The following is a 72,089-nucleotide window of genomic DNA, read 5'->3' as shown; positions in this document are numbered from 1 at the left end:
ACTAGTTAACCCCTTTAGTTAACCCATTAAAAAATAAAAATAAAAAACAGTGTTTTATCATCATACCGCAGAACAAAACGTGGAATAATGCGCGATCAAAAAGACATATAAATAACTATGGTATCGCTGAAAACGTCATCTTGTCCCGCAAAAAATGAGCCACCACACAGCAACACCAGCAAAAAAATAAAAAAGTTATAGCTCGCAGAATAAAGCTATGCAAAAATAATTATTTTTTATATAAAATTGTTTTCATTGCATAAAAGCTCCAAAACATTAAAAAAGACATAAATTAGGTATCGCTGTAATCGTACTGACCTGAAGAATAAAACCACTTTATCAATTTTACCACATGGGAACAATGTAAACGCACCCCCCAAAAGAAATTCATGAAATGCTGGTTTTTGTTCATTCTGCTTCTCAAAAATTGGAATAAAAAGCGATCAAAAAATATCACATGCCCGAAAATGGTACCAGTAAATCGTCAACTTGTCTCGCAAAAAATAAGACCTCAAATGACTCAGTAGGTTAAAATATGGAAAAATTAATGTGGTGATGCAAAAACTATTTTTACAATAAAAAGCGTCTTTTATCATATGACAGCTGCCAAACATAAAAACCTGCCATAAATAGTAAATCAAACCCCCCTTTATCACCCCCTTAGTTAGGGAAAAATAACAAAATTAAAAAAAAAAATGTAATTACTTCCATTTTCCCATTAGGGTTACGGTTAGGGCTAGGGCTTGGGCTAGGGTTAGAGTTAGGGCTAGGGTTAGGGCTAGGGTTAGGGCTAGGGTTAGGGCTGAGATTAGGGTTAGGGGTGTGTTGGGGTTACGGTTAGAGTTAGAATTGGGAGGTTTCCACTGTTTAGGCACATCAGGTGCTCTCCAATCGCAACATGGCATCTGATCTCAATTCCAGCCAATTCTGCGTTGAAAAAGTCAAACGGTGCTCCTTCCCTTCCAAGCTCTGCCATATGCCCAAACAGCGGTTTAACCACACATATGGGGTATCAGCATACTCAGGACAAATTGCACAACAACTTTTGGGTTCCAATTTCTCCTGTTACCCTTGGGAAAATAAAAAAATTGGGGGCAAAAATATCATTTTTGTGGAAAAAAATTATGATTTTTTATTTTTATGGCTCTACGTTATAAACTTCTGTGATGCACTTGGGGGTTCAAAGTGCTCATCACGCATCTAGATAAGTTCCTTAGGGGGTCTAGTTTCCAAAATGGGGTCACTTGTAGGGGGTTTCCACAGTTTAGGCACATCAGCGGCTCTCCAAAGGCAACATGACAACCGCAAACCATTCCATCAAAGTCTGCATTCCAAAATGTCACTACTTCCCTTCCGAGCCACGACGTGTGTCCATACAGTATTTTTCTCCCATATATGGGATATCAACGTACTCAGGACAAATTGGACAACAACTTTTGGGGTCCAATTTCTCTTCTTGCCCTTTGAAACATAAAAAAATTGGAGACTGAAAGATCATGTAATCTCATGGAAAAATCATGGAAAAATAAAAAAATTGGGGACTAAAAGATCATGTAATCATGTATCATCAAGTTAATAGCGACCATGCTATTTTAGAATTTTGGATAACTAGAGGAGGAAGACCTGTGAAGACTCAGACGTCAAAGTTAGATTTCAGAAAGGCAGATTTTAAGGGACTCAGAAAGAGAAAAGGCTGGATATCCTTAAGGACAAAAATGTCCAGGAAGGATGGGAAATCTTGAAAAATGAAATTTTCAAAGCACAATTGTTAACAATTCCGAAAAGAGGGAAGAATAGGAAGCATTTAAGGAAAACAGGATGGATGAACACAGAACTTAAGCACATGCTAAAAAGGAAGAAAGAAATGTTTATAAAATAGAAAGAGAGAGGCATATCTAAAGAAGAATATAATGCTGTCTGCAGAACCTGCAGGGCACAAATCAGATTACTAAAGCTGACTAAGAATTGAGGCTTGCAAGAGACATCAAAAGCAATAATAAAGGATTTTTGGGGATATGTCAAAAGTAAAAGAAAAGTCAAAGATACTATAGGATTTTTACAGGATGAAAATGATGAAATGGTAAGACGGGATGTTGAGAAGGCCGAACTTTTAAATTCCTATTTTGCATTTGTTTTCTCTCAGAAAGGAAATGTAACATCAACTGTTCTTCACTATCCTATTAAGGGAATAGAAGAATCCAGGATATCTATAGACAGAAAGATAGTGAGGAAACACATAGCTAACCAAAATGAATTCAAGTCTCCAGGTCCAGATGGATTACACCCCCGAGTACTGAAGGAGATAGCATAAGAAATTTTTGAATCCCTCTCCTTAATCTTTGAAAATTCTTGGAGAACAGGAGAAGTCTCAGAAGACTGGAGAAGAGCAAATGTTGTTCCTATCTTCAAAAAGGGGAAGAAGGGGGACCCAGGCAACTATAGGCCGGTGAGTCTGACTTCGATACTAGGAAAGATCTTTGAACAAATTATTAAACAACTTGTATGTCAATACCTGGATAAGAATGAAGTGATTAAAAAGAGTCAGCATGGGTTTGTAACTAATAAGTCATGTCAGACTAACTTAATTTCCTTCTATGACAGAATCACTGATTGGGTGGATCAGGGAAATGCTGTAGATATAGTACATCTTGACTTCAGCAAAGCATTTGACAAAGTATCTCACACAATCCTTATTGAAAAAATGACTAAGTATGGAATGGACAAGGCAGCTTGGATTCATAACTGGCTTAGTGATCGGACCCAAAGAGTGGTCGTAAATGGTTGCACATCCAGTTGGAAGAATGTCTCAAGGGGGTACCACAGGGCTCTGTCCTGGGCCCTGTATTGTTCAACATCTTTATCAACGATTTAGATGAAGGAATTGAGGGTAAACTGATTAAATTTGCTGATGACACAAAGCTAGGAGGAATAGCTAATACTAGAGAAGAGAGAGAGGATTCAAAAAGATATAAATAAATTGGAGCAGTGGGCAGCAACTAACAGAATGGTTTTTAACAGGGAAAAATGCAAAGTACTACATCTGGGCAATAAAAATGAAATAAGCATATACAGAATGGGAGGAATAGGGCTAAGCAACAGCACACGTGTAAAAGACTTGGGTATACTAATAGATCACAGACTGAATATGAGTCAACAGAGTGATGCAGCAGCAAAAAAGGCAAATGCAATTCTAGGATGTATTAACAGAAGCATACAGTCTAGATCACGTGAAGTCATTATTGCCCTCTACTCCTGTTTGGTCAGACCTCATCTGGAATACTGTGTCCAGTTTTGGGTGCCACATTTTAAAAAAGACATCAATAAACTGGAGCAAGTTCAGAAAAGAGCGACCAGAATATTGACCGGTCTGCAAACCATGTCTTATGAGGAAAGGTTACAGGATTTTGGAATGTTTAGCTTGCAAAAGAGAAGACTGAGAGGAAACTTAATAGCTGTCTACAAATATCTCAAGGGCTGTCACATTGTAGAAGGATCATCTTTATTCTCAATTGCACAAGGAAAGACTAGAAGCAATGGGATGAAACTGAATGGGAGGAGACACAGATTAGATATTAGAAAAAACTTTTTGACAGTTAGAGTGATCAATGAGTGGAACAGGCTGCCACGAGAGGTGGTGAGTTCTCCTTCATTAGAAGTCTTCAAACAAGAGGCTGGACAGACATCTGTCTGGGATGATTTCGCGAATCCTGCTTTGAGCAGGGGGTTGGACTAGATGGCTCAGGAGGTTCCTTCTCACTCTACGATTCTATGATTCTATGTTTGTGGAAAAAATATGATTTTTTTATTTTCACGCCAGGGCGTTATAAGCTTCTGTGAAGCACTTGGGGGTTCAAAGTGCTCACCACAAATGTATATAAGTTCTTTGGGGGTCTGTTATCCAAAATGGTGTCATTTGTGGGGAGTTTCCACTGTTTAAGCACATCAGGTGTTTTCCAAACACGGCATTGCGTCCGATCTCAATTCCAGCCAAAAAAGTCAAATGGCACTGTTTCCCTTCCGAGCTCTGCCATGTGCCCAAATAATGGTTTGCCTCTACATATGGGGTATCAGCGTACTCAGGACAAATTGCACAAAAACTTTTGGGGTCCAGTTACCCTTGGGAAACTAAAAATTGTGGGTGAAAAGATCATTTTTGGGGAAAAAATATGATTTTTTTAATTGTACGGCTGTGCGTTATGAACTTCTGTGAAGCCCATGGGGGTTCAAAGTTCTCACCACATATCTAGATAGATTCCTTTGGGGGTCTAGTTTCAAAAATAGGGTCACTTGTGGGGGGTTTCCACTGTTTAGGCACATCAGGGGCTCTCCAAACGTGACATGACATCCAATTCCGATCTGAATTCCAGCCAATTTTGCATTGAAAAAGACAAATGGCACTCCTTCCCTTCTGAGCTTTGCCATGCGCCGAAACAGTGGTTCCCCCCACATATCAGGTATCAGCATACTCAGGACAAATTGCACAATAACTTTTGCAGTCCAATTTCTCCTGTTACCCTTGGTAAAATAAAAAAATTGGACCTGAAATAATTTTTTTTGTGAAAAAAGTTAAATGTTCATTTTTTTAAACATTCAAAAAATTCCTGTGAAGCACCTGAAGGGTTAACAAACTTCTTGAATGTGGTTTTGAGCACCTTGAGGGGTGTAATTTTTAGAATGGTGTCACTTTTTTGTATTTTCTATCATATAGACCCCTCAAAGTGACTTCAAATGTGATGTGGCCCCTAAAAATAAAATGGTGTTGTTAAAAATGAGAAATCGCTGGTCAAATTTTAACCCTTATAACTTCCTAACAAAAAATATTTTCGCTCCCAAATTGTGCTGATGTAAAGTAAACATGTGGGAAATGTTATTTATTAAGTTTTTTTGTGTGCTATATCTCTGTGATTTAAAAGCATAAAAATTCAAATTTGGAAAATTGCGAAATTTTCAAACTTTTCGCCAAATTTCGTTTTTTTCACAAATAAACGTAAGTTATGTGAATATAATTTTACCACTAAAATGAAGTACAATATGTCACGAGAAAACATTTCACAATCACCGGTATCCATGGAAGCGTTCCAGAGTATTACCTCATAAAAGGACAGTGGTCAGAAAGTTAAAAATTGGCCCGGTCCTTAGCAAACCACCCTTGGGGGTTGAGGGGTTAAATAAGTAATTATCAGCTTGTGTATTACCTTATGTTACTGTGTATTGCAGACTATCTATATTTTATGCACTGTACAGTTATATATTCTGAAAAGCTCCTGTTATTGCATCTTATAGTTTTACGATATTTTGTCACATCGACAATCAGGTTACAACTTTGCAGCCTCTTTTTCTTAAAGAAGACATGGGGTTTAGCACACTGTGCTAACGTGTATAAGAACAGCATACAAAGTTTATAGCGATTATGGATATTGGTCTAGACAGTTTATGTGGATTGAGACCCTAGTCCTGGAATATTCAGGCATAGATAAGATTAAACCCTGCCCCACTATCCAAAAAGGCTATAAGAACCACCTTACTTTTGCCAAAATGAATCTCGGCCGGTAAAAAGAATTGTTACATACCCAAAGAGGAAATATGTAAACCTGGGTTGCTAACCTCCCCTCAACCCTGGCTTTTTAGCTTTCCAGTGTTTGTTTGTGGTTATGTATGGATGGAGATGTACCAACAAATTGATGAAGATGAACATGCATACAAACTCCACAAAGAAATTACCAAAACTCCTCTCCAAATGCCCACTCAAAATACTAATCAACTCCTCCAACTCCAAAAGGCAGAATGAACAATCACTGGCAATTTACTATCTCTGGTGTGCATTGAATGTCCCCAGCTTTCCCCAGCTCCCGACTGTGTTCTGTGAATTTCTATCCCTGGTATGCATTGCTTATCCTACCTTTTGTATCCATAATGTATTTCATTCCTCTTCTGTCCTCCATGCTTACCTCTGAGTGGGCAGTCCATCCCCCACTTTTTATCACCTTTGGCTAACTCTGAACATGTGGTCTGGGCTATCACGCCAACATCCCCTTTCACAGCTGATCCCTCTTAGTCTCAGATATACTCAGGGCCATGCGTCTGCCCAGGCCTATTTCAAATTCCATATTTCAAATTAAAGATTTCTAATTACGCTACTCTGAATTAGACTAGAATTGGACTGGAATTTGACTATAAGGTAACAGAATAGACAACTACAACAATGTTTCGGTTTCTTCTCACTTTCATCCCCATACTTCTCTATTTTGTCCGATCTCCTGGAATCAACCCACCTAGTAAGGAATTAGCTATTTCCCCCTCCATCCTCCCCAGCCACCTCACCTTCTCCTCAGAACTGTTCCTCCACATGTTCTATCCTGCTTCCACCTTCTAATGCTCGGTTTGTTACTCCTCATTGCTGGCGACGGCTCCCTCAATCCTGGCACTCCTCAACACATTCCCACACTCATTTCTAACACCCTGCCATGATCCTCTTCACGTTTTCGCAATGATGATAACCTAATACCCATTCATCCAGCCCCCACTCCTCCGGTCCCCCTATCTCGAGCTCTATGGAATGCACGCTCAATCTGCAATAAACTGTCGGTCCTCCATGACCTGTTTATCACCAACAAACTCTCCTTCCTTGGTATCACTGAAACCTGGCTCACCCCCTCTGACTCAGCCTCTCCAGCTGCACTCTCTTATGGCGGATTCCATTTTTCTCACACCCCTCGTCCCAGCAACAAACGTGGTGGAGGAGTTGGCTTGCTACTCTCCAATTCCTGTTCCTTTACCCCAATTCCTCTACCAACCACCACTACTCTTCCCTCGTTTGAGGTTCACTCCGTCCGTACCTACTCCCCTTCCAACCTTCAGCTGGCTGTCCTCTATCGCCCCCCAGAACTAGCCATCTCCACCTTTCTCGATCACTTCACCACCTGGCTGCTTCATTTCCTTTCTGCTGACATCCTCTCTATTATCATGGGTGACTTCAACATCCCCATTGATGCTTCCACCCCAGCTGACTCCAAACTTTTATCGCTCACTGCCTCCTTTGGCCTCACTCAGTGGTCCTCTGGGGCCCCTCACAAAGATGGTCACACTCTGGACCTTATCTTCACCCGCCTCTGTTCCCTTACTAATTTTACTAACTCACCCCTCCCCCTGTCTGACCACAACCTACTGACATTCTCTTCCCTCTCCTCATACGCAACCCCCCACTCCACAAACTCTCACCCTAGCAAAAATCTCAAACACCTCAATTTACAATTGCTCTCTGAGTCGCTCCTCCCTCTTACAAACATAGCTTTACTTCAAGACACAGATGCTGCTGCCACCTTTTATAACACCACAATAACAGCAGCACTTGATTCGGCCACCCCCCCTCACACATAGCAAAACTTGTACAATCAACAGGCAGCCCTGGCTGACCAGCCTCACCAAAGAACTGAGACTGGCTTCCAGGATTGCTGAGCGGAGGTGGAAGAAATCCCACTCTGCCGAGCACTTGACCGCATACAAGCAGTCCCTCACCAACTTCAAGTCCACACTCACTGCCTCAAAGCAAACTTACTTCTCATAAGTGTTGAGCGATACCATCCGATATCGTGAAATATCTGATCGGATTGGATCGGACCGATACCCAAAAAGTATCGGATATCGCCGATTCCGATGCAAGAAACCAATGCAAGTCAATGGGACAGAAATATCGGAATTCAGAAAAACCCTTTCTTTCCTTGTAGGTTAATTTTACATGAAGAAAAAAAACTAATAAAAATGTAGAATGTATTGGGGGAGGTGGAGGAGACATTAAAGGCATAGAGGTTTAGCCCAATCAAATGGAATAGCAGGAATAATTTTTTTTTTTAAAGACGTTCGGAGTTACAAAGATATTGACTATGTTAACCTTTTTATATTTTGTCAGATATGTATGTTTCACTACTTCCATGCTCTTCAACTTCTTTTTTACTTCTCCCACACTTTCTCCTTCATGATCCTCAGCAGCAGCAGCATCTTTTTCATCAACTTCTTCACCTTATTCATCTTCTTCTTCACCTTCTTCCTATTATTCTTTTTTTTTTTTACATTCTTCATATTCTTCTTATTCAACTATTATTCTTCTTCATATTCTACTTCTTCATCTTCTTCCTATTCTTCTTCTTCATTATATTCTTATTTGTGACAGTCATTCCTGTAGTTGTAATCTATAAAAGTTTGAAGATTACACTTTCCGTTCTGCCTGTCACAAAAGATTTACAACAGGATTTGTCCGCGTTCAGTTTGGCTTGCAGCAGCAGGCATTTTCCAGGGGCACCACGAGGAGGAATGGCCTCACCCCATACACTGCTTAGTCTTCTTCTGCTTATGGGTCTTCTGTCTCTTGTTGTTCTGTATCTTGGTGGTTGTCTTCATGTTCTATGTCCTCTTGGTCATCTTCTTCAGGGTCAACTTTTTGGTCTTCTTTGGGGTGGTCTTCCGGGTCGTCATCTTCATCGTCATCATTTTCGTGGTCGTCGTCTTCTTCGGGGTGGTCTTCAGAGTCGTCGTCTTCAGGGTCGTCATCAGGGAGATCCAGAGTGATAACCAAAAACCATTTCCAAAAGCTTGAACTTGGAAATGTAGCAGAAGGTACAAGAAGGCTGAGGAACTGCCGAGAACCAGCTGATGGTAGTGGAACCCGGATGGGTAGCAGAAGGAACAAGAGCCAATGGTACTACTGAGGACCAGCTGACGGTGCTGGAACCTGGTTACTAAGCAGGAGGTACCTGTGCTAGAAAGCACTACCAAGGACCAGCAGACTTTGCTGGAGCTCAGATACCAAGAAGGAGGCACCTAAGCCAAAGGCACTGCCGAGAATCAGCTGACGGTACTGGAACCCGGATGGGTAGCAGAAGGTACCCATGAAAAACAAAGTTGCAAGGCCGCGAGCCAGCCGCAGTTACCGAAACCCACAGTCCTACAGGGGGTGCTTGTCCTATTGACACTACGGAACCAGCCTTTGTTGCCAGATCCCGCAGCCCACATAGGAAATCCATAAACTGCAGGCACCATAGACTCGGCTATCCCGACCGCAACACGACAGGACAACGTATTGGTGTCAAAGTGACGTTGACACTACCCAGAAACAGCAGGCGTGCTGGAACCAGGCTGGGCAGGAGGGAGTACCCGTGCCAAAGACACTGCCGAAAACCCGCTGATGGTGCTGGAACCTGGAGGGGCAGCAGAAGGAACAAGAGCCAATGGCACTACCGAGGACCAGCTGACGGTGATGGAACCTGGTTACTAAGCAGGAGGTACCTGTGCTAGAAAGCACTACCAAAGACCAGCAGACGTTGCTGGAACTCGGATACCGAGAAGGAGGCACCTAAGCCAAACGCACTGCCGAGATCCAGCTGACGGTACTGGAACCCAGATGGGAAGCAGAAGGTACCCATGAAAAACAAAGTTGCAAGGCCGCGAGCCGGCCGCAGTTACCAAAACCCACAGTCCTACAGGGGGTGCTTGTCCTATTGGCACTACGGAACCTGCCTTTGTTGCCAGATCCCGCAGTCCACATAGGAAGCCCATAAACTGAAGGCACCATAGACTCGGCTAACCCGACCGCAACATGACAGGACAACGTATTGGTGGCAAAGTGACATTGACACTATCCAGAAACAGCAGGCGTGCTGGAACCAGGCTGGGCAGGAGGGAGTACCTGTGCCGAAGACAATGCCGGGAAACAGTTGGCGGTGCTGGAACCCAGGGAAAATACTACAAACAGAGTTGAGACAGAGTCCTAATTGGAGCACGTTTAAAATCTGTAGTTGTGTGAGTGTGGCCAGAGCAGGAGAAATTGCCAGACACACTGCTGGGGATTAGATGACATTTCTGAACCCTAATAACACTGGAGCATATGTTGACTGTGCAGACGGCACTTGTGAGCAGCAACTGGCGATGTTGGAGCCCAGGGTCAATCAGGGTATAGGCTGAGGCCTAATTTCATCAAGTTTAATATCTGTTGTAGACTACTGCTGATTTTAAACGTGCTCCAATTAGGCCTCTGGCTCCACTCTGTCTCTAGTATTTACCCTGGCCTCCAACACCGCTAGTTGCTGCTCAGAAGTGCCGTCTGCACAATCAACACTTGTTCCTGTGTTACTGGGGTTCAGTAACGTCAGCTGATCCCCTGATGTGTGTCCGGCGATGTCTCCTGCTCTGTCCACATTCCCACTAACACTGGAGCATGTGTTTTTCTCTGTGCAGATGGCACTTCTGAGCAACAACTGGCAGTGTTGGAGCCCAGGTTCAATCAGGGTTTAGGCTGAGGCCTAATTGGAGCAAGTTTTATATCTGATGTTGTGTGAATGTGGACGGAGCAGGAGATATTGCTGAACACACAGCAGGGGAGCAGCTGACATTACTGAACCCCACTAACAGAGGAGCTGTGATGGACTCAGCTCCTGCTGAGCCCATTTTTTGAGTGGACCCTCTGGGTCATGGCACCCACCCGCCGAGGGCGAGCTTACCTTGTGAGAATCCACCCCCTGTACAGGGAGTGTCAGGGGCAAGACCAAGGGGGTGAGCCACCACGACTGCTGGGACCAGACGGCCGGCTCAGGGGACACTAGACGAGTGTCTGACGACAAGGACGAGCAGGAAGCAAGACGAGACAAGACGTAGGTGCAAGGTAACTTCATTAGGATAACATACAGTGTAAACAAGCAAACGTGCAAGGTGCATGCGTGGGCACGCCAAGGTCCATAGAATGGTACGTGCCAGGTGGCACGCCTAGGTACAGGTATCGGCACGATGGCATCAGACTCCGGACTGCTGGCAACGATCGACATCAAGGCATCCGGCTGCGGACATCAGCTCCGGACATCAGGCCGCAGTCATCCAGCTCATGATCTCTGGCAGCGATCGGCAGGTTCCGGGCATCCGGCAGGCAAACCAGGTTCCAGGCAAGGAGGCACGACAGATATCCGGGCATGGTGTGTGATAGGGAACACGCCGAGGTCCAAGGCTAGGTGCGTGTGTAGGGGACACGCCAGGGTTCAAAGCTAGGTGCGTGTGTAGGGGACACGCCAGGGTTCACAGACGAGACAGGGTGCGTGTGTGGAGACACGCCAAGGCATGAGACAGAGCGCGAGTGTAGACACACGCCAAGGCACAAGGTGCGAGACAGAGTGCGTGTGTAGAGACACGCCAAGGCATGAGACAGAGTGCGTGTGTAGAGACACGCCAAGGCACAAGGTACGAGACAGAGTCCCGAGCGTGCAAAGGGCACGCCAGGGTCAGGCGAGGCAGAGTCCTGCACGTGCAGAGAGGCACGCCAGGAACAGGGTTCAAGGACCAGGTTAGGACCTGTGCATGCAAGAGGGCACGACAGGGTACATGGCCAAACCTGCGCCTACTATTATGGAAGCACGGGGAGGTATGCCATGGGCAGGCGAGGGCCTGCGCGTGCTTTAGAGAGCACGCAGAGCACAGTGCGGAAACAGCGTGAAGTGCAAGGGAGCACAGAGGGCACGGCTGGGGCACTGGCTAGCTGATCGGGCTGCGGCACAGACAGACGGGCAAGACTCCAGCGAACCCGGCTGAGGCATGGCAGGCGACACAGCTGTCACTGACCGACGAGCACGGCTGAGGCACAAGCAGGCGGGCACGGCTAGGGCGCACACGGCTGAGGCACAAACAGGAGGCTAGGAAGGCCAGGCGCATGCAAAGAGCATACGAAGAAACAGAGCAGGGGAAGACAAGACGAGAAACAAGGCAGGGCTTAAGCAGAGTACAGAACCAGGAACGGAAGCAGATCAGAGCAAGAACAGAGCTAGCAGCGGAGCGTAGGCCGAAGCCCAGAGCCGGGCCAAGGGAGAACCTTGGGACTAGCCTAGAAACATGCAAGAGAGCATAATAGGAAAGAGTCTAGCAGCGGAGCATAGGCGAAGCCCAGAGCCGGGCCAAGGGAGAACCTTGGGACTAGATATGGAAAAGAGAGGAGGAAGGGTGCGTGTGCCAGGAAGCACAACAGAGCACCATAGGAGAGAGCGAGGCAGAGCAAGCAAAGACCATAGGGAGGAACAAGGCAGAGCAAGGCAAGGTACGGAACAAGGCATAGCGAAAACAGGCAAGGCAGAGAAACAGAAGGACTACAAGTCCAAGCAGGACAAAGACAAACATGGCACAAGAGACAAACATAAGACAAGGCACGGGACAAGAGATGGAGTACGAGCACGGAGCGTGTGCAGAGAGGCACGACAGAGCAGAGTGCAAGGGCACAGAATAGAGGGAGCGCCCCACAGACCAAGCAGCCATGCAGGGACACCACACAATACTCAGGCCCTGAGCAAAGGAAGGGGCGGCCTGATATAGGGCATAGCACCTCCTCTTCCAGGTCAGGACCAGGGGAGCACTTCCGGGTTCAGATCCACAGGATAACAGAGCACAGTCACATGATCAGAGTTCCAGACATAACGAGACGACTGCAGATCCAATGCTGAAACCTAGACAGGTCACATGATCATAGTTCTAGACATGGCGAGATGATTACCGAACCAGACAGTGCAGGATCTTTAGGAAACGTCACATGATCAGCGTTCCAGACATGACGAGATGATTGCAGAACCAGACAGTGCAGGATCCAGGCAGGGACACATGATCAGGGACTCTAGACAAGACGAGAAGATCACAGAAGGCAGAGCAGAAATGCAGGCATCCTGCAGCTCAGACATGAGGTGAGTGTGCACACTGCTCTAGTGAACATGCAGGACAGCAGAAAAGATATGTGCATGCACATCGCTCCAGGAGTTCTTGAGACAAAACAGACATGGCAGGCATGACAAACATGGCGGACATGACAGGTTCTAGTGTTTTTCTCTGTGCAGATGGCTCTTCTGAGCAGCAACTGGTGTTGGAGCCCAGGGTCAATCAGGGTGTAAGCTGAGGCCTAATTGAAACAAGTTTAATATCTGATGTAGTGTGAATGTGGCGGGAGCAGGTGCCATTGCCGGACACAAAGCAGGGGAGCAGCTGGCGTTACTGAAGCCCACTAACACAGGAGCTAGTGTTTTTCTCTGTGCAGACGGCACTTCCGAGCAGCAACTGGCGGTGTTGGAGCCCAGGGTCAATCATGGAGCAGGCTGAGGCCTACTTGGAGCAAGTTTAATATCTGATGTAGTTTGAATGTGGAGTGAGCAGTAGACATTGCCGTACACACAGCAGGGGAGCAGCTGGCGTTACTGAACTCCACTGACACAGGAGCTATTGTTTTCCTCTGTGCAGACGGCACTTCTGAGCAACAACTGGTGGTGTTGGAGCCCAGGGTTATCAAGGAGTAGGATGAGGCCTAATTGGAGCAAGTTTAATATCTGATGTAGTTTGAATGTGGAGGGAGCAGGAGACATTGCCATACACACAGCAGGGGAGCAGCTGGCGTTTCTGAACCCCACTAACACAGGAGTTAGTGTTTTTCTCTGTGCAGACGGCACTTCTGAGCAGCAACTGGCAGTGTTGGAGCCCAGGGTCAATCATGGAGCAGGCTGAGGCCTAATTGGAACAAGTTTAATATCTGATGTAGTGTGAATGTGGCAGGAGCAGGTGCCATTGCCGTACACACAGCAGGGGAGCAGCTGGCGTTACTGAACCCCACTATCACAGGAACTAGTGCTTTTTTTCTGTACAGATGGCACTTCTGAGTAACAACTGGCGGTGTTGGAGCCCAGGATCAATCATGGAGTAGGCTGAGGCCTACTTGGAGCAAGTTTTATATCTGATGTTGTGTGAATGTGGACAGAGCAGGAGATATTGCCGGACACACAGCAGGGGAGCAGCTGACATTACTGAACCCCACTAACACAGGAGCTAGTGTTTTTCTCTGTGCAGACGGCACTTCTGAGCAGCAACTGGCAGTGTTGGAGCCCAGGGTCAATCAGGGTGTAGGCTGAGGCCTAATTGGAACAAGTTTAATATCTGATGTAGTGTGAAAGTGGCGGGAGCAGGAGACATTGCCGTACACACAGCAGGGGAGCAGCTGGTGTTACTGAACCCCACTGTTGTGAGTTCATTCTCTGGTTCACCAGTTGAGTTCCCCTTCTGGACTCCCTCTGGTGGTGACGGGAGGTGGTGCGGCTGGTTTGATCGGTTGAGATCTGCCACCTGAGAATGAGGATGACGATTGGATCTCAGGATTCTCAGATTGGATTTAAGACAGCCGACGCCCTATCCAGTTGCTGGTGATTCCTTCTGGCTTGTCAGCTCTTGGTTTTCAGCTCTGTTCAAGTCATCTAAAGCTAAGTTTTTCTGCTAATGTTCACACTTGATTTTGTTGGTCTATTCAGTTTTTTGTGTGGTCTGCCAGCCCCGGCTGGGGGCTGAGCTGAATTTCCACTCTTATCTATCAGTATTTTGCCAATTGGCTTTTTGTCCCTTACTAGTTTGGTCTCTTTTTGCTCTGTCTCAGAATATTTCAGAATGCTGATATAGTGGGAGAAGTCTAGTGACTTCAGGGTTAATTTTGCTGTCAGAAGTGTTGGACATTATTTTTGTATGGTTTTTTTTCAGGTTGCAGACAGTGTCTTTCCTTTCCTTTCCTCTATAGTTAGTTTGGGCCCCATCGTTTGCTCAGCCTATTTTCCTGCCTGTGTTTGTGCCTTCATCTTGTTTCACCGTCAATACATGTGTGGGGGCTATCTATTCCTTTTGGGTCTGCTCTGGGGCAGTTAGTTTTCCCCTTTTCATGCTTCAGGCTTATCTAGTCCTCCGGCTGTGACGAAGCATCTAGGAACATCGTAGGTACGCTCCACGGCTGCTGCTAGTTGTGTGGTAGGATCAGGGATCTGCAATCTGCATAGTTACCAACCTCTTTGGTTTTCTGTGACTTAGCTTGTTTTGCTTTTTTCTCCTCGGTGACCCATTCATAACACAAATCAATGCCAATTACATTAAAATTCAATCTGCAATATTCTGTATTTCGGGGTTCATTAGTGTAGGTAACTCACATATTAACTTCAGTGGAATTTCTGAATGCATTAACTGATGATGATTAATTAAAATAATGTAGTGTATACTGCAAGCTGTTCCACATCTAATATGTAAGTCCCTGTACACTTTGATCTAATTTGGATCATATCAATGTGACAGCTAAATTGTCATTTAATTTGGCTAATTTATTTATTTATTTTTCCACTTTTCAAAATGTTCTGCTGATTTTGCAGTATTGTATGTGTAAGGAGAAGACCCGGACCAGGCCTACCTACTCCGTGACGGATCCAGAACTGTCGGGGCTGTCACCCAGGTTTCACGGGAAAAAGCTTAAGGCCCCGGACCGACCTCTGCACCTAGGAGTAGGGGGCATGGATAAGATAAAAGGGTCACAGTGCGCCGCAAATCAGTTAGTTGCCGCGGAAACGTGTGGCGTGCAAGAGGGCAGTGTCAGGGCTTCTGCGAATAAACCATCTGCCAGAGAGGGCCAAAGCGAGCAGAGGCAAAAAGCTGCTTAAAGAGACTACCGACAACAACGTACCTGGTCCTCGCTGACAACGCTGACTGTGAGTGACAGGACGCCCAGTCAGGACATCAGCGTGCACACACCCCAACGGGAGAATTTAGACACCCGCTATGAGGGGTTTCCCTTTGTATCTGAGTCGAGTTACTCATTGCTCCTGTACACTGACAGGGGGAAAGACTGTTCTCTGTCCAGCTCATTGTTTCTTGACACAAGGATCACCGACCGGACCACGAGGAATCACCATCGCTGCCAGACACCATCTTTTCTAGGACCATGCTGGACCCCTTACGCACCATTGCTTTGGCGCCAATGTCCACATACTGAACTAACTGCATTCTGAAGTCGTCTGACTGATAAGTTTGCTAATCTTGAACTTCGTTCCCTGTTCTTCACCCCGTTTCCCCTGGGTTACATTTTCTCCCTGCAGGGAGTATACCTGTTAAATTAAACCCCATGTTAACCCTTGCTCTTCCTCTAACCCGTTACTGGGTCTTAGTACTTGCTCACACATGATCAGTGTTATCTATTACTGTTCTCTTTGTATGTTGGTAAAGATGCTCCATAATAATTGTTGTCCCAGTGTGTTTTCAGGTGTGGAATGTATCACACTTACTTGCAGGCCACGGGTCTCCACTGTCTCAAGGCCTCCATCTTCCGGAGCCACCACACATGACTCAGGGGACACCCAGTTTGCTCTAACACACAGAAGTTTACTGGACAGTTAAAGTTCATCAGATGTTAACATACAGTATTGGACACAACAATTCTTATTTTTTGTTTCCTTAACAAAACACATTTTCAGCATTACTATCTGTTCCTACATGGCTATCCCTATGTTTACTGATTCTGTCCAGGGATTTCACATCCAGTTCCACAATATACACGAGATCCGTTAACTCCCCTACATGCAGTTTCACATCTTCCATTTTTCACTGTTTGTAGTACCTGTACCAATCCTGAGCTCCGGACGTAGCAGGAATGTCCCCAAGGAATCACAGTAAGACTTCCCACTACACCAAATAATAGATCCATACTTCCACTTTAACACACTGCAACTTGAACTTGATGTTGGTTAACAAACTTCCCCATCTCACTGTTATAAGGAAGCAGTCCCTTTTACTGGGTTTTGCCCCCCCATGGGCTAGTCCTAAACTTTAACTATGTCTGTCCCTATGTTTGTAGCTGACAGATCTCCTTCGCACAATATGCATTACATTTACATGTATTAAGCATATTAGATCTATAATGCTTACCAAAGTCTATTTTACCCTATAGTCACTACCTTATGTCCTAAAACATAACCTATGTCTTACTCTATATGTTATACATTAACGTATCACAGTCTAAATCACAATAAACACTTAAAGCCGCAGGAAATAATTTACACCTCAGATGGTATAACGTATTTATATAAAACTCATGGCATTATTCACATAACAGGATTGGTGTTTTCAGGGGTAGGAAGGCGACAGCATTGTCCACCATTCTTATGGAGAGAGCATCAGACGACCAGTTGCATCAGCAATCAGTAAAGACTAATTACACCCCTTGGTTGAGCTGCAGGGCTGGAAAATCAAGCTGACAGCAAACAAACATTATAATGCATCACCATTTGTGAGGTTGGAGACCCTCAAGTTTTTTAAAATATTGTGATAAACTTCACAAAAAGTCATGTGAGTACTGATGGTCAAGGACAGAAAAGGGCCAGTGTGCAAGAAAAATGTATGAGGCCTTTGCAGCCCAAAAGGTCATCGTAATGCACATTCGCACATGCTTTGGAGGCAGAATTTGGCTCACTTACCTCTTAGGCCCCTTTGACTCTGTACAGGTTGCACCATTAATATGTCCGTTGCTGGCTGTGTGCTTCTACCACAACGGTAGAGTCTACCCAACAAGAGTGTTGAACCAAAGTAGAAAATTGAAAGGGGTTGCCCAAGATTAGAAAAAACATGACTGCTTTATTTCAGAAATAGCACCACATCTGACCATTGGATGTGCATGAGACTGCAGCTCAACTGCATTCACCTCAAAGGAGCTGAGCTACAGCGCTAGACAAAAGCCATCAAAAAGGGGTAGTGCTTTACTTTATAACGCCCATTTTTTTAACCCTAAACAGGTTTCCCTTTAAGTGTTACAAATTTCTTATGATTTTAATGTTTACCAGTACAAAATGTAGTAGGCAAGATTGTATATTTACATCGTTCAGAAATATAATCCTTCATATCATTTAGGAAATGTTGCTTTTTATCAGTAAAGATTCTTATATTAGGCTTGGAAAGATACAGCTCAGCACAAGATGCCACAGGAGAGATCTTATCTTTAGATCCTCATACACTCTGGCACTGATAAAGTCCCTTCAGAAAAAATGTCAGGCGAGCTGTTAAATCCTGAAGTGCTTGGAAACAGACATTCTTTATCTAACCGCCTGACTGCAGAATTTATTGCCTTACAAAACTGTCATCCTCTGTCACACTCAACAGTCCAACCATATGTCAAGAATAGAAAAAGCACAGTAGATCATCCAGATACCATGGCACTTTTTTTTTTGTAATTTTTTTATGCTGTTGGTTCCTCAACAAAAATATTATTCTACAGGTTCAGATATACTTAAAGGGAATGATTTACCTATATTGTTTAGATACTAATATATATTTTTTTCTTTACAGTATTTTTTTTTCCTCACTGCAATTTATTTTTTATTCTCTGTACATGATTATGGAGGTGAGCACCTTGCCTGAGCTGCTGCTTTACAGCAGACACGTGAACATAAACAGCAATAGACAGAATGAGAAGAGAGATTTCTTGGCAAGTTCTGAGAGTTAAGTTAGTAAGGAAAACTGCATAGTTTTTTTTAGAAAAGAGAATGTATAGAGCCACTGTACCTGAAAATTATTATTTTTTTAACACACCAATAATTATTCCAGATAAGCAGCAATTTGCAAAAAAACTTGATGTGAAGGAAGACTCATTTTAACTCCAAAAAACATAAAAAGCATAAAAGAAACATAAATGTCTCATGCTACACAGTTTTTTCTCATCAATTTTAATGTAAAAAATAAAAATATTCAAGGAGTGTTTACAGCTGTAACAAATATTTTTGCTCTAAAACCTAAGGAGTCAAACAATGCTCAGAATTTTGACCATGCAGCAAAGTGACACTAGGTATGGTGACTAGTGATGAGTGAGTATACTCGTTACTCGAGATTTCGCGAACATGCTCGGGAAATCTCAAGTAACGAGTAGAGATGAGCGACTTTGCCTTTTTTCGGGTTGAGTCGGGTTTCATGAAACCCGACTTTCGCAAAAGTCAGGTCGAACGCAATCGGCCGATTATCGTGAAAAGTCGAAGGCCAACTGAAACACGAAACCCAATGCAAGTCAATGGGGAAGCAAAGTCGGCAGGGAGTGGAGGACATTAAACACACCTACAGTGTCCAATTTAATGCCAAAAACATCAATTCTTAGGCCGGTTTCACATTAGCGCATTTTCAGCGCGCGCACGGCCGGGGGTAGCTCCGCCCCCGATCCGGCTCTCTGCCCGGCGTGCCCGCCCCTTCCTTGTAGCGCCGCCTCCTAGCGGACAGCGGCGCCTGCGATCGGCGCACCCTATCTTTAGCATAGGGTGCGCCGATCGTGCGCAGGCCGTGCGCTAGTTGCGCTTTGACCTGCGCTGCGCACTTTTGACGGTGCGCCGTGCGCGCCAAAATCAAACTTTTCGGATTTTGGCGCGCACGGCGCACCGTCAAAAGTGCGCAGCGCAGGTCAAAGCGCAACTAGCGCACGGCCTGCGCACGATCGGCGCACCCTATGCTAAAGATAGAGTGCGCCGATCGCAGGCGCCGCTGTCCGCTAGGAGGCAGCGCTACAAGGAAGGGGCGGGCACGCCGGGCAGAGAGCCGGATCGGGGGCGGAGCTACCCCCGGCCGTGCGCGCGCTGAAAATGCGCTAATGTGAAACCGGCCTTATTACTTAAGCTTGTCAACCTTAATGTACTTTATAATAATAGTTAGGCATTGAAAACTGGGGGTTATTTGGCTAAAGTTGTGGGGGGGGTAGGGCTGGCTGCAGATTTTTGTGGGCCCAGGGCCAAAGAGTGTCAATTGGCTCCTTTAACACATGACACAATTCATGATCCTCTGATACGGCAGAGAAATAGCGGTATAGTACAGTGAAAAATACTTCACTTCTTACATCTCATGACTGATATCCATTTTAAATTCTCCAATAGCTCCAAAAACGGACAGTATATTACTCCATACAGTATTATGGCCACCGCATACTGCGCTTTACAGAGTAATGAGGCCCATATATTTCTCCATACAGAATCATTGGTCCCATATAATGTTCCAAACAGTATATGATGAGCTCCACATAATGCTACAGTATATGTTGGTCCCCATGGATGAAGTTCCACTGTCTTATGGGCCCAAATAATGCTCCATATATAATGGGCCCCATTTCTAATGCTCCAGTGTATAATGGGCCCTGTAAATGCTGCTCCAGTGTGTGATGTCCACCTTTGGAATGCTCCAGTGTATGGTGGGCCCCATATATTCTCCAGAGTATAGTGCTCCCCAAAAATTGCTCCCAGCCTTTAAAACAATTAAATAAGTCTCCTCGCTAGGGAATCCCTGTACTAGTCTGGAATTCTCGTCGTCCCCATCTTCCATCTCTCTGCACTTGGACTGTTTAGCCAGAGGGCGTACAGACGTGATGTCATCGCACTCTCTGACCAGAAAGTCACTGTCAGGAAACGCGGAAGACATCACAACGGTGGAGCAGGGAGAGGTAAGTATTTCATCTTTGCAAGTGCTGTGATCCTGAGCAAGCGGGGGGGCCCACTTGTTGGTGATAGCACTGGCACAGGGCCCCTCATAGTACGCCTCCACCTTGTCCGCGAGAGTTCCCTGAGCAGACAATGGCTGACTGTCATCAAGGCTTCCCTCCTCCTCGGCTGCAGACGCCTGTTCCTTAATGTGCGTCAAAGTTTGCATGAGCAGACGCATAAGTGGGATGCTCATGCTTATGATGGCATCGTCTGTGCTTACCAGCCGTGTGCATTCCTCAAAACACTGAAGGACTTTACAGAGGTCTTTCAGCTTCGACCACTGCACACCAGACAACTCCATGTCTGCCTTCAAACTGACTGCCCGTGTATCCTCCCACGAATGCATTACAGCCTGCCTATGTTCGCACAGCCTCTGAACCATGTGCAGGGTGGAGTTCCACCTTGTTGCAACGTCAATAATTAGGTGGTGCTTGGGAAGGTGGAGCAATCGCTGCAGCTTCTGCATACGACTGGTGTGTACCGGCGAATGGTGGATGTGCAAGCACAGTCTTCGCACCTTATGGAGCAGGGCTGTTAACTCTGGATAATTATTGAGGAAGCACTGAACCACCAGGTTCAAGGTGTGAGCCAGGCAAGGTATGTGTCTGAGTTTTGAAAGGGCTATGCCTGCCACAAAATTCCAGCCGTTATCACTAACTACCTTGTCTGCCTCAAGATGTAGACTGCCCAGCCATGACTCAGTTTGTCGCTGCAAGTAGTTGGCCAGTACCTCCGCGGTGTGTCTGTTGTCGCCCAAACACATCATCTTCAACACAGCCTGCTGACGCTTACCACTAGCTGTTCGATAGTGGATCACCTCGTGTGCAACACTGGCAGCTGCGGATGGAGTGCTCGTGCGACTGCACTCTGTGGACAAGGTTTCGCTTCTGGAGGAGGAGGAGGGTTGAATGCCTACAGCCAAGTGTTTTCTATACCGTGGGCTAGGCAGCACTGTCCCACCGTTGCTGTCCCCTGTGGACCCTGCATCCACCACAATAACCCAGTGCGCAGTGATGGATACGTAACGGCCCTGGCCATGCCTACTGGACCATCGATCTGTTGTGAGGTGCACCTTTCCACTCACTGATTGCTTGAGTGCATGAACATTGTGGTCTTTCACATGCAGGTGGAGGGCTGGGATGGCTTTTCGAGAAAAGAAGTGCCGACTAGGTAGGTCATAGCGTGGTACTGCGTAGGCCATGAGCTCGTGGAAAGCTTCGCTTTCAACCAACCGGTAAGGCATCATCTCTAACGAGATTAGTTTGGCAATGTGGGCGTTCAAACACTGTGTACGCGGATGAGAGGATGAGTACTTTCTTGTCCTACTGAGAGTCTCTGGAAGGGTGAGCTGGACTTGAGAGCTGCATATGGTGGAACTAGCGGTGGAAATGGCAGACTGAGAGAGGGTTGGTGATGGTGATGGTGTTGGTGGTAGTGTTGAGCATTCCGATACTGCAATATCGGGTATCGGCCGATATTCGCGGTATCGGAATTCCGATACTGAGTTCCGATACTTTTAGTATATCGAATACTAGAATCGGAAGTTCCCATAATGCAATGAACCAGTTTGATTTTATTCAGGAATCCATTGACACATTGACTCCTCCTCATACTCCAGTTCCTTTGAATCAACGCTGCAGGAGCCGTCACAGTCTACCTCCACATGGACCCATGAACGCTTACCTGTTACGACCGATATGAGCACAGCTGTGGCCAAACGTCAACAGGCCGTATTTAAATTAATTTCTTTGGGGAATCGAAGCCACAGAGTGCAGGAGCTCTGGAATGCCATCAAGCAGGAGAGCAACATGTGGTTTGTGCCAGCGAATCTCCAGCCAGGCATGGTAGTGTGTGACAATGGATGAAATCTGGTGGCAGCTCTGGGCCTAGGCAACCTCACTCACATCCCATGTCTGGCGCATGTGCTCAACTTGGTCGTGCAGAGTTTTTTGATTGACTATCTGGATCTTGATGCACTGCTGCACAAGGTCCGCATAGAGTGCGCTCACTTGCGGCGTTCCAGCATGGCAAGATCGCGCATTGCAGCTCTGCAGCGCTGATTCCGCCTTCCGGAACATTGCATCATATGTGACCTACCCACCAGGTGGAATTCAACGTTACATATGTTGGAGAGGTTGTGTGAGCAGCAGGCTGCAGTAATGGAGTACCAGCTGCATCAGGCGCAAACAAGTCGCATTGCGCGCCGTTCACACTTCACCACCACTGAGTGGGCCTCTATGAAGGACATCTGCCACATTTTGCGTGCCTTCGATGATTCCATGCGGATGGCGAGTGCAGATGATGCATTAGTCAGCATGACTATCTGCCTGCTTGAAAAAACACTGCAAGCACTAAGGGACGAGGTTGTGGAAGAGGTGGAGGATGAGGAGTCACAAATGCCATCTGCTTCTGGACAGTCTGCGAAACGTGGTTCCTCACAAAGGCCTAGGCAGGGGACACTTTGTGAGGAGGATGAGGAGGAGTCAATGGAGGAGGAAGACATCTCTCCAGAGGAGGGAGGTACACAATGCTCTAGTAGTCAGTATGTACAGCGAGGGTGGGGTGATGCAGAGCAGGCAGAGATGACACCTCAAGCAGGGGACAGCGTTTCTTGGCGAGTTGGCAGTCTGCAGCACATGGTTGATTTCATGCTGCAGTGCCTGAGAAATGATCTCCGCATCTCCCACATTCTCAACACGGCTGATTATTGGGTGTACACCCTCCAAGATCCTCGCTACCGGGACAACTTACAGAGTCTCATAACACCGTTGAACCAGGAGCGTAAAATGCGGGAGTACCAAGACACAGTGGTGCATTCCATCATGTTCTCTATTCCACCCGAGAGCAGTGCTGCTAGTGCTTTACAAAGCAGTTCAGTGCGTCGAGGCAGTGGAGGAAGCTCTGCACAAAGAGGGAGCAGAAGCAGCGCTTCAGCACAAGGCAAGAACAGTATGGCCCAAATGTGGCAAAGTTTTGTGTCTCCGCCACAAATGTCTACACCATCACAGACGGCTCCAGTCAGCAGGAGGCAACGTTTCCGTCAGATGGTGACAGACTACATGTCTTGCCCTCTCAGTGTTCTCCCACACGGCTCTTCCCCCTTCAAGTTTTGGGTCTCTAAGCTGGATACATGGCCAGAGCTTAGTCAGTATGCATTGGAGGTGCTGGCTTGTCCTGCTGCTAGTGTATTATCGGAACACGTCTTTAGTGCCGCAGGTGGTGTACTAACAGACCATCGCATGCGACTATCCTCCAATAACATTGACCGGCTTACTTTTCTGAAAATGAACAAGGCCTGGATCTCACAGAAATTTGCCAGTCCTCTTCCAGATTAAATAATTGGTTGGCAACAGTATCCAGGTCTCCTGTTGTGTTCATGTTTCTACCGCCTGAACTGTAATCCCTGGGCTCCAACACCACCAGTTTCTGCTCATAAGTGCCGTCTGCACAGTCAATATATGCTCCAGTGTTATTGGGGTTCAGTAACGTCAGCTGATCCCCTGCTGTGTGTCCGGCAATATCTCCTGCTCTGTCCACATTCACACTACTACAGATATTAAACTTGCTCCAATTAGGCCACTGCCTCCACTCTGTTTCTATTATTTACCCTGGGCTCCAACACCGCCAGTTGCTGCTCAGAAGTGCCGTCTGCACAGTCAACACATGCTCCAGTGTTATTGGGATTCAGTAACGTCAGCTGATCCCCCTGCTATGTGTCCGGCAATTTCTCCTGCTCTGTCCACATTCACACTACTACAGATATCAAACTTGCTCCAATTAGGCCCCTGGCTACAATCTGTTTCTACTGTAATCACTGGGCTCCAACACCGCCAGTTGCTGCTCAGATGTGTCTTTGGCATGGGTACTCGCTCCTGCCCAGCCTGGTTCCAGCACGCCAGCTGTTTCCGGGTAGTGTCAACGTCACTTTGCCTCCAATACGTTGTATTGTCGTGTTGCGGTCTGGTTAGCCGACTCTATGGTGTCTGCAGTTTAGGTACTTCCTATGTGGGCTGCGGGATCTGGCAATGATGGCTGGTTCCGTATTGCCAATAGGACAAGCTCCCCCTGTAGGACTGTGGGTTTCGGTAACTCCGGCCGGCTCGCGGCCTTGCAACTTTTTTTTCATGTGTAACTTCTGCTGCCTATCTGAGTTCCAGTACCATTAGCTGGTTCTTTGGAAGTCAATCTTGAATATGTCCCCCTGGGTTCCAGTAACGTCAGCTGGTTCCAGGCAGAGCCTTTGGCTTAGGTGCCTCCTTCTCGGTATCCGAGTTCCACCAACGTCTGCTGGTCCTTGGCAGTGCTATCTGGCACAGGTACCTCCTGCTTAGTAACCAGGTTCCAGTACCATCAGCTGGTCCTCGGTAGTTCCATTGGCTTTTGTACCTTCAGCTACCCATCCAGGTTCCAGTACCGTCAGCTGGTTCTCAGCAGTTCCTCAGCCTTCTTGTACCTTCTGCTACATTTCCAAGTTCAAGCTATTTGAAATTGTTTTTGGCAATCACTCTGGATCTCCCTGACGACGACCCTAAAGTCGACGACCCTGAAGACCACCCCGAAGAAGACGACGACCCCGAAAACGACGACCTTGGAGATGACGACCCTGAAGACCACCCTGAAGAAGACCCTGAAGAGGATGATGAAGGAGAAAGTGTGGGAGAAGTAAAAAAGAAGGTGAAGAGCATGGAAGTAGTGAAACATAAATATCTGACAAAATATAAAAAAGCTTAACATAGTCAATATCTTTGTAACTCCGAACGTCTTAAAAAAAAAATAATTCCTGCTATTCCATTTGATTGGGCTAAACCTCTATGCCTTTAATGTCTCCTCCACCTCCCCCAATACATTCTACATTATTCTTAGTTGTTTTCCTTCATGTAGAATTAACCTACAAGGAAAGTAATGGTTTATTTTCATTCCGATATTTGTGTCCCATTGACTTGCATTGGTTTCCGGTATCGGAATCGGCGATATCCGATATTTTTGGGGTATCGGTCCGATCCAATCCGATCCGATATTTCCCGATATCGGAAGGTATTGCTCAACACTAGTTGGTGGTCTTGCTGATGGCCTAGATTCAGTCTTTCGTAGCAATAACATTGTGATTCCCTGACTGCTTTGGTCTTGCGACGACACCTCAACATTTGCTGCTACTGGTGGTGTATTAACCGGTGGGCTTACAGTGGTGGAAGCGATGTAGCGTTGCTGACTACCTTCATTCGGAGCAGGTGCACATGTAGTATGTGAGGTTTGGTAGTCCGTCCACGCTTGCAAGTGCATGGTGGTTAAATGTCTAAGCATGCAACTGGTATTCAAATTTTTCCCTCGGCTAAAGGTCTTTGCGCACTTCTTACAGATAACCTTTGCCTGATCATTAGGATTTTGTTCAAAAAAGTGCCACACTGCACTTTTCCTACTATGGAAGACATTTTGAGGCCATGCAAGCTGTCCTACAAATCTTTGGGCTTGTGCAAGCCGTTTTTGGACTGCTACGGGCCTGCCAGATAACAGCTGTTGCGATGTCGAAGCCTGCTGCAGATCCTCCTCCTCCTCTTCTGAGCTATTGGCAGCAGCACCCTCTTCCCACAATGGATGCCAATCTGGGTCAACAACTGGGTCATCCATCACCTCCTCTTCAATTTCATGTGCACCTTCCCCTGTGTCACCGTGTAAGGTGGTATAGTATGGAGGAAGGGGCACCAGAGTTTCATCAGGGTCAGATTCTGGCTCAGTACACTGCGAGGACAATGTAGTGCTCTGAGTGAATGTACCAGCAGAAAAATCTAGCAGTGGCTGTGCATCAGTGCACTCCATGTGCGATTCATTTTGGACTGGGGAATTCACGATTTGACTTGATAACCCAGGCATGGTATGTGAAAAGAGCTCCATGGAGTAATCTGTAGTGTGACCTGCTGCATCCTTCACTTTTGGTAGGGGTGAAAGACACAAGGAAAGGTGTTGTTCCTGACCAGGAGGCTCCACTGACCACTCAGTGCTTTTATTTTTTGAAACTTCAGAAGAGGAGGCGATAGAGCTGGAGGCTGTGTCAGCAATGTAAGCCAATACTTGTTCCTGAAGCTCCGGCTTTAAAAGTGGCTTACCTACTCCCAGAAAAGGGAGCCTTCGAGGCCTTGTGGAGCCAGACGATGATGCAGGCTCAACACATCCTGCCTTAGGTGCTATTGTGCTTTTGCCACTACCAGCAGATGCACCACCACCCCCACCACCAACAGTACCAGCTGGCAACCGCCGCCCACTTCCACGGTCTCTTCCACCATACTTCCTCATTTTTTGAAAAATGTACCCAAAATACCACCAGCTATATGGTACTGTAAAACAAGGTACAAGGTGTATATAGTATTGGGGAGAATTTGAATCTCCCTAGAGATTTTAGGAGGCTGAACTATCATTTCAGGCCCACTATAGATTACACCTCAATTTAACAGGCTGAAATTGGCTGGTGTATGACAAAGTACAAGGTGTGTATATAGTATTGGGGAGAATTGGAAGCTCCCTAGAGATTTTAGGAGGCTGAACTATTATCTCAGGCCCACTATAGATTACACCTCAATTTAACAGGCTAAAATTGGCTGGTGTATGACAAAGTACAAGGTGTGTATATAGTATTGGGGAGAATTGGAAGCAGTGTGCAAACAGCAATGCAGCTATCAGGGAGCCTTATAAGGCAGCCTAATAACCAACAGAGCTGATGCACAAAAAATATATTCTCCCCTGTCACTGCACACAAACTGTAGTGTTGTGCAGTGGAAATCGCTAACAGCAGAAGCCATTTTTTTTTCTTCTTCCCTACCTAACGCTCTCCCTTATTCAGAATCAGCAGCAGCAACCTCTCCCTATGCTAAAATCGGCAGAAGTAAGATGGCGGTCGGCGTGCACGACCTTTTATAGTCCCTGTAACGCCACACAAAGCAAGCCAATCACTTGCATGCCCTTCTCAAAGATGGTGGTGACCGATGCCCATGTCATCGCGTTGCCCACAGTGTGCGTCCTCCATCTTTGGCTGAAAAAGGGCGCTGGAAGCATAATTTGAAACGCGACTTTGGCGCTCTGGTCGCCAACCTCGTGGCCGACCTCACGCTATGGTCGGGTTTCGTTTCATGAAACCCGACTTTAGCGAAAGTCGGCGACATATGAATTTGACTGACCGGTTTCGCTCAACTCTAGTAACGAGTATACTCGCTCACCACTAATAGTGACCCTCAATGACTATTTTAGGTTGAATACAGTCTCATGTTTTGTTGACTCTAAGCAACTACAATAGTCTGAAGTGGGAAGTGAAATAGCACTTGCAATTTACTGGAATATCAACAGTGTAAGTATACATCTTACATGGTCAGCACATGTGATATTAGCTGAAAGATGACCATAAATGAGAACTTACCATATTTGTTATCTGTGTTCTGTCTCCAACATCTTGATTCATAATCCTCAATTAATCCGCTTTTAATGTTTACAGTGTTTTTGGGCTCCATCTAGTGACCAGAGTCATAACCGCAGTGTTATTCTGTTTTACTTTCACTTTGCTTCTATTTTCCCTCTGTGCAATGCATTCTGGTAAGCTTTTGCAGTGCATTCTGGTAAACTTGCAATGCATCCTGGTAGCCTTTTGCAAAGGATTATGGTATTTCCCTCTAGTCCACCATTTTCCTTCTGCCTGCATTCAGGAAGCATCTCACTTCTCTTCTCCCATTGTGATAGCATCGCTGGTAAGTATTTATGTTTCCTGCATCCAATTCCTGTCTCATACTAGCCTGCTTAGTTAGTTCTCTCCTGGTTAGCTATTGGTGCAGATGATGTATTATGTAGCTATGAATCCCTGATGAACCCAGTATTTTTTGTATGCATATATGTTTTTGTTTGTAGTTTCACCACACCAATATACCATCACGTTCAATAAAGCACAGATTCAACCTACAGTCTCCTTATTGGGCCCCGGTATAGCGGTTTAGCTTCCTGTATAAGATACAGGAAAGATGTATATCTTTGTACCGTGTTAGCCAGTATCAACTACTGAGGACTCTCAATCCTGAATATTTTTGTATAAGATACATGAATTCTGCTTCATTTAGGCTACTTTCACACTTGCATTTTTTTGCGCTGCGCACCGTGCGCAGTGCAAACACACCTAAAAAACGCATCATGCGTTTGTGTGCATTTTTTTGTGGGTTTTGGTGTGGTTTTTTTTTTAAAACGCATGCTTTTTTTTGCGCATACGTGCGCACGTATGCGCACCCATAGACTATAATGGGTGTTTGGCTGTAAAAAAACGCATTGCGTGCGCATGCGTTTTTTGGGGGCAAGTCGGATGCACAAAAAATGCAACAGGATGCATTTTGCACGCCCGAGCGCACACTACAAAAAAACGCATGCGCATACAAACGCGTACAAACGCATGTGTATGCGCACCCATGTAAAAGATAAGGAAAAAATGCATGCTTTTTTTGCGCTAAAAACAGCGCAAAAAAACGCAAGTGTGAAACCAGCCTTAGTGAGGACAGAGCAATCTGGAATACTGTTCAGTGCATGTATAAAGGTAGAGCAAACAGTCTCAATATTTGTTGCAAATGTAGCTTGTGGTAAACAACAAGCATGCCCATGATAAGTTTTTATCAAAAGTCTCTAATTTATCTGAGATAAGTTGCACTGTACAACCATCTCACCATATGATCAGCGAGAGTCCAACCTCTTGACCATCACAAAATTTTGAGAATCCTGTTTCTCACATCCCACCTGAGCTCACAGACATTTGGCTGTACAACAAACTGCAGGTGACCCAATTTGTGAAGATCAGTGTGGTTTCCAGAGGTCTGAGCCACACTATTTGTGGAGTGCTACCTTATCCTTTAGATTTACCATTCCTTAATTAGATGTTAATACCTTTTAAAGCACTCTACACATCAATACAATGTTCCCCTGTGCAATTAAATATGGAAATGACAGCTAAATCTGATCTCTTGCTTTGCACTGAGGAGGGGCAACACTCCAAAACATATATCTTTAAATAGAGATTCTGGTTAGGCTTTTATCGCAAGTCATGTGAAAGGCATTTTAAAGGGTAGATATTGACTTTTTTGATTGTTACTTCCAGTTGTTGTTCAAGTCATCTTCCTCTTTAAAGAGGCAATTTGCATATTTATTTTCCCAAAGGAACATTGGTTATAAGACTCCTCACATTGGCACGTAAAGCATGTCACTCTCCATAAAGAGGGACTTTACCCCTTAGATCCTCAATGGGCTTACAAAGATTCACACATACTGTATATTGATGGAATAGCACATGGAACTAAAGATAATTAAAGATGAAAAAAATATATTTTAGATTTCATTGCACCCTCTTGGATGATTTGACATTCCTATCATGATAAGATGACAAAGAAAATAGACTACTTGACTTGTTTCCAGATCTCAGCTGCACCATATTCAGTAACTTATTCATACTGAATACAGAAGGGCCAGGCCCGGAAAGGCCATGTGCCCAAGCTGTCAAATGTCCACTGGGCTGCAGCACTAAGCTACAAATTGGGCTGCCAGCCTCAGTTTTCAGCTGCCAACACTTTAAGTGCAGGCAGTGTGCATGATTGTGTACTCATGACGCTACCGCGGTATATTAACATATCTGACGGCAAGTCAGTACCAGATTTTAGGAAGTTTTTCTGTGGGCAGAGTTCATGCTCTTCTCTGCCGCGGTGTCTCCATGAAATATGCTCCGTGCTGACGCCTTTAATCTCCCCTCATCTCAAGTATCTGAATGAGTCCCGAGAAGGAGTCTTTATTGCTGCATGCAGCAGTCTCAGCCTCCTATGATATATATACCGTACACAGCCTCCTATGATGTATATACTGCAGTCTCAGCCTCCTATGATGTATATACCCTAGTGTCAGCTTCCTATGATGGATAAACATCAGTATCAGTATCCCATTATATATGTGCTGAACTCAGCCTCCTATGATGTATATTCTGCGCTAAGCCTCATATGATTTATATGCCACACTCAGCCTCCTATGATGTATATACCACACTCAGCCTCTTATTATGTACACTACCATTCAAAAGTTTGGGGTCACCCAGACAATTTTGTATTTTCCATGAAAACTCATACTTTTATTAATCAAATGAGCTGCCAAATGATTTTAAAATCTAGTCCAGACATTGACAAGGTTCGAAAAAAAGATTTTTATTTGAAATGATAATTTTCTCTTTCAAACTTTGCTTTTCTCAAAGAATGCTCCCTTTGCAGCAATTACAGCATTGCAGACCTTTGACATTCTAGCAGTTAATTTGCTGAGGTAATCTGGAAAAATTTCACCCCACGCTTCCAGAAGCCCCTCCCACAAGTTGGTTTGGCTTGATGGGCACTTTTTGCATACCATACGGTCAAGCTGCTCCCCCAACAGCTCAATAGGGTTGAGATCTGGTGACTGCGCTGATCACTCCATTACACATAGAATACCAGCTGCCTGCTTCCTCCCTATATAGTTCTTGCATAATTTGGAGGTGTGCTTTGGGTCATTGTCCTGTTGTAGGATGAAATTGGCTCCAATCAAGCACTGTCCACAGGGTATGGCATGGCGTTGCAAAATGGAGTGATAGCCTTCCTTATTAAAAATCCTTTTTACCTTGTACAAATCTCCCACTTTACCAGCATGAAAGCAACCCCAGACCATCACATTACCTCCACCATGCTTGACAGATGGCGTCAGGCACTCTTCCAGCATCTTTTCAGTTGTTCTGCGTCTCACAAATATTCTTCTGTGTGATGCAAACACCTCAAACTTGGATTCGTCTGTCCATAACACTTTTTACCAATCTTCCTCTGTCCAATGCCTGTGTTCTTTTGCCCATATTAATCTTTTCCTTTTATTAGCCAGTCTCAGATATGGCTTTTTCTTTGCCACTCTTCCCTGAAGGCCAGCATCCCGGAGTCGCCTCTTCATTTTAGACATTGACACTAGCGTTTTGCGTGTACTATTTAAAGAAGCTGCCAGTTGAGGACCTCTGAGGCTTCGATTTCTCAAACTACAGATTCTAATTTACTTGTCTTGTTGCTCAGTTGTGCAACGGGGCCTCCCACTTCTCTTTCTTCTTTGGTTAGAGCCTGTTTGTGCTCTCCTCTGAAAGGAGTAGTACACACGGTTGTAGGAAATCTTCAGTTTCATGGCAATTTCTAGCATGGAATTGCCTTCATTTCTAAGAACAAGAATGGACTGTCAAGTTTCACATGAAAGTTCTTTTTTTCTTGCCATTTTGAGAGTTTAATGGAACCAACAAATGTAATGCTCTGGATTCTCAACTAGCTCAAAGGAAGGTCAGGTTTATAGCTTCTCTAATCAGCCAAACTGTTTTCAGCTGTGATAACATACTTGCACAAGGTTTTTAGGTTTTTCAAAGGTATTCTAACCATCCATTAGCCTTCTTACACAGTTAGCAAACACAAAGTACCATAAGAACATTGGATTGATGGTGTCATGGTTAGGACATGGTTAATGTCCTGTTCTGACAGGGTTAACTTTGCCGGCCTCTCTTTGGATCTGGGAGGGGTATTTATGCTCACTCCATACTGGCATTCTCTGTCAGTTATACTGCTATTCTGGTGTGTCTGACCCCTGGTGTGCGTGTACTCTGCATTGTTTGTTTGCTTCCCGTGTATGACCCGGCTTGTTCCTTCACTCTGTACTCCGTCTCTCGTTTTTGGTACCATTGTCTTTTCTGGTTCTGACCTCCTGGCTTGGCTATCGTTACTCCGTTACAGTTTACCCCTATTGTACCGTCTAATACCTGTTCTGGTTTTCTGATCTACTGCTACGTCCTGACTATTCTTTCTGTCTAAGCCCTTTGGTACTGTCCTGCTATCTCGTGCTTTGACCCGGCATGATCTGGTGTCTGTCTCTGTCTATGCTCCTTGGTAACATTGTCCTGTAGTTACCCTTCTAGGAGTTTCCCTGCAGCTCCTAGCTCTGTGGAGCTTACGCCACGCCCCCAGCAGTCACGTGATTCAGGTCCTGGAGCATGCATTGTCACCACTGCTGCTCGCTCCGCAGGTATCTTTGTGCACAGTCTTTGTACTCGGGACACGCGCCCTGGCTCAGTGAGCAAGTGCAGTGCGGTGTTCCTGACAGATGGTTGTTGGAAATGGGCCTCTATACACCTATGAAGATATTGCATTACAAACCAGATGTTTGCAGCAAGAATAGTTATTTACCACATTAACAATGTATAGAGTGTATTTCTGAATCATTTAATGTTAGCTTCATTGGAAAAAAATGTGCTTTTCTTTCAAAAATAAGGTAATTTCTAAGTGACCCTAAACTTTTGAATGGTAGTGTATATACTGCACTCCACCTCGTATGATGTATGTGCCACAGTCCCTGCCTCCTATGATGTATGTGCCACAGTCTCAACATCCTATAATGTATATGCTGCATTGTTGTTGTATGCTATGTGATGTATACAACATAATAAAGTTTAGCACTGTGTTTATATAGTATATAATATAAAGTTTTGTGTATATCAGGGAAGTTCCACAAGCCCCTATAGGGTTCTCATCATTCGAGCTGCTATACAGGCGGCAATCATGGGGACTACTGGATGTTACAAAGGAAACCTGGGAAGTAGGGGTACCACCCCACTGGAGCATCATCAAGCATGTGGCCCAGATGCAGGACCAGATTGCAAAGTTGATGCCGATTATGAAGGGGAGCCATCTTCAAGCACAAGAGGTCCAGACAAGAGTCTACAATTGGGCAGCAAGACTAACATAGTTTAGCTCTGGAGATCGAGTGTTAGTGTTGATCCACACAGTGGAAAGTAAGTTCTTGGCCAAGTGGCAAGGGCCATATGAAGTGGTTGAAAACTAAGTGATGTCAACTGCAAGATCCACCAGCCTGGGAGAAGAAAGAGAAGAAAACCATACTAAGTGTACCACATCAACCTGCACACAAGTGGTCCGGCACCTCCCATCTTCTTATGATCACCACCCTCCTGCTTGCTTCTTGTGGATAACGCGACCCTGCATCATCCACACAGGCTATCCCACATCGCACTCCTGCTTAGGTGTACTTTGCTCTCCGTTGTTGAGTGCAGAGCAAAGTACAGCAGTGTGCAGGCGCCGGAGTACTTTGACCTTTTCTGGCACCTGCAAACTGCAGTACTTTGCTCTGCTCACCAGGGCAGATAAGTATGCCTGCACAGGAGTATGATCCCAGGTATCCTGTGTGGATGTTGTAGGGCACATCATTCACAAGAATCAAGCAGGAGGGTGGCGATCATAAGAAAATGGGAGGCGCCAGACCAAAACTTGCACCACCCATCAGACCAGACTGCCCCGCAGGTGAGTATAAAAAAACCTATTTTTCAGTTCTTCCAGGTCGAGTTGGGGGCTTATATACAACATTATAGAATGCTGTATATAAGCCTTGAAAGGTGATGGCTAGAGTTGAGCGTTACCGTCCGATACTTCAAAATATCGGATCGGAATGGATCGGCCGATCTTTAAAAAAAGTATCGGTATCGCCGATGCCGATACCGGAAGTCCCATTCAAGTCTATGAGACTTCCGGTATCGGAATTGGAAAAACCCTTTCCTGCCCTTGCACAGCCTCTCGGGGGTCTGTACGGGCCTTCCGGGGGTCTCTGCCGGCCTGCCGGGGGGCTGTGCCGGCCTGCCGGTGGGCTGTGCGGACTGCCCGGGGTCTTTACCGGCCTGCCGGGGGGCTGTGCCGGCCTGCCGGTGGGCTGTGCGGACTGCCCGGGGTCTGTACCGGCCTGCCGGGGGGCTGTGCCGGCCTGCCGGTGGTCTGTGCACCCTGTGGGGGTCTGTACCGGCCTGCCGGGGGGATGTGCCGGCCTGCCGGGGGGCTGTGCTGATGTCCGGGAGTCAGTGCAAGCATCGTCCGATGGGACTACAAGTCCCATCAGGCGATGCCTGCTACCATGACAGTGATTGACACATTAGCCAATGATGGGACAGTAGTAGTCCCATCATCCGGCTAATGTGTTAAATGTAAAAAAAAAAAAAAAAAATACTACATACATACATACTACATGCATGCTACATACATACTACATGCTACATACATACTACATATATACTACATGCATGCTACATACATACTACATGCTACATACATACTACATACATGCTACATACATACTACATGCTACATACATACTACATACATACTACAAGCTACATACATACTACATACATACTACATATATACTACATGCATGCTACATACATACTACATGCTACATACATACTACATATATACTACATGCATGCTACATACATACTACATATATACTACATGCATGCTACATACATACTACATGCTACATACTTACTACATACATGCTACATACATACTACATGCTACATATATACTACATACATACTACATACATACTACATGCATGCTACATACATACTGCATGCATGCTACATACATACTACATGCTACATACATACTACATACATGCTACATACATACTACATATATACTACATGCATGCTACATACATACTGCATGCATGCTACATACATACTACATGCTACATACATACTACATGCTACATACATACTACATACATACTACATGCATGCTACATACTATATACATGCTACATACATACTACATGCATGCTACATACAATACATTCATACAATACATACATAGACATACAGTACATATAACATAGAGTAACATACTTACCAATACTTGTCACATTGTTCCCCGAAGCCATTGTCTTTTACGGAATAAATATTAACATAACAAACCACAAAAATACTCACCCATGATCCGAAGCAGTCCACGAGTGTGTCCCACGACGATCTTGGGTAGAGAACTGCAGCATCAGCTGATGCTGCCGCTCTCTACGGGCTGCAGGAATCCAATGACGGAAGGTAGGTATCCTTCCGCACTGTATTCCTCTGCCACTTAAAAAAAAAAAGTCCCTAGTCTCACTTTATGGTAAAAGCTGTGTGGCAGAGGAATACAGTGCGGAAGGATACCTACCTTCCGTCATTGGATTGATGCAGCCTGTAGAGAGCGGCAGCATCAGCTGATGCTGCAGTTCTCTACCCAAGATCGTCATGGGACACACTCGTTGACTGCTTTGGATCATGGGTGAGTATTTTTGTGGTTTGTTATGTTAATATTTATTCCGTAAAAGACAATGGCTTCGGGGAACAATGTGACAAGTATTGGTAAGTATGTTACTCTATGTTATATGTACTGTATGTCTATGTATGTATTGTATGAATGTATTGTATGTAGCATGCATGTAGTATGTATGTAGTATGTATGTAGCATGTAGTATGTATGTAGCATGCAAGTAGTATGTATGTAGTATGTATGTAGCATGTAGTATGTATGTAGCATGTATGTAGTATGTATGTAGCATGTAGTATGTATGTAGCATGCATGTAGTATATATGTAGTATGTATGTAGTATGCATGTAGTATGTATGTAGCATGTAGTATGTATGTAGCATGCATGTAGTATATATGTAGTATGTATGTAGCATGTAGTATGTATGTAGCATGCATGTAGTGTATATGTAGTATGTATGTAGTATGTATGTAGCATGTAGTATGTATGTAGTATGTATGTAGCATGTAGTATGTATGTAGCATGCATGTAGTATGTATGTAGCATGTAGTATGTATGTAGCATGCATGTAGTATGTATGTAGCATGTAGTATGTATGTAGCATGCATGTAGCATGTAGTATGTATGTAGCATGCATGTAGTATAATGTAGTATGTATGTAGCATGTAGTATGTATGTAGCATGCATGTAGTATATATGTAGTATGTATGTAGCATGTAGTATGTATGTAGAATGCATGTAGTATATATGTGGTATGTATGTAGCATACATGTAGTATATATGTAGTATGTATGTAGCATGCATGTAGTATAATGTAGTATGTATGTAGCATGTAGTATCTATGTAGCATGCATGTAGTATACAGTATATGTGGTATGTATGTAGCATGCATGTAGTATATATGTAGTATGTATGTAGCATGTAGTATGTATGTAGCATGCATGTAGTATATATGTGGTATGTATGTAGCATGCATGTAGTATATATGTAGTATGTATGTAGCATGTAGTATGTATGTAGCATGCATGTAGTATATATGTAGTATGTATGTAGCATGTAGTATGTATGTAGCATGCATGTAGTATATATGTGGTATGTATGTAGCATGCATGTAGTATGTATGTAACATGCATGTAGCATGTAGTATGTATGTAGCATGCATGTAGTATATATGTGGTATGTATGTAGTATGTATGTAGTATGTATGTAGCATGTAGTATGTATGTAGCATGCATGTAGTATATATGTGGTATGTATGTAGCATGTAGTATGTATGTAGCATGTAGTATGTATGTAGCATGCATGTAGTATATATGTGGTATGTATGTAGCATGCATGTAGTATGTATGTAGTATGTATGTAGTATTTTTTTTTTTTTTTAACATTTAACACATTAGCCGGATGATGGGACTACTACTGTCCCATCAATGGCTAATGTGTCAATCACTGTCATGGTAGCAGGCATCGCCCGATGGGACTTGTAGTCCCATCGGACGATGCCTGCACAGACCCCCGGACATCAGCATAGCCCCCCGGCAGGCCGGCACAGCCCCCAGGCAGGCCTGTACAGACCCCCACAGGGTGCACAGCCCCCCGGCAGGCCGGTACAGACCCCCACAGGGTGCACAGCCCCCCGGCAGGCCGGCACAGCCCCCCTGCAGGCCGGTACAGACCCCCACAGGGTGCACAGACCACCGGCAGGCCGGCACAGCCCCCCGGCAGGCTGGTACAGACCCCGGGCAGTCCGCACAGCCCACCGGCAGGCCGGCACAGCCCCCCGGCAGGCCGGCAGAGACCCCCCGGAAGGCCCGAAATGATGGCGCATCATGATGCGCACACACCGCGCATCATGATGACGTCATTTCGGCTGTCAATCAACTTTGAACTTCCGATTCCGATGCCCGATATTGAAAAAATATCGGATGTCGGTATCGGAATGCTCAACTCTAGTGATGGCGCATCTTTTATTGGCCAAAACTGCTGACAGGTGCACTTTAAAAAAATAAAAACAATAGACAGTCCCTCATTCATCAATTTAATAACCCTGTAGCTCCGACATATCCATGGCATACCCACGATGTCGACAGATTCTGCAGCACAACTTATGGAGTCACATGTTGAGAAAAACTTGGCTATAGCATTACCGCACATGTCATGCAATCCCTGCATGTTTATTGGCTGTCTAATTATGTGAAACGTCCATGCTGGGGACTAGAGCATGGCACTTGAGCAGCCGAAATACTCGATTGAGTCACAAGCATGCCTGAGCACCCTGATGCTCGATCGAGTATTGAGCAGTGGTGAGCACCCTCATCACTAGTTCCAATACAACTGATATTGCTACAAGTTTTATTAAAGTGAATGGGACTGTGTTGCATGACAAAACACAACCTGTGGACAGGTGTTGCTCTGTTTTTGGAAAAATTACGACCTTGCTCTTTCAGACATCCTTCACACATCCTGGTGATTCCTGTATATCCGTGTGAAATATGTGTGTCCGTGTAGGAGGAGCCGCCCCCGCTGTGTGCCCGGGCCAGAATCAAGGGGGCTGCCACCAAGGTTCCTTGGGAAACTGTTTCCGAGGGACAGAATCAGAGGACGGGACATAGAGAGTTCCAGAGAGGTTGGGGGAGGAGCCAGTATAAAAAGGTCTGAGGATGCCAGAAGGGGTGAGTCAGCAGAACAGGAGAGGCGGAGGAAGGAAGCCAGGAAGCGCCAGAGAGCCAGAGCAAAAGCCAAACCAGAGCGGGGAGAGCAGCGACCAGAGAGACTGCAGGAATACTCACCACAGGCAGAGGGGAGACGGCAACTAGCCATCCTAGAGGGAGACGCCGACCATTCAGCCGCGCTTCTAGTGGCCGCTTCTGCCCGACTCCGCCCGTGGGTGCGGCCCGTCAGCTCCCACCCACAGCAGACGCCGACTCGCTCCAGTTCGCGGCTGCGGCCTACCTGCTGACACCCACGGCTGACGCCGCCTCACTCGAGTTTGCGGCTGCGGCCTGTCCGCTGTCGCCCGCACCACTCCAGCCTGCGGCTGTGGCCTGTCCGCTGCCAGCCGCGGTCCCTGCAGCTCCGTTCAGGGCTGCAGCCTCCATTCTCCAGCCCCCAAGCGGCACCGCACCGCCTCCACCGGGGGGCGCTGCCTTGCAGAACTCTTCCGGGGCCTGTTGTGCCCCTTACCTCACCTGGGCATAGGAATGCCCGAAGTCTTCATCAGATCCTCGTCGTCTGGGCACAGCGATTGCAAAGCCGAGGCATCATCGTTCAGGACTCTGCCGGATGTCAGAGAGGATAAGTGACACTTTTATGACTTAGGACCCGTAGTCGGCCATACCGCAGCCCTATAGTGACCGGCCTTCGCCGGGTTAGTCGTGTTCGCATACTGTGTGTTTCTTGTATTGATCCTCTGCATGGGCAGTTATTGTTAGCTTGTTCAGTTGCTAGAGACAGCCCCAAAAGGCATCTATAGATATAAAAGTTACACCTTAAAGCTCAAACCTTCTCATGCCTTGTCACTGTATCCCCGTACCTGCGAGTACTACATTTGGTGTAGTCGGCAGGATGCAGTCTCCGAGAGTGAGTTGGGATGCCCCTGTCCAAAGGGGGGGCAATGCTGGCCCCCTGTCCAGCATTTCCTTGGGGGCTATGCTGAGCAACCTGCCTAGGTACTCCGGCGCCAATACCATGCTGTGGAGCTGGACGGATCGGATGCGAGGGTGTTTAGAATGCGTCCGATGACCCCAGAATTGGAAGCTGAGGTAGCCCTTAGGGCATTGGACAGGGATTCCATAATGTTGAGACCCCCAGGACAGCGTAACACCTTTGTTAGGGTCTTACAGATATTGGAGGAGACACATGGGGATCCTACAAATGTGGGGGAACTGAGAACCCGGTTGTTCAGTCGTATGCAAGGGGAAGGGGAGACTGTCACCCAGTACATGAATGCTCTTTAGGAATTATACACCGCCATAGAGCGGAAGGACGGTGTGGGGGTGGGACCCATCGACCTCACCCTACGCGACCTTTTAGTGACCAGACTCCGAGACCGTCTGACTAAGCAGGATGCACGGGAGCAGGTCCGGGTAAACCCGCATATGACTTTCTCCAAGGTGGGGAGTCAGGCGCGTGCGCAGAAGCAATAACAGGGGTTGACAGTCCCGGTGGGAAAGGTCCGGAGCACGGAAGTCTTCGTGAATGCCACTGAAGAGCCACAAAGGGTGGAAGACATGAAACGGGAGCTGAAGGATATCAGAGGCGAACTGGCCGAGGTGAAGAGAAGGGCCGAAGCCATGAGTGAATGGCCTGGGGCAGGCCCGGGACCCTGGGGCCCCCGCAATCCCAGGGGCAGTCGGCCCCTGTGGACTCGGGAATGCTATGAGTACAGAGAACCTGGATACCTCGCCCGAGAGTACCCGCGGCGAGTGGAATAACCACCCCGGCGGCCATATGAGCTGGGGGGACGCCGCTCGGAGCCAGAAACCACGACGAGGGGTGGTGGAAGTCCAGGGGATCTGGTCGCGAGGTGTCCGGTGGTGTGGGCAGAGCTTGAAGGCCATGCCATACGATACCTAGTCAATACAGGGTTGCAAGTAACGACCATGCCAGAGACTTATTTTCAGCGGCATTTTTCTTAAGCACTAAGACCCGAGTGGGGGTCCGTGATAAAGCTGGTAGCCGCCAACCAGCTGCCAGTTCCTGTTTTCGGAGTAGTCTGGATGCAGATTTCGTTATGATGCAAACCACTCGGCTGCCGAGGAGTGATCCTGACCCAGGGAGATGCCATCGATAAACACCCGGTGACCCTGGGTATGAATATATTGCAAGAGTTCGGCAGCGTACTCCTGAACGATCCCACTCAATAGACTCTGAGCCAGTGGGGCTCTCGCACGCCCCAAGGGCAGATTTTCCAACAGTTGGTTAGGGGAGCGTGAGTTTGAAAGGGCTGTTGGGAGGGCGAGGCACTGGGGAAGGTAATAGCTCCGGCAGCACCTCTGCTCGCTCTGCCACCAGGACAGACTGTGGTGGCCTTACCAATCTGGGCCCCTGTGCCTCTGGAAGGAGTGGAGATGCAGGTAAAGCCAAGCCTCTGGGAGTGCCTGCCCACCCGGAGTCCTGGTGGCCCGCACCCTGGCCACCGTGCGGAAAGAGACCGTCCTGGTGCAGTGCATTAACCTAGAAGACCAAGACATCGTTCTGAAACCACGGGCCGAAATGGCAAAACTAGTGAGACCCCTGGAGGGGGTGCTCCCGGCTCCGGCGTTCCAGATAAAAGTGCAGACAGGGAACCCATGGGTAGCATCCATCCAATCCCTTCAGACCCTCGGGTCCTCGACCGGAGAAAAGGGCCAAAATATCCTGGAAAAAATGCGAGCAGAACTCTCTGGCCTCACCCCAGCCCAGATACTCCAGGTAAAAACACTTCGGGGCCAATATCAGGAGGTATTCGCCAAACATGAGGATGGTTTCGGATGTACCACGGCCATCACGCACAGTATTCCCACTGAAGGAATGACTCCTATTAGAGAACGATATCAGCAGATTCCCCCACAGCTCTATCAAGAGGTAAAGACTCTATTGGGCCAAATGCTGCGAAAAGGAGTTATTCGAGAAAGCCAGAGCCCTTGGGCAAGCCCCATCGTGTTGGTCCGCAAGAAAGATGGCAGTTTGCAGTTCTGTGTGGATTATCGGAAGTTGAACGCCTGTACCATCAAAGACTCGTACCCGCTGCCCCACATTGAAGAATCCCTATCCGCTTTGGGAAAAGGGACATATTTCTCGACCTTAGATCTGGCCAGCGGGTACTGGCAGGTGGCAATATCGGAAGAAGACCGGGCCAAGACTGCATTCATTCTTCCTATGGGACTGTTCGAATTCAATCGTATGTCGTTTGGGCTGGCCAACGCCCCCGTGACTTTTCAACGACTGATGGAGCGGTGTCTGGGAGATCTCAACTTCGGGGCCATGCTGATATACCTGGACGACATCATCATCTATGCCGCTACGTTTGAGGACCACCTGCAGCGGTTGGCGCAGGTGCTCGGCAGGCTGCAGAAGTACGGATGGAAGGTAAAACCCCAGAAATGCCACCTATTCCAGACGCCGATCAAATATCTGGGGCATACCGTCCCTGCAGAAGGCGTAAGACCGTCCCGGGAAAAGGTTGCCAGGATCCAGGGTTGGCCTACTCCTGAGACGGTAAAAGATGTACGAACCTTCCTGGTGTTGGCCGGATATTACCGTCATTTCGTAAAGAATTTTGCGTGTCGAGCCCGAGCCCTGCAAGACCTGCTAAAGGGGGCCCCTGCCGGAGAGAATGGATGGAAGATTTAGTGGCGAGAACCGCAGGAAGAGGCCTTCCATGATCTTAAGGCAGCACTCTCGGATGCCCCTCTGTTAGCTTATGCGGATTTCTCGCAGCCGTTCATACTGCACACCGACGGGAGTCTCCACGGGCTAGGAGCTATAGTGTCGCAAGTCCAAGGCGGCCGGGAGAAAGTGATCGCTTATGGCAGCCGATCACTCCATGACTCCAAACATAATCCTGACAATAACAGCTCCTTTAAGCTCGAGCTCCTCGCAGTAGTGTGGGCCATGACGTAGCGGTTCGCAGAGTACCTGGCAGGCTCCGAGGTGGTAGTATGGACCGACAACAACCCGCTGGCCCACCTCGAAAATGCCAAACTAGGGGCCCTGGAGGAACGATGGGTGGCCCGGATGGCCAAATTCAAATACAAGATAATTTACAAAAGAGGAGCGGAGAATGTACATGCTGATGCGTTCTCCAGGATCCGAGCGTACAACTCCAAGGCGAAGTCGGGATGGCGAACTAGAGGGAGAAGAGACGCCGTTCGCTCTGGCCCCTACCGAACTCACCTCCCTCACCCAAGAACAATCTCACATAGGGCCCGCTGGGGGCATGCTAGAACAGTCCCGGGATAAATGGATCCAGCAGCAGCAGGAAGATGAAGAAATTGGGCCCATGCGTCAGTGGGTGGCCATGGGCCAACTACCTAATGACACTCAGCGGCAAACTTTAACCCAGGATACCTTATTAATGTTACGACAGTGGGAAAAATTGGTGATAAAAGAAGGACTATTGTACCGGTAAACAGTATTACGGACAACATCAGCAATCACTTGGCAGGTCGTGGTACCGGGAGCCCAACTCAGCGGGCTTGCCCGCAAGGTCCATGAGAAGGGGGCACATTTTGGGGTGCAAAAGACATTTCAGTGGCTGCAGCAAAAGGCCTACCACCCTCACTTGCAGACAGCCATGGAAGAAGTTTTTCGTGCCTGTCGCCTATGTGAACTAGCTAAACCACCTACGCAGCAGGCTCCAGTCCAGACAATTGTTACAGCAGCACCCCTCGAACTCTTAATGGTGGACTACGTGACCATTGGCCCGGCATACCAAGGGTATGAACACTGTCTTGTCGTGGTGGACCATTTCACCAAGTTCGCCGTGGTGACCCCTACCCGAGATCAAACTGCAGAATCAGCCGCCTATGCAATTTGCAAAAACTTTATCCAAGTTTACGGTTGCCCCCAACGGATCCATTCAGATCAAGGCGTGTGCTTTCTGGGAAAAGTCATGGAAGAACTACATCGACTGTATGGCATCAACAAAACCCATACCACTCCATATCACCCACAAGGGAATGGGGCCTGCGAGCGATTTAATTGGACATTGAATCAAATGTTATGCACCTTGGAGAGTGACTGTAAGGCCCGCTGGCCCAAATACGCCCCTGAACTGGTATGGGTTTATAACAACCGGGTGCACCGAGTCACCAGGTACACTCCCTACTTGCTGCTATTCGGCTGGGAAGGCAAAGGAATTACGGAGGTATAGTTGAATCCGGAAGAGAAACAACCATGGACAGGGGTTTCCTCGTGGGTCCGGAACCATCGGCATTGGTTGCAAACCTTGCACTGAATTGTACACACCAAACTTCAGGACCTGGAACACCCTGGGGGGGCGCTGCCTCAACTCATTGACTTCCGGACCGGCGATTGAGTACTAGTGCGTGATCAGCGCACTCAGCACAAGTTAGAACCCCGCTGGGAAGAGAATCCCTATCGGGTATTGCGCAGGGTAAGCCCCGATGGGCCAGTGTACGAGATACAATCAGAAAAAGACAAGGATCTCCCCACTCGTACCGTACATCGCAATATGTTACGACCCTGTACGTCCACAGACCCTGCACAAACTGAGGCCCCTCCTCAGGTTCCGGAACCTCCACCAGAAGTCTGGGATGAAGACGACGAAGAAGAACCCCAGACTGTACAACCGGACTCTTCAGGAGATGATACTCCGGCGGACCCAGTCGACCCACCAGGCCCGGTCGACCCGCCACTTTCCGCTACCCCAGAAGACTCCACTGCAGTAGGACCACAGCGCTCCGAGCGAACGACAGCTGGAAAGCCCCAAGCCCCCCCGAATGCTATGAACAGGACCAGTTCGTATGGCAAAAGAAACTTTCGCTGCAGAAAACCAGCCCAGGCCTCCCTAAGCCCTTGCCCGAGGACTGGCGAGCATACAGAATGGGGGAGTGTAGGAGGAGCCGTCCCCGCTGTGTGCCCTGGCCAGAACCAAGGGGGCTGTCACCAAGGTTCCTAGGGAAACTGTTTCCGGGGGACAGAATTAGAGGACGGGACCTAGAGCGTTCCAGAGAGGTTGGGGGAGGAGTCAGTATAAAAAAGTCTGAGGAAGCCAGGAGGGGTGAGTCAGCAGAACAGGAGAGGTGGAGGAGGGAAGCCAGGAAGCGCCAGAGAGGCTGAGCAAAAGCCAGAGCAGAGCAGGGATAGCAGCGACCAGAGAGACTGCAGTGAGACTCACCACAGGCAGAGGGGAGACGGCACCTAGCCGTCCAGGAGAGAGATGCCGACCGTTCAGCCGCGCTCCTTGTGGCCACCACCACCCCACTCCACCTCACGGGTGCGGCCCATCAGCTCCCTCCCACAGCAGATGCCGCCCTGCTCCAGTTCACGGCTGCGTCCTACCTGCTGCCACTCACGGCCGACGCCGCCTCACTCCAGTTCGCGGCTGCAGCCTGTCCACTGCCGCAGCACTCTAGCCTGCGGCTGCGGCCTGTCTGCTGCCAGTCGTGGTCCCTGCAGCTCCATTCGGGGCTGCGGCCTCCATTCTCCAGCCCCCAAGCGGCACCGCACCGCCTCCGCCAGGGGGCGCCGCCTTGCAGAACTCTTCCAGGGCCTGTTGTTCCCCCACCTCACCTGGGCACAGGAACACCCGAAGTCTTCGTCAGATTCTAGTTGGCTGGGTCCAGCGGCTGCAATGCCGAAGCATCATCGTTCAGGACCCTGCCAGACGTCAGAGAGGATAAATGACACTTTTATAACTAAGGACCCGTAGTCGGTCATACCGTGGCCCTATAGTGACCGGCCTTCGCCGGGTTAGTCGTGTTCACATTACCGTGTGTTTCTTGTACTGATCCCCTGTGTGGGCAGTTATTGTTAGCTTGTTCGGTTGCTCAAGACAGCCCCAAAGGTATCTATAGATATAAAAGTTACACCTTAAAGCTCAAACCGTCTCACGCCTCATCACTGCATCCCCCGTACCTGCGAGTACTACATTCGTTTGCTCTCCGTGTCCATGTTTGAGATTGGTGTGGCATCCGTGTGAAGTCCTTGTGTCCGTGTGACACGTACTGGCGCCTGGGAAAAGCAGTATAGTTTGTGCTGATCCCTGGTGCTGACTGCTCTCATTGTCGCTGCGTGCTATTATTAATAGCCTGGGAACCATCTGGGATATTATTATTATTATTATTATTATTTATTGTTATAGCGCCATTTATTCCATGGCGCTTTACATGTGAGGGGGGTATACATAAAAACAAGTACAATAATCTTAAACAATACAAGTCATAACTGGTACAGGAGGAGAGAGGACCCTGCCCGCGAAGGCTCACAATCTACAGCGGGATGGGTGATAATACAGTAGGCGAGGGTAGAGCTGGTCGTGCAGCGGTTTGGTCGATCAGTGGTTACTGCAGGTTATAGGCTTGTCGGAAGAGGTGGGTCTTCAGGCTCTTTTTGAAGGTTTCGATGGTAGGCGAGAGTCTGATATGTTGTGGTAGAGAGTTCCAGAGTAGGGGTGATGCGCGAGAGAAATCTTGTATGCGATTGTGGGAAGAGGAGATAAGAGGGGAGTAGAGAAGGAGATCTTGTGAGGATCGGAGGTTGCGTGCAGGAAAGTACCGGGAGACGAGGTCACAGATGTATGGAGGAGACAAGTTGTGGATGGCTTTGTATGTCATGGTTAGGGTTTTGTAATGGAGTCTCTGGGCAATTGGGAGCCAGTGAAGGGATTGACAGAGGGGAGAAGCTGGGGAATAGCGGGGGGACAGGTGGATTAGTCGGGCAGCAGAGTTTAGAATAGATTGGAGGGGTGCGAGAGTGTTTGAGGGGAGGCCACAGAGCATAAGGTTGCAGTAGTCAAGGCGAGAGATGATGAGGGCATGGACTAGGGTTTTTGCAGATTCTTGGGTGAGGAATGAACGGATGCGTGAAATATTTTTGAGTTGAAGTCGGCAGGAAGTGGAAAGGGTTTGGATATGTGGTTTGAAGGAGAGATCAGCATCAAGGATTACTCCGAGGCAGCGAGCTTGTGGGACTGGGGAGAGTGGGCAGTCATTTACTGTAATTGATAGGTTCGTAGGGGGGGTCACGTGAGATGGGGGAAAGATGATGAATTCTGTTTTGTCCATGTTGAGTTTCAGATATCTAGTGGAGAAGAAGGATGAAATAGTGGACAGACATTGAGGGATTCTGGTTAGTAGGGAGGTGATATCTGGTCCAGAGATGTAGATCTGTGTGTCATCAGCATAAAGATGATACTGAAAGCCATGAGATTCTATGAGCTGTCCCAGGCCAAAGGTGTAAATAGAGAACAGCAGGGGCCCTAGGACTGAACCTTGTGGGACTCCGACAGATAGGGGGCGAGGTGAGGAGGTGGTGTGTGAGTGGGAGACGCTGAATGTCCGGTCTGTTAGGTATGATGAGATCCAGGAGAGGGCCAAGTCTGTGATGCCGAGGGATGAGAGGGTCTGTAATAATAGGGAATGGTCCACTGTGTCAAAGGCAGCCGACAGGTCCAGGAGGAGGAGGACGGAGTAGTGTCGCTTGCTCTTGGCAGTTAAGAGGTCATTGGTGACCTTAGTAAGGGCAGTTTCAGTGGAGTGGTGTGACCGGAAGCCAGATTGTAAGCGGTCGAAGAGGGAGCAAGAAGAGAGATGGGAGGACAGTTCAAGGTAGACGTGTTGTTCCAGTAGCTTGGAGGCGTATGGGAGAAGTGATATAGGGCGATAGCTAGATACAGAGGATGGGTCAAGAGAGGGCTTTTTGAGGATAGGTGTGATGGAGGCATGTTTAAAGCTTGAGGGGAAAACACCAGTTGTTAGTGATAGGTTGAAGAGATGGGTTAGGGTTGGGATGAAGACTGTGGTGAGGTTTGGGATGAAGTGGGATGGGATCGGGTCGAGTGCACAGGTGGTGAGATGTGATCTTGAGAGTAGAGTGGAGAGTCGATCTTCTGTAATGGTGGAGAAGTTGGTTTTGAAGGTGGAGGGCTGGGAAGTCGGGAGGAAGGGCTCTGGGGGTTGTTGACCAAAACTGTCCCTGATGTTATCAATTTTCTGCTTGAAAAATGAGGCAAAGTCTTCAGCTGAGATGAGTGGGGAGGGAGGAGGTGCTGGGGGGCGGAGGAGAGAATTGAAGGTGTTGAATAACTGTTTAGGGTTGTGAGACAGGGAGGATATGAGAGATGAGAAGTAGGTTTGTTTAGCTGTGGCGAGTGTGGTCTTGAAAGTAGTGAGGGACTGTTTGAATGCGATGAAATGCTCGTTGGAGTGGGATCTTTTCCATCTGCGCTCAGCAGCCCTGGAAGCTCGCCTCAGCTCTTTGGTCAGGCTGGTGTGCCAGGGCTGTCTGTTGATTTTGCGAGTTTTGGTATGTGTAAGTGGGGCAGCGGATTCCAAAGCTACAGCTATTGTGGTGTTATATAGAGCGGCAGCGTCATCCGCATTGTGTAAGGAACTTATATCTGTAAGAGGGAGGAGGGATTCGGAGAATGAGTGTAGGTCAAGGTGTTTAAGATTCCTGCGAGGGTGTGAAAGTTTGTGGGGTGGGGATTGTAGACATGGAGTGAAGAGGGAAGAGAATGTGAGCAGGTTGTGGTCAGAGAGAGGAAGAGGTGAGTTAGAGAGGTTAGATAGGGAGCAGAGGCGGGTGAAGATGAGGTCCAGTGTGTGGCCATCTTTGTGGGTGGCTGTAGAAGACCATTGAGTGAGGCCGAAGGAGGAAGTGAGAGATAGAAGTTTAGTGGCAGCTGAGAGGGAAGTGTCAATGGGGATGTTGAAGTCGCCCATGATGATAGTAGGGATGTCCGCGGAAAGGAAATGAAGTAACCAGGTGGTGAAGTGGTCAAAGAAGGTGGTGGCTGGCCCTGGGGGGCGGTAGATGACAGCCAGTTGGAGGTTGGAGGGGGAGTAGATGCGCACAGAGTGCACCTCAAAGGAAGGGAGGGTAACAGAGGGTGGCAGTGGGATTGGGGTGAAGGAGCAGGTATCTGACAGGAGAAAACCAACTCCTCCACCATGTTTGCTGCTGGGGCGGGGGGTGTGAGAAAGGTGGAAGCCGCCATACGAAAGTGCAGCAGGAGAGGCTGTGTCAGAAGGGGTGAGCCAGGTTTCGGTGATGGCGAGGAAGGAGAGTTTGGTAGTAACAAAAAGATCATGGATGTAGGAAAGCTTGTTGCAGACAGAGCGAGCGTTCCACAGAGCTCCTGTTAGTGGGACTGGGGAAGCGGGGGCTGGGTGAATGGGTATAAGGTTGGAGAGGTTACGGAAGGTTGTGATAGAGCGTGGATGGGAGGTAGAAATGGCTGTGGGAATGTGGTGAGGAGGACCAGGATTTGGAGAGATATCACCAGCAGTGAGAAGGAGCAGAGAAAGTGTTAGCAGGTGGGAGCAGGAGAGGGCATGAGGGGGCTGTCTGTGTTTGGAGACAGAGGATTGTATGTTAAGGAACAGTTTTGAGGCGGAGGTGAGGTGGATGGGGAGGATTGAAGAAGAGATGAACAGTTCCTTACTAGGAGTAGGGATTAGGGGAATTAGCAGAAAGTGAAGGATTATTGGGGTGAAAGTGAAAACAAACAGAAACATTGTTTACAGTGACTGTGTCCAGTTACCTTCAGTTCCCTTCTGGTTCAATTCTGGTTTTAATTCTTAAATTAATCTTCACACTTCTAGCACACACTTATAGCAATCACAATGCAGACTGAAGTCTATGCAGACTTGTACTCTGCAATATATGTACAACTAAGTGCAGTCAGGTGTGAAGCAGAGAGGAGTGGTCTCTGCTCATCTTGGCCAGACAATTAAGAGTGGACCAGATGTATATGATCAAGCCAGAGTAAACAAGGTCATAAATAACACTGGGGTTAGCTGAAAGGCATACCATGTGAATGCTAGGTGCAGAGGCAAGTCTATGTGCAAAGCTGGGTGACGCACTGTGTGTCCTTCATAGACAGACAGCAGGAGAGCAGGAGAGCTGGGTGGATGGACATACCATGTGAATGCTAGGTGCAGAGGCAAGTCTATGTGCAAAGCTGGGTGACGCACTGTGTGTCCTTCATAGACAGACAGCAGGAGAGCAGGAGAGCTGGGTGGATGGACATACCTGTCGGAAGAATTGTCTCTTGTCGCAGATTATTAAAATCAGCCTCCAGCCGTGAGCTTTCCCTCTGCTGGTTTATGTAGATTATGCAGGAACCGTTGTTGACTTGTTACGCTGATCTCAGGGAGACTAAGGAACAATGATGGGAGCTGTCTTCTGCAGCTGGCACTTCAGAACAACACAAACTGTACCATTTCTTCCCAGGAGCGGGACATGTCATGCTGTTGACACATGGATGTCATCTGTGTGTCATCAGTTTGCACATGTGCATCACATATTTTGTCTATGCAGCTGATAACAAAAACTGACATGTCTATGGGTTTTTCACAGGGACACATGGTGTGCACCACTATTGAATACAAAGGGTGTGCATGTGTCCGTATTTCTAGCCCTTAACCCCTTAGTGACAGAGCCAATTTGCAGCTTAATGACCAGGCCAATTTTCACAATTCTGGCCATTGTCACTTTGTGAGGTTATAACTCTGGAACGCTTCAACAGATCCCGCTGATTCTGAGATTGGTTTTTTTTGTGACATATTGTACTTCATGATAGTGGTAAAATTTCTTCAACATAACTTGCGTTTATTTATGAAAAAAATGGAAATATGGCAAAAAAATTTAAAATTTTGCAATTTTCAAACTTTTAATATTTATGCCCTTAAATCAGAGAGAGATGTCACACAAAATACTTAATAAATAACATTTCCCACATGGCTACTTTACATCAGCACAATTTTGGAAGCAATTTTATTAGGAAATTATAAGGGTTAAAAGTTGACCAGCGATTTCTCATTTTTACAACAAAATTTACAAAACCATTTCTCTTAGGGACCACATCACATTTAAAGTCACTTTGACGGATGTACATAACATAAAATACACAAAAGTGACACGATTCTAAAAACTTCACACATCATGGTGCTCAAAACCACATTCAAGAAGTTTATTAATCCTTTCCATGCTTCACAGGAACTGAAGAAATGTGGAAGGAAAAAATTAACATTTACCTTTTTTTGTTTAGAAACATTTTACTTCAGAACCATTTTTTTTATTTTCACAAGTGTAAAAAGAGAAAATGAATCACAAAATGTGTTGTACAATTTCTCCTGAATACGTTGATAACCCATATGTGGGGGTAAAGCACTGTTTGGGTACACGGCAGTGCTTTGAAGGGAAGGAGTGCCGTTTGACTTCTTCAATGCAGAATTGGCCAGAATTGAGATCGGATGCCATGTCGCATTTGGAGAGCCTCTGATGTGCCTAAACAGTGGAAATCCCCAACAAGTGACACCATTTTGAAAACTAGACCCCTTAAGGAACTTATATAGATGTATGCTGAGCACTTTGCACCCCCAAGTGCTTCACAGAAGTTTATAACTTAGAACCTTGAAAATAAAAAAAATCATATTTTTTCCACAAAAATGATTATTTTCGCCCTCAAATTTTTATTTTCGCAAGGACAACATGAGAAATTAGACCCCCAAAGTTATTTTGCAATTTGTCCTGAGTATGCCAATACCCAATAAGTGGGGGTAAACTGCTGTTTGGGTGCACGGCAGAGCTCGGAAGGGAAGGAGCGCTGTTTCACTTTTTCAAATGAATTGGTTGGAATTGAGATTGGATGCCATGTCGCATTTGGAGAGCCCCTGATGTGCCTAAACAGTGGAAACCCCCATAAGTGACAACATTTTGGAAACTAGATCCTTTAAGGAAATTATCTATATGTGTGGTAAGCACTTTGAACCCCCAAGTGCTTCACAGAAGTTTATAACGTAGAGCCATGAAAAAAAATCATATTTTTTCCACAAAAATGATTTCATCCCCAAATTTTTACTTTCACAAGGGTAACAGGAGAAATTTGACCCCAATAGTTGTTGTGCAATTTGTCCTGAGTATACTGATACCAAATATGTGTGGGGAACCACTGTTTGGGTGCATGGCAGAGTTCAGAAGGAATGCAGACTTTGATCAAATGGTCTGCGGGCGTCATCTTGCGTTTAGAGAGCCCTTGATGTGCCTAAACAATAGAAACCCCCCACTAGTGACCCCATTTTGGAAAATAGACCCCCCAAGGAACTTAACTAGATGTTCTGTGAGACCTTTCAACCCCCAAGTGCTTCACTAAATCTTATAACGCAGAAAATGATTTTTAGCCCGCAATTTTTTTATTTTCACAAGGGTAACAGGAGAAATTGGACCCCAAAAGTTGTTGTCCAATTTGTCCTTAGTACCCTGGTACCCCATATGTTGGTGGGGAACCACTGTTTGGGCACACCTCGGGGATCGAAAGGGAAGTGGGGCATTTTGGAATGCAGACTTTGATGGAATGGTCTGCAGGAGTCATGTTGTGTTTGCAGAGCCCCTGATGTGCCTAAACAGTGGAAATCCCCAATAAGTGACACATTTTTGGAAACTAGATCGCTTAAGAAACTTATCTAGATGTGTGGTGAGCACTTTTAATCCCCAAGTGCTTCACGGAAGTCTATAATGCAGAGCAGTGAAAATAAAAAATAATTTTTTCTGCAAAAATGATTTTTAGCCCCTAATTTTTCATTTTCCCAAGGGTAACAGGAGAAATTAGACCACCAAAGTTGTGCAATTTGTCCTGAGTACACTGATACCCCATATATGGGGGTAAACCACTGTTTGGGAGCATGGCAGAGCTCAGAAGGGAGGAAGCACTATTTGACTTTTTGAACGCAAAACTGGCTGGATTCAATGGTGGCGCCATGTCGCGTTTGGAGACCCCTAACCCTAATCCTAACCCGTAACTTTAGCCCAACTCACTTTAGCCTAACGCTAATGGAAAAATGGAAATAAATATATTTTCTTTATTTTCTTATTTTTCCCTAACTAAGGGGGTGATAAAGGGGAATTATTTACTATTTTTTTATTTTGATCACTGTGATAGGGTCTATCACAGTGACCAAAATGAACCAATAGGAAAAATCTTCCTATCGTTGCCTGTACCGGCAGGCAGATCTCGGCGAGCACACTGCGCATGTGCCCGCCATTTTCTTCCCGTAAGAAGAAGACGGTGCCCATGGTGGAAGCAGGAGGGTCGAGGATCACTGGGAGGTACTAGGGGGGTTCGGGGACCATATTTCTCTCTCCTCTGATGTGCGATCACGTTAGAGGAGAGAGAAATTAAATGGCACATCTGATTTTTTTTGCGGTCGTCGTTATACGGTTAATAACGGTGATCGCAAAACCAGGGTTGGTAAAAACTGACCTGAATGATGTTCTGTTGAGTCTCGGCTACCCCTGGCAGCTGAGACCCTGGAGAAAATCCGACTCTGGGGGGCACTATACACTTAAACCTCAGTGCTGTTAAAAAGCGGTGCTGTGGTTTAAGTACCCTTAACTGCCACCATGAAAAGGCGTATAGGCAGTCATTAAGGGGTTAAAAAATGGATCCCATACAGATGTAAGGAGTTGCATTGAGTGGTATCTGCCTTTAATCCTTTTTTCATTACTTCCCACTTTGTATAATTGTGGTTTAAGTATGTAAAGTACTTTTGCTGCTACTGTATTATATTTCCTATTATCTTATAGGGAAAGTGCAGTTCCCACTGTTTGTCTCTAGATGGGGGCATTATAGTTATAGGGTTTAGTGTTATGCATAGTTAAACATAGGAGGGTCACTTTGGGATAAGGCAGGAAGCACAAGGTGAGTCAGTCAGGGCCAGGGCACCCATTTGCTCAGGTGGACTATCTAGCCTGGGTTACACCGTACCATGCAACGTTGGTGCATCAGCAAGAGTAATAGCGCAGCAGTAGAGGAAACTGTAATACACAGAGTAGTCACAGCATTACGTGCAGGTCACTCTTCATGTGGCATCTTATTGCGTGGGCTGATACCCACAGAACTGGGGCAAAATGACTGAGAGAACTCCCGAATGAGGTAAGTCTGAACAGGGAGGACACTGAGGAAATGAAAGATACGGTCCGACCCGGGAACTTGCTAGATGACACAGAGAGAAGGACAGGGAATGAGAAAGAGTTGCATTTCGTACAATTTAATGTTGATGCGGTAACAAACATGGATGTGCTGTGTAAGAAGAAGATCAGTAAAGTCGTTTATTGGCATGTTGAAATGGACTGTGGCTCATTTTGTATACAACCAGACAGAGGAAGCTTCCCACCTCATGGAGGGGACCCTGAAGATACAGGAGCTGGAGCTACAGATACGCCGAATGATGGACAGCGTATACTATTGAAAGGAGGCAAGGGTGCATTAACGCAAATAGCCTCAGCCACGACTACTGCCCTGGCCAACCTTTACACAGACACAAAAAAGAGTGTGAAGGAAGGGAGCCTTAAAGTGTGAGTTTACATGTACCATGCAATATACAAAGATTTGCATTTTATAAAAAGATGCAAAAATTACATTTTTTCAAATCTCGTTCTTCTATTTGTAACCATTTATTTAAAAAATCTGGCAAACTCACTGGAAAACAGCATTTCTATAATTGGAATGCCAGAAAATTTAAAATGTTAATTGATTTTGTAGTGAAATGAATTTCAGATTATGCTAAGAATGAGATGAATTACCATCTCAAAGCAGCAAAAGATCAATAAAGTATTAAAGTAAATGTGTTTGACTATGAATATCACACTTTGTGTTTTGGAACATATTAAAAACAAATCAAGATTTAACATTTTCCTGCTACAAAAGTAAGCTGCACATTTCTTGGAGAAAACCTTCTGCACTATGAGTAGTTTTAGTAATGATATGGTGAAAGTAAAGTCGTGTAGCTTCTCTGTGAGCAGTAATATCTTTAACGTTTCAGTTTTTCAAAGAAGAAATGATGATGTAGCCAGCAGGTTCTATAATGAGAGTCTCCAGAGGAAGCATGATGTAAAGTGCAGAATACTGTAAACTGATAGTGATTGTAGGACTGTAGAGAAGAAATTTAATAGAATAAAATATAATATTCCACTAGTTGATGAGTAAAAAAAATGTTTAAAAAAGGGAAAAAATACATGTAAAAGAAAATCTAAAACTTTTTCTATTTTACTTAAATATTTAAATCTTTTAATTCTGAAGTCAAAGTCCTTCCTGTTGACCAAGCCACAAATCATATATGGGTCAATTCCTCAAACAAAAGCTAAGATATTCCTATTTAAATTTTTTGTTCTTAACCCCTTCACCCCCAAGGGTGGTTTGCACGTTCATGACCGGGCCAATTTTTACAATTCTGACCACTGTACCTTTATGAGGTCATAACTCTGGAACGCTTCCATTGATCCCGGTGATTCTGACATTGTTTTCTCGTGACATATTGTACTTCATGTTAGTGGTAAAATTTCATTCAAATAACTTGCGTTTCTTTGTGAAAAAAATGGAAATTTGGCAAAAATTTTGAAAATTTCGCAATTTTCCAACTTTGAATTTTTATGCCCTTAAATCACAGAGATACGGCACACAAAAAACTTGATAAGTAACATTTCCCACTTGGTTACTTTACATCAGCACAATTTTGGAACCAAAATTTTTTTTGTTAGGAAGTTATAAGGGTTAAAAGTTGACCAGCGATTTCTCATTTTTACAACACCATTTTATTTTTAGGACCACATCACATTTGAAGCCACTTTGAGGGGTCTATATGATAGAAAATACCCAAAATTGACACCATTCTAAAAACTGAACCCCTTAAGGTGCTCAAAACCACATTCAAGAAGTTTATTAACCCATTAGGTGCGTCACAGGAATTTTTTTGAATATTTAAAAAGAAATGAACATCTTTTTTTCACAAAAAAAATACTTCAGGTCCATTTTTTTTTATTTTACCAAGGGTAACAGGAGAAATTGGACTGCAAAAGTTATTGTGCAATTTGTCCTGAGTACGCTGATACCTGATTTGTGGGGGGGAACGACTGTTTCGGCGCATGGCAGAGCTCAGAATGGAAGGAGCGCCGTTTGACTTTTTCAATGCAAAATTGGCTGGAATTCAGATCGGACGCCATGTCACGTTTGGAGAGTCCCTGATGTACCTAAACAGTGGAAACCCCCTACAAGTGACCCCATTTTGGAAACTAGACCCCCCAAGGAACTTATCTAGATATGTGGTGAGAACTTTGAACCCACAAGGGCTTTACAGAAGTTTATAACGTACAGCGGTACAATTAAAAAATCATATTTTTTCCACAAAAATGATCTTTTCACCCCAATTTTTATTTTCCCAAGGGTAACAGGACCCTAAAAGTTATTGTGCAATTTGTCCTGAGTACGCTGATACCCCATATGTGGGGGTAAACCACTATTTAGGCGCATGGCAGAGCACGGAAGGGAAGCAGTGCCATTTGACGTTTTTGGCTGGAATTGAGATCGGACACCATGTCGCGTTTGGAAAACCCCTGATGTACCAAAACAGTGGAAACCCCCCACAAATGACACCATTTTGGAAACTAGACCCCCTAAGGAACTTATCTAGATGTGTGGTGAGAACTTTGAACCCCCATGGGCTTCACAGAAGTTTATAACATAAAGCCATACAATTAAAAAATCATATTTTTTACACAAAAATGATCTTTTCACCCTCAATTCTTATTTTTCCAAGGGTAACAGGACCCTAAAATTTATTGTGCAATTTGTCCTGAGTACGCTGATACCCCACATGTGGGGGAAAACCACTATTTGGGCGCATGGCAGAGCTCAGAAGGAAAGCAGCGCCATTTGACGTTTTTGGCTGGAATTGAGATCGGACACCATGTCGCGTTTTGAAAACCCCTGATGTACCAAAACAGTGGAAATCCCCCACAAATGACACCATTTTGGAAACTAGACCCCCTAAGGAACTTATCTAGATGTGTGGTGAGAACTTTGAACCCCCATGGGCTTCACAGAAGTTTATAACATAAAGCCATACAATTAAAAAATCATATTTTTTCCACAAAAATGATCTTTTCACCCTCAATTCTTATTGTATATATGTAGTATGTATGTAGCATGTAGTATGTATGTAGCATGCATGTAGTATATATGTAGTATGTATGTAGCATGTAGTATGTATGTAGCATGCATGTAGTATATATGTGGTATGTATGTAGCATGCATGTAGTATGTATGCAGCATGCATGTAGCATGTAGTATGTATGTAGCATGCATGTAGTATATATGTGGTATGTATGTAGTATGTATGTAGTATGTATGTAGCATGTAGTATGTATGTAGCATGCATGTAGTATATATGTGGTATGTATGTAGCATGTAGTATGTATGTAGCATGCATGTAGTATATATGTGGTATGTATGTAGCATGCATGTAGTATGTATGTAGTATGTATGTAGTATTTTTTTTTTTTTAACATTTAACACATTAGCCGGATGATGGGACTACTACTGTCCCATCATTGGCTAATGTGTCAATCACTGTCATGGTAGCAGGCATCGCTCGATGGGACTTGTAGTCCCATCGGACGATGCCTGCACAGACCCCCGGACATCAGCACAGCCCCCCGGCAGGCCGACACAGCCCCCCGGCAGGCCGGTACAGACCCCCACAGGGTGCACAGCCCCCCGGCAGGCCGGCACAGCCCCCCGGCAGGCCGATACAGACCCCCACAGGGTGCACAGCCCCCCGGCAGGCCGGCACAGCCCCCCGGCAGGCCGGTACAGACCCCCACAGGGTGCACAGACCACCGGCAGGCCGGCACAGCCCCCCGGCAGGCCGGTACAGACCCCGGGCAGTCCGCACAGCCCACCGGCAGGCCGGCACAGCCCCCCGGCAGGCCGGCAGAGACCCCCCGGAAGGCCCGAAATGACGGCGCATCATGATGCGCACACACCGCGCATCATGATGACGTCATTTCGGCTGTCAATCAACTTTGAACTTCCGATTCCGATGCCCGATATTGAAAAAATATCGGATGTCGGTATCGGAATTCCGATACAGCAAGTATCGGCCGATACCCGATACTTGCGGTATCGGAATGCTCAACTCTAGTGATGGCGCATCTTATATTGGCCAAAACTGCTGACAGGTGCACTTTAAAAAAATAAAAACAATAGACAGTCCCTCATTCATCAATTTAATAACCCTGTAGCTCCGACATATCCATGGCATTCCCACGATGTCGACAGATTCTGCAGCACAACTTATGGAGTCACATGTTGAGAAAAACTTGGCTATAGCATGACCGCAAATGTCATGCAATCCCTGCATGTTTATTGGCTGTCTAATTATGTGAAACGTCCATGCTGGGGACTAGAGCATGGCACTTGAGCAGCTGAAATACTCGATCGAGTCACAAGCGTGCCTGAGCACCCTGATGCTCGATCGAGTATTGAGCAGTGGTGAGCACCCTCATCACTAGTTCCAATACAACTGATATTGCTACAAGTTTTATTAAAGTGAATGGGACTGTGTTGCATGACAAAACACAACCTGTGGACAGGCGTTGCTCTGTTTTTGGAAAAATTACGACCTTGCTCTTTCAGACATCCTTCACACATCCTGTTGATTCCTGTATATCCGTGTGACATATGTGTGTCCGTGTAGGAGGAGCTGCCCCCGCTGTGTGCCTGGGCCAGAATCAAGGGGGCTGCCACCAAGGTTCCTTGGGAAACTGTTTCCGAGGGACAGAATCAGAGGACGGGACATAGAGAGTTCCAGAGAGGTTGGGGGAGGAGCCAGTATGAAAAGGTCTGAGGACGCCAGAAGGGGTGAGTCAGCAGAACAGGAGAGGCGGAGGAAGGAAGTCAGGAAGCGCCAGAGAGCCAGAGCAAAAGCCAAACCAGAGCGGGGAGAGCAGCGACCAGAGAGACTGCAGGAAGACTCACCACAGGCAGAGGGGAGACGGCAACTAGCCATCCTAGAGGGAGACGCCGACCATTCAGCCGCGCTTCTAGTGGCCGCTTCTGCCCGACTCCACCCGTGGGTGCGGCCCGTCAGCTCCCACCCACAGCAGACGCCGACTCGCTCCAGTTCGCGGCTGCGGCCTACCTGCTGCCACGCACGGCTGACGCCACCTCACTCGAGTTTGCGGCTGCGGCCTGTCCGCTGTCGCCCGCACCACTCCAGCCTGCGGCTGTGGCCTGTCCGCTGCCAGCCGCGGTCCCTGCAGCTCCGTTCAGGGCTGCGGCCTCCATTCTCCAGCCCCCAAGCGGCACCGCACCTGCCTTGCAGAACTCTTCCGGGGCCTGTTGTGCCCCCACCTCACCTGGGCATAGGAATGCCCGAAGTCTTCATCAGATCCTCGTCGTCTGGGCACAGCGACTGCAAAGCCGAGGCATCATCGTTCAGGACTCTGCCGGATGTCAGAGAGGATAAGTGACACTTTTATGACTTAGGACCCGTAGTCGACCATACCGCAGCCCTATAGTGCCCGGCCTTCGCCGGGTTAGTCGTGTTCGCATACTGTATGTTTCTTGTATTGATCCTCTGCATGGGCAGTTATTGTTAGCTTGTTCAGTTGCTAGAGACAGCCCCAAAAGGCATCTATAGATATAAAAGTTACACCTTAAAGCTCAAACCTTCTCATGCCTTGTCACTGCATCCCCGTACCTGCGAGTACTACATTTGGTGTAGTCGGCAGGATGCAGTCTCCGAGAGTGAGTGGGGATGCCCCTGTCCAAAGGGGGGCAATGCTGGCCCCCTGTCCAGCATTTCCTTGGGGGCTATGCTGAGCAACCTGCCTAGGTACTCCGGCGCCAATACCATGCTGTGGAGCTGGACGGATTGGATGCGAGGGTGTTTAGAATGCGTCCGATGACCCCAGAATTGGAAGCTGAGGTAGCCCTTAGGGCATTGGACAGGGATTCCATAATGTTGAGACCCCCAGGACAGCGTAACACCTTTGTTAGGGTCTTACAGATATTGGAGGAGACACATGGGGATCCTACAAATGTGGGGGAACTGAGAACCCGGTTGTTCAGTCGTATGCAAGGGGAAGGGGAGACTGTCACCCAGTACATGAATGCTCTTTAGGAATTATACACCGCCATAGAGCGGAAGGACGGCGTGGGGGTGGGACCCATCGACCTCACCCTACGCGACCTTTTAGTGACCAGACTCCGAGACCGTCTGACTAAGCAGGCTGCGCGGGAGCAGGTCCGGGTAAACCCGCATATGACTTTCTCCAAGGTGGGGAGTCAGGCGCATGCGCAGGAGCAATAACAGGGGTTGACAGTCCCGGTGGGAAAGGTCCGGAACAATGGGTGGAAGACATGAAACGGGAGCTGAAGGATATCAGAGGCGAACTGGCCGAGGTGAAGAGAAGGGCCGAAGCCATGAGTGAATGGCCTGGGGCAGGCCCGGGACCCTGGGGCCCCCGCAATCCCAGGGGCAGTCGGCCCCTGTGGACTCAGGAATGCTATGAGTACAGAGAACCTGGCTACCTCGCCCGAGAGTACCCGCGGCGCGTGGAATACCCACCCCGGCGGCCATATGAGCTGGGGGGACGCCGCTCGGAGCCAGAAACCACGACGAGGGGTGGTGGAAGTCCAGGGGATCTGGTCGCGAGGTGTCCGGTGGTGTGGGCAGAGCTTGAAGGCCGTGCCATACGATACCTAGTCAATACAGGGTTGCAATTAACGACCATGCCAGAGACTTATTTTCAACGGCATTTTTCTTAAGCACTAAGACCCGAGTGGGGGTCCGTGATAAAGCTGGTAGCCGCCAACCAGCTGCCAGTTCCCGTTGTCGGAGTAGTCTGGATGCAGATTTTGTTATGCGGCAAACCACTCGGCTGCCGAGGAGTGATCCTGACCCAGGGAGATGCCATCGATAAACACCCGGTGACCCTGGGTATGAATATATTGCAAGAGTTCGGCAGCGTACTCCTGAACGATCCCACTCAAGAGACTCTGAGCCAGTGGGGCTCTCGCACGCCCCAAGGGCAGATTTTCCAACAGTTGGTGAGGGGAGCGTGAGTCTGAAAGGGCTGTTGGGAGGGCGAGGCACTGGGGAAGGTAATAGCTCCGGCAGCACCTCCGCTCGCTCTGCCACCAGGACAGACTGTGGTGGCCTTACCAATCTGGGCCCCTGTGCCTCTGGAAGGAGTGGAGATGCAGGTAAAGCCAAGCCTCTGGGAGTGCCTGCCCACCCGGAGTCCTGGTGGCCCGCACCCAGGCCACCGTGCGGAAAGGGACCGTCCTGGTGCAGTGCGTTAACCTAGAAGACCAAGACATCGTTCTGAAACCACGGGCCGAAATGGCAAAACTAGTGAGACCCCTGGAGGGGGTGCTCCCGGCTCCGGCGTTCCAGATAAAAGTGCAGACAGGGAACCCATGGGTAGCATCCATCCAATCCCTTCAGACCCTCGGGTCCTCGACCGGAGAAAAGGGCCAAAATATCCTGGAAAAAATGCGAGCAGAACTCTCTGGCCTCACCCCAGCCCAGATACTCCAGGTAAAAACACTTCGGGGCCAATATCAGGAGGTATTCGCCAAACATGAGGATGGTTTCGGATGTACCACGGCCATCACGCACAGTATTCCCACTGAAGGAATGACTCCTATTAGAGAACGATATCAGCAGATTCCCCCACAGCTCTATCAAGAGGTAAAGACTCTATTGGGCCAAATGCTGCGAAAAGGAGTTATTCGAGAAAGCCAGAGCCCTTGGGCAAGCCCCATCGTGTTGGTCCGCAAGAAAGATGGCAGTTTGCAGTTCTGTGTGGATTATCGGAAGTTGAACGCCTGTACCATCAAAGACTCGTACCCGCTGCCCCACATTGAAGAATCCCTATCCGCTTTGGGAAAAGGGACATATTTCTCGACCTTAGATCTGGCCAGCGGGTACTGGCAGGTGCCAATATCGGAAGAAGACCGGGCCGACTGCATTCATTCTTCCTATGGGACTGTTCGAATTCAATCGTATGTCGTTTGGGCTGGCCAACGCCCCCGTGACTTTTCAACGACTGATGGAGCGGTGTCTGGGAGATCTCAACTTTGGGGCCATGCTGATATACCTGGACGACATCATCATCTATGCCGCTACGTTTGAGGACCACCTGCAGCGGTTGGCGCAGGTGCTCGGCCGGCTGCAGAAGTACGGATGGAAGGTAAAACCCCAGAAATGCCACCTATTCCAGACGCCGATCGAATATCTGGGGCATACCGTCTCTGCAGAAGGCGTAAGACCGTCCCGGGAAAAGGTTGCCAGGATCCAGGGTTGGCCTACTCCTGAGACGGTAAAAGATGTACGAACCTTCCTGGTGTTGGCCGGATATTACCGTCATTTCGTAAAGAATTTTGCGTGTCGAGCCCGAGCCCTGCAAGACCTGCTAAAGGGGGCCCCTGCCGGAGAGAATGGATGGAAGATTTAGTGGCGAGAACCGCAGGAAGAGGCCTTCCATGATCTTAAGGCAGCACTCTCGGATGCCCCTCTGTTAGCTTATGCGGATTTCTCGCAGCCGTTCATACTGCACACCGACGGGAGTCTCCATGGGCTAGGAGCTATATTGTCGCAAGTCCAAGGCGGCCGGGAGAAAGTGATCGCTTATGGCAGCCGATCACTCCATGCCTCCAAACATAATCCTGACAATTACAGCTCCTTTAAGCTCGAGCTCCTCGCAGTAGTGTGGGCCATGACGTAGCAGTTCGCAGAGTACCTGGCAGGCTCCAAGGTGGTAGTATGGACCGACAACAACCCGCTGGCCCACCTCGAAAATGCCAAACTAGGGGCCCTGGACAACGATGGGTGGCCCGGATGGCCAAATTCAAATACAAGATAATTTACAAAAGAGGAGCGGAGAATGTACATGCTGATGCGTTCTCCAGGATCCGAGCGTACAACTCCAAGGCGAAGTCGGGATGGCGAACTAGAGGGAGAAGAGACGCCGTTCGCTCTGGCCCCTACCGAACTCACCTCCCTCACCCAAGAACAATCTCACATAGGGCCCGCTGGGGGCATGCTAGAACAGTCCCGGGATAAATGGATCCAGCAGCAGCAGGAAGATGAAGAAATTGGGCCCATGCGTCAGTGGGTGGCCATAGGCCAACTACCTAATGACACTCAGCGGCAAACTTTAACCCAGGATACCTTATTAATGTTACGACAGTGGGAAAAATTGGTGATAAAAGAAGGACTATTGTACCGGTAAACAGTATTACGGACAACATCAGCAATCACTTGGCAGGTCGTGGTACCGGGAGTCCAACTCAGCGGGCTTGCCCGCAAGGTCCATGAGAAGGGGGCACATTTTGGGGCGCAAAAGACATTTCAGTGGCTGCAGCAAAAGGCCTACCACCCTCGCTTGCAGACAGCCATGGAAGAAGTTTTTCGTGCCTGTCGCCTATGTGAACTAGCTAAACCACCTACGCAGCAGGCTCCAGTCCAGACAATTGTTACAGCAGCACCCCTCGAACTCTTAATGGTGGACTACGTGACCATTGGCCCGGCATACCAAGGGTATGAACACTGTCTTGTCGTGGTGGACCATTTCACCAAGTTCGCCAAGGTGACCCCTACCCGAGATCAAACTGCAGAATCAGCCGCCTATGCAATTTGCAAAAACTTTATCCAAGTTTACGGCTGCCCCCAACGGATCCATTCAGATCAAGGCGTGTGCTTTCTGGGAAAAGTCATGGAAGAACTACATCGACTGTATGGCATCAACAAAACCCATACCACTCCATATCACCCACAAGGGAATGGGGCCTGCGAGCGATTTAATTGGACATTGAATCAAATGTTACGCACCTTGGAAAGTGACTGTAAGGCCCGCTGGCCCAAATACGCCCCTGAACTGGTATGGGTTTATAACAACCGGGTGCACCGAGTCACCAGGTAGACTCCCTACTTGCTGCTATTCGGCTGGGAAGGCAAAGGAATTACGGAGGTATAGTTGAATCTGGAAGAGAAACAACCATGGACAGGGGTTTCCTCGTGGGTCCGGAACCATCAGCATTGGTTGCAAACCTTGCACTGAATTGTACACACCAAACTTCAGGACCTGGAACACCCTGGGGGGGCGCTGCCTCAACTCATTGACTTCAGGACCGGAGATTGAGTACTAGTGCGTGATCAGCGCACTCAGCACAAGTTAGAACCCCGCTGGGAAGAGAATCCCTATCGGGTATTGCGCAGGGTAAGCCCCGATGGGCCAGTGTACGAGATACAATCAGAAAAAGACAAGGATCTCCCCACTCGTACCGTACATCGCAATATGTTACGACCCTGTACGTCCACAGACCCTGCACAAACTGAGGCCCCTCCTCAGGTTCCGGAACCCCCACCAGAAGTCTGAGATGAAGACGACGAAGAAGAACCCCAGACTGTACAACCGGACACTTCAGGAGATGAAACTCCGGCGGACCCAGTCGACCCACCAGGCCCGGTCGACCCGCCACTTTCCACTACCCCAAAAGACTCCACTGCAGTAGGACCACAGCGCTCCGAGCGAACGACAGCTGGAAAGCCCCAAGCCCCCCCGAATGCTATGAACAGGACCAGTTCGTATGGCAAAAGAAACTTTCGCTGCAGAAAACCAGCCCAGGCCTCCCTAAGCCCTTGCCCGAGGACTGGCGAGCATACAGAATGGGGGAGTGTAGGAGGAGCCGTCCCCGCTGTGTGCCCGGGCCAGAACCAAGGGGGCTGTCACCAAGGTTCCTAGGGAAACTGTTTCCGGGGGACAGAATTAGAGGACGGGACCTAGAGCGTTCCAGAGAGGTTGGGGGAGGAGTCAGTATAAAAAAGTCTGAGGAAGCCAGGAGGGGTGAGTCAGCAGAACAGGAGAGGTGGAGGAAGGAAGCCAGGAAGCGCCAGAGAGGCAGAGCAAAAGCCAGAGCAGAGCAGGGAGAGCAGCGACCAGAGAGACTGCAGTGAGACTCACCACAGGCAGAGGGGAGACGGCACCTAGGCGTCCAGGAGAGAGATGCCGACCGTTCAGCCGCGCTCCTTGTGGCCACCACCACCCCACTCCACCTCACGGGTGCGGCCCATCAGCTCCCTCCCACAGCAGATGCCGCCCTGCTCCAGTTCACGGCTGCGTCCTACCTGCTGCCACTCACGGCCGACGCCACCTCACTCCAGTTCGCGGCTGCAGCCTGTCCACTGCCGTACCACTCTAGCCTGCGGCTGCGGCCTGTCCGCTGCCAGTCGTGGTCACTGCAGCTCCATTCGGGGCTGCGGCCTCCATTCTCCAGCCCCCAAGCGGCACCGCACCGCCTCCGCCAGGGGGCGCCGCCTTGCAGAACTCTTCCAGGGCCTGTTGTTCCCCCACCTCACCTGGGCACAGGAACGCCCGAAGTCTTCGTCAGATTCTAGTTGGCTGGGTCCAGCGGCTGCAATGCCGAAGCATCATCGTTCAGGACCCTGCCAGACGTCAGAGAGGATAAATGACACTTTTATAACTAAGGACCCGTAGTCGGTCATACCGTGGCCCTATAGTGACCGGCCTTCGCCGGGTTAGTCGTGTTCGCATTACCGTGTGTTTCTTGTACTGATCCCCTGTGTGGGCAGTTATTGTTAGCTTGTTCGGTTGCTCAAGACAGCCCCAAAGGTATCTATAGATATAAAAGTTACACCTTAAAGCTCAAACCGTCTCACGCCTCATCACTGCATCCCCCGTACCTGCGAGTACTACATTCGTTTGCTCTCCGTGTCCATGTTTGAGATTCGTGTGGCATCCGTGTGAATTCCTTGTGTCCGTGTGACACGTACTGGCGCCTGGGAAAAGCAGTATAGTTTGTGCTGATCCCTGGTGCTGACTGCTCTCATTGTCGCTGCGTGCTGTTATTAATAGCCTGGGAACCATCTGGGATATTGTCTCTTGTCGCAGATTATTAAAATCAGCCTCCAGCCGTGAGCTTTCCCTCTGCTGGTTTATGTAGATTATGCAGGAACCGTTGTCGACTTGTTACGCTGATCTCAGGGAGACTAAGGAACAATGATGGGAGCTGTCTTCAGCAGCTGGCACTTCAGAACAACACAAACTGTACCATTTCTTCCCAGGAGCGGGACATGTCATGCTGTTGACACATGGATGTCATCTGTGTGTCATCAGTTTGCACATGTGCATCACATATTTTGTCCATGCAGCTGATAACAAAAACTGACATGTCTATGGGTTTTTCACAGGGACACATGGTGTGCACCACTATTGAATACAAAGGGTGTGCATGTGTCCGTATTTCTAGCCCTTAACCCCTTAGTGACAGAGTCAATTTGCAGCTTAATGACCCGGCCAATTTTTACAATTCTGGCCATTGTCACTTTGTGAGGTTATAACTCTGGAACGCTTCAACAGATCCCGCTGATTCTGAGATTGGTTTTTTTTGTGACATATTGTACTTCATGATAGTGGTAAAATTTCTTCAACATAACTTGCGTTTATTTATGAAAAAAATGGAAATATGGCAAAAAAATTTAAAATTTTGCAATTTTCAAACTTTTAATATTTATGCCCTTAAATCAGAGAGAGATGTCACACAAAATACTTAATAAATAACATTTCCCACATGGCTACTTTACATCAGCACAATTTTGGAAGCAATTTTATTAGGAAATTATAAGGGTTAAAAGTTGACCAGCGATTTCTCATTTTTACAACAAAATTTACAAAACCATTTCTCTTAGGGACCACATCACCTTTAAAGTCACTTTGACGGATGTACATAACATAAAATACACAAAAGTGACACGATTCTAAAAAACTTCACACATCATGGTGCTCAAAACCACATTCAAGAAGTTTATTAATCCTTTCCATGCTTCACAGGAACTGAAGAAATGTGGAAGGAAAAAAATTAACATTTAACTTTTTTTTTTAGAAACATTTTACTTCAGAACCATTTTTTTTATTTTCACAAGTGTAAAAAGAGAAAATGAATCACAAAATGTGTTGTACAATTTCTCCTGAATACGTTGATAACCCATATGTGGGGGTAAAGCACTGTTTGGGTACACGGCAGAGCTTTGAAGGGAAGGAGTGCCGTTTGACTTCTTCAATGCAGAATTGGCCAGAATTGAGATCAGATGCCATGTCGCATTTGGAGAGCCTCTGATGTGCCTAAACAGTGGAAATCCCCAACAAGTGACACCATTTTGAAAACTAGACCCCTTAAGGAACTTATATAGATGTATGCTGAGCACTTTGCACCCCCAAGTGCTTCACAGAAGTTTATAACTTAGAACCTTGAAAATAAAAAAATCATATTTTTTCCACAAAAATGATTATTTTCGCCCTCAAATTTTTATTTTCGCAAGGATAACATGAGAAATTAGACCCCCAAAGTTATTTTGCAATTTGTCCTGAGTATGCCAATACCCAATAAGTGGGGGTAAACCACTGTTTGGGTGCACGGCAGAGCTCGGAAGGGAAGGAGCGCTGTTTCACTTTTTCAAATGAATTGGTTGGAATTGAGATTGGATGCCATGTCGCATTTGGAGAGCCCCTGATGTGCCTAAACAGTGGAAACCCCCATAAGTGACAAAATTTTGGAAACTAGATCCTTTAAGGAAATTATCTATATGTGTGGTAAGCACTTTGAACCCCCAAGTGCTTCACAGAAGTTTATAACATAGAGCCATGAACAAAAAAAATCATATTTTTTCCACAAAAATGATTTCATCCCCAAATTTTTACTTTCACAAGGGTAACAGGAGAAATTTGACCCCAATAGTTGTTGTGCAATTTGTCCTGAGTATACTGATACCAAATATGTGTGGGGAACCACTGTTTGGGTGCATGGCAGAGCTCAGAAGGAATGCAGACTTTGATCAAATGGTCTGCGGGCGTCATCTTGCGTTTAGAGAGCCCTTGATGTGCCTAAACAATAGAAACCCCCCACTAGTGACCCCATTTTGGAAAATAGACCCCCCCAGGAACTTAACTAGATGTTCTGTGAGACCTTTCAACCCCCAAGTGCTTCACTAAATCTTATAACGCAGAAAATGATTTTTAGCCCGCAATTTTTTTATTTTCACAAGGGTAACAGGAGAAATTGGACCCCAAAAGTTGTTGTCCAATTTGTCCTTAGTACCCTGGTACCCCATATGTTGGTGGGGAACCACTGTTGGGCACACCTCGGGGATCGAAAGGGAAGTAGTGACATTTTGGAATGCAGACTTTGATGGAATGGTCTGCAGGAGTCATGTTGTGTTTGCAGAGCCCCTGATGTGCCTAAACAGTGGAAATCCCCAATAAGTGACACATTTTTGGAAACTAGATCGCTTAAGAAACTTATCTAGATGTGTGGTGAGCACTTTTAATCCCCAAGTGCTTCACGGAAGTCTGTAATGCAGAGCAGTGAAAATAAAAAATAATTTTTTCTGCAAAAATGATTTTTAGCCCCTAATTTTTCATTTTCCCAAGGGTAACAGGAGAAATTAGACCACCAAAGTTGTGCAATTTGTCCTGAGTACACTGATACCCCATATATGGGGGTAAACCACTGTTTGGGAGCATGGCAGAGCTCAGAAGGGAGGAAGCACTATTTGACTTTTTGAACGCAAAACTGGCTGGAATCAATGGTGGCGCCATGTCGCGTTTGGAGACCCCTAACCCTAATCCTAACCCGTAACTTTAGCCCAACTCACTTTAGCCTAACGCTAATGGAAAAATGGAAATAAATATATTTTCTTTATTTTCTTATTTTTCCCTAACTAAGGGGGTGATAAAGGGGAATTATTTACTATTTTTTTATTTTGATCACTGTGATAGGGTCTATCACCGTTACCAAAATGAACCAATAGGAAAAATCTTCCTATCGTTGCCTGTACCGGCAGGCAGATCTCGGCGAGCACACTGCGCATGTGCCCGCCATTTTCTTCCCGTAAGAAGAAGACGGTGCCCATGGTGGAAGCAGGAGGGTCGAGGATCACTGGGAGGTACTAGGGGGGTTCGGGGACCATATTTCTCTCTCCTCTGATGTGCGATCACGTTAGAGGAGAGAGAAATTAAATGGCACATCTGATTTTTTTTGCGGTCATCGTTATACGGTTAATAACGGTGATCGCAAAACCAGGGTTGGTAAAAACTGACCTGAATGATGTTCTGTTGAGTCTCGGCTACCCCTGGCAGCTGAGACCCTGGAGAAAATCCGACTCTGGGGGGCACTATACACTTAAACCTCAGCGCTGTTAAAAAGCGGTGCTGTGGTTTAAGTACCCTTAACTGCCACCATGAAAAGGCGTATAGGCAGTCATTAAGGGGTTAAAAAATGGATCCCATACAGATGTAAGCAGTTGCATTGAGAGGTATCTGCCTTTAATCCTATTTTCATTACTTCCCACTTTGTATAATTGTGGTTTAAGTATGTAAAGTACTTTTGCTGCTACTGTATTATATTTCCTGTTATCTTATAGGGAAAGTGCAGTTCCCCCTGTTTGTCTCTAGATGGGGGCATTATAGTTATAGGGTTTAGTGTTATGCATAGTTAAACATAGGAGGGTCACTTTGGGATAAGGCAGGAAGCACAAGGTGAGTCAGTCAGGGCCAGGGCACCCATTTGCTCAGGTGGACTATCTAGCCTGGGTTACACCGTACCATGCAACGTTGGTGCATCAGCAAGAGTAATAGCGCAGCAGTAGAGGAAACTGTAATACACAGAGTAGTCACAGCATTACGTGCAGGTCACTCTTCATGTGGCATCTTATTGCGTGGGCTGATACCCACAGAACTGGGGCAAAATGGCTGAGAGAACTCCCGAATGAGGTAAGTCTGAACAGGGAGGACACTGAGGAAATGAAAGATACGGTCCGACCCGGGAACTTGCTAGATGACAGAGAGAGAAGGACAGGGAATGAGAAAGAGTTGCATTTCGTACAATTTAATGTTGATGCGGTAACAAACATGGATGTGCTGTGTAAGAAGAAGATCAGTAAAGTCGTTTATTGGCATGTTGAAATGGACTGTGGCTCATTTTGTATACAACCAGACAGAGGAAGCTTCCCACCTCATGGAGGGGACCCTGAAGATACAGGAGCTGGAGCTACAGATACGCCGAATGATGGACAGCATATACTATTGAAAGGAGGCAAGGGTGCATTAACGCAAATAGCCTCAGCCACGACTACTGCCCTGGCCAACCTTTACACAGACACAAAAAAGAGTGTGAAGGAAGGGAGCCTTAAAGTGTGAGTTTACATGTACCATGCAATATACAAAGATTTGCATTTTATAAAAAGATGCAAAAATTACATTTTTTCAAATCTCGTTCTTCTATTTGTAACCATTTATTTAAAAAATCTGGCAAACTCACTGGAAAACAGCATTTCTATAATTGGAATGCCAGAAAATTTAAAATGTTAATTGATTTTGTAGTGAAATGAATTTCAGATTATGCTAAGAATGAGATGAATTACCATCTCAAAGCAGCAAAAGATCAATAAAGTATTAAAGTAAATGTGTTTGACTATGAATATCACACTTTGTGTTTTGGAACATATTAAAAACAAATCAAGATTTAACATTTTCCTGCTACAAAAGTAAGTTGCACATTTCTTGGAGAAAACCTTCTGCACTATGAGTAGTTTTAGTAATGATATGGTGAAAGTAAAGTCGTGTAGCTTCTCTGTGAGCAGTAATATCTTTAACGTTTCAGTTTTTCAAAGAAGAAATGATGATGTAGCCAGCAGGTTCTATAATGAGAGTCTCCAGAGGAAGCATGATGTAAAGTGCAGAATACTGTAAACTGATAGTGATTGTAGGACTGTAGAGAAGAAATTTAATAGAATAAAATATAATATTCCACTAGTTGATGAGTAAAAAAAATGTTTAAAAAAGGGAAAAAAATACATGTAAAAGAAAATCTAAAACTTTTTCTATTTTACTTAAATATTTAAATCTTTTAATTCTGAAGTCAAAGTCCTTCCTGTTGACCAAGCCACAAATCATATATGGGTCAATTCCTCAAACAAAAGCTAAGATATTCCTATTTAAATTTTTTGTTCTTAACCCCTTCACCCCCAAGGGTGGTTTGCACGTTCATGACCGGGCCAATTTTTACAATTCTGACCACTGTACCTTTATGAGGTCATAACTCTGGAACGCTTCCATTGATCCCGGTGATTCTGACATTGTTTTCTCGTGACATATTGTACTTCATGTTAGTGGTAAAATTTCATTCAAAAAACTTGCGTTTATTTGTGAAAAAAATGGAAATTTGGCAAAAATTTTGAAAATTTCGCAATTTTCCAACTTTGAATTTTTATGCCCTTAAATCACAGAGATACGGCACACAAAAAACTTGATAAGTAACATTTCCCACATGTTTACTTTACATCAGCACAATTTTGGAACCAAAATTTTTTTTTGTTAGGAAGTTATAAGGGTTAAAAGTTGACCAGCGATTTCTCATTTTTACAACACCATTTTATTTTTAGGACCACATCACATTTGAAGCCACTTTGAGGGGTCTATATGATAGAAAATACCCAAAATTGACACCATTCTAAAAACTGAACCCCTTAAGGTGCTCAAAACCACATTCAAGAAGTTTATTAACCCATTAGGTGCGTCACAGGAATTTTTTTGAATATTTTAAAAGAAATGAACATCTAACTTTTTTCACAAAAAAAATACTTCAGGTTCAATTTTTTTATTTTACCAAGGGTAACAGGAGAAATTGGACTGCAAAAGTTATTGTGCAATTTGTCCTGAGTACGCTGATACCTGATTTGTGGGGGGGAACGACTATTTCGGCGCATGGCAGAGCTCAGAATGGAAGGAGCGCCGTTTGACTTCTTCAATGCAAAATTGGCTGGAATTCAGATCGGACGCCATGTCACGTTTGGAGAGTCCCTGATGTACCTAAACAGTGGAAACCCCCTACAAGTGACCCCATTTTGGAAACTAGACCCCCCAAGGAACTTATCTAGATATGTGGTGAGAACTTTGAACCCACAAGGGCTTTACAGAAGTTTATAACGTACAACGGTACAATTAAAAAATCATATTTTTTCCACAAAAATGATCTTTTCACCCCAATTTTTATTTTCCCAAGGGTAACAGGACCCTAAAAGTTATTGTGCAATTTGTCCTGAGTACGCTGATACCCCATATGTGGGGGTAAACCACTATTTGGGCGCATGGCAGAGCTCGGAAGGGAAGCAGTGCCATTTGACGTTTTTGGCTGGAATTGAGATCGGACACCATGTCGCGTTTGGAAAACCCCTGATGTACCAAAACAGTGGAAACCCCCCACAAATGACACCATTTTGGAAACTAGACCCCCTAAGGAACTTATCTAGATGTGTGGTGAGAACTTTGAACCCCCATGGGCTTCACAGAAGTTTATAACATAAAGCCATACAATTAAAAAATCATATTTTTTCCACAAAAATGATCTTTTCACCCTCAATTCTTATTTTTCCAAGGGTAACAGGACCCTAAAATTTATTGTGCAATTTGTCCTGAGTACGCTGATACCCCACATGTGGGGGTAAACCACTATTTGGGCGCATGGCAGAGCTCGGAAGGGAAGCAGCGCCATTTGACGTTTTTGGCTGGAATTGAGATCGGACACCATGTCGCGTTTGGAAAACTCCTGATGTACCAAAACAGTGGAAACCCCCCACAAATGACACCATTTTGGAAACTAGACCCCCTAAGGAACTTATCTAGATGTGTGGTGAGAACTTTGAACCCCCATGGGCTTCACAGAAGTTTATAACATAAAGCCATACAAATAAAAAATCATATTTTTTCCACAAAAATGATCTTTTCACCCTCAATTCTTATTTTTCCAAGGGTAACAGGACCGTAAAAGTTATTGTGCAATTTGTTCTGAGTACGCTGATACCCCACATGTGGGGGTAAACCACTATTTGGGCGCATGGCAGAGCTCGGAAGGGAAGCAGCGCCATTTGACGTTTTTGGCTGGAATTGAGATCGGACACCATGTCGCGTTTGGAAAACTCCTGATGTACCAAAACAGTGGAAACCCCCCACAAATGACACCATTTTGGAAACTAGACCCCCTAAGGAACTTATCTAGATGTGTGGTGAGCACTTTGACCCCCCCAGTGCTTCACAGAAGTTTATAATGCCCGGGCGTGAAAATAAATAATTCGT

The sequence above is a fragment of the Dendrobates tinctorius genome, unplaced genomic scaffold (assembly GCF_039654945.1).
Source record: "Dendrobates tinctorius isolate UK_male_01 unplaced genomic scaffold, ASM3965494v1 ptg000067l, whole genome shotgun sequence".
Classification (NCBI taxonomy): Eukaryota; Metazoa; Chordata; class Amphibia; order Anura; family Dendrobatidae; genus Dendrobates; species Dendrobates tinctorius.
The sequence above is the reverse complement of the archived record's forward strand: the minus strand, read 5'-3'. Positions refer to the sequence as shown.